We start from the raw sequence: 72,089 nt of genomic DNA, 5'->3' as shown, positions 1-72,089 counted from the left end.
CATGCAAATGTGCTCTTGTGTGACCTTTACTTACAGGCTATCAGGAGAACAATATTGCTTCTTGAAAAGTGCACTCTATAATGGATACACCTCTCCGGCCTTTCCGGCTACCATATATTTGAAGCTGACCAGAAATTAGGAGTATCACCAACATCAGATCCCTCCTATATATCCAGTTTGTGGGCCCGGAGAGCCTGAAATCTCCGTGGGTTCCTTTGCTATCTTTCATTCAAAAAGCAAGGCAAAATGGGCTTATCTCTATTCATTTGCTTTGTCAATCGGCGCCATGAAAGTCCTCTTTTTTGCTTCTGGTTGGTGGTGTCTTTTAGGAGAGACAGAGAGCCAACGTCGTCAACCGAGGACGGATACTGTATGATGTTTAGCCAATTTAGAAGATTTACTTAATCTGAAAAAGGCAATCAAGAAGTTCATAGAAGAGTTGGGTAGTGGTGGTGGCTCCGGGGTTGTACCAGCGGCAGATGGTATTTGTTGTGTCGATTTCTTCTAAAATAAAAAGAGAAGATCTTCGTACGATACGACACTCTAGTGTGTGATTCATGGATTTCAACGTTGCGTTTGTATTGGGGTCATTTTCATCATTATTAAAGGTAATTATGTCTTTTTGCATTCTAACTGAGGATGAATTAACGTCGGTGACTGGATTATGGCATTTTAAAGTTTGGGGACTAAACTGACCCTAAACCTAAGGCTGTTTTTGGTTACAATGCAAATAAATTTGTACTACTATAAAATTATGGCAGTGCAAATGATTTGAGTGTAAATTCTGACATATTTTTGTTTCAAAGTTTAGTTTATTTTGTTTGATTTCAGTACAAATGAAGTAAATTAAGAGTGAAGCAGAATAAAATAAAACCCAAAACAAAATTAAATGAAAATTTTGCATTTTTTTCATTTGCACTCCCATACATTTATATTAATATAAATAAATTTGCACTATAACCAAATACAGCATAAAGTACAAGGTATTCATTGGGAATTTCCCTTATCTTTTTTCTTTGTTCACCTATGCCTCCTTTCATTCCAAAAGAGTTTTCCACATGGTAGCAGAAGTGAGTTAGATTGAATGTGCTGCAATTCCAATCTAAAAGGTTTCAAAGTCTAAGAAAACTTGCTGGTTACAAGTCTACCTAAAGATTTTCATCATGCATTATTATGAAGGCAAATTTCTCAATTATGTCCTGTACTTTGGGCCTATTGTCACTTTGGTCTCTGAACTTTAAAATACCACAATTTAATATCCATATTTTCAAAACGTACTAATTTAGTACCTACTGTTAATCAGCTATTAAGTGGCATTTGAAAAAACACAAATACCCTTCGGATATCATCTAACTTTATTTATCAACCATTCGCTCAAATCAAAACCAACTGCCAAAATTTAACTCCCTTTAATTCTTCCCTCTAAAATCAAATCCTTTTTCTGCAGCCATAGCTGAGAAATTTGAGCGATTATGCCCTTCCAATTTTTTCGATGAAAGCTAGTGTAAACTAGTTCTAAACTGTACTCTTGGTTCCCAGGGTCAAAAATTGGGTAATGAGGACAAGTGCTATATGGGATAGAAAACCCATAAGAATATCTCAATGGCATTAGTCCTCTTAAGCCTGGAAGCTACTATGAGTCAGATTTAACGCCATAATATGAGACTGATAGGTTCTCCTCCATTGATTCTTTGTTTTTTTGTTAAATATAATCAAATATATATATAATATATATACCAACTGGTAATACTGTAAACAGAAATTCCAAAACCACCTTAAGCATCAAACCTTGAAACAGATTATCATCTTTTGTTCATCTCTACTGTTTGAAGAAAATATTAAAAAAAAACATAAATAATATTAATAATAACAAGAAAATCCATCCAAACAGTTGTTCTAACTCTCAACATTTGACAATACACAGGTTAGGACTGCTAGAATATTGTAGCCAGATTCACATGGGAGTTAAGGCATGAGTTGAGCAAAAAGATATACAGAATATAGAAATGGAATCAACATGACCTAATTTGTGATGTAGTTTGAAGTGATTTGTTGTGCAATCGGGCTCTCCTTCCCTTACTGTTAAACAAATGAGATTGGTTGTTTTCTTCCCTAAGTTTTCTCTTTTTCAAAAGAAAAGTTCAAGTTTTCTCTTTTGGGGAATAGATCAGGTTACAAAATAAGCAAATAGTGAAGGAATGGTTTTATTAGAGAGCTTAAGCTCTATTTCATCTTCTTTATTAGGAATAAGATGGTAAACAATGTTTTATTTTTAAGAGTAATTTTGATATTTTTAAGTCTTAAGTCGCACATGATGTCACATGATGCATGTAACTAACAGTCCGTTAATAGTAGGTGCAATAAGTCTTAAAGTTCAAGGTCCATTAACGGATCTGTTCAAGTACTGAATTGTCGCATTTTAAAGTTTTAGATCAAAATGACCTTAATTAGGCCTAAAATACAAGGTACTAATAAGGAATTAGAAATTAGGACCATATACCAAAGATGCACGTGTCTCCCCCAAGTCCGCATACCATGGGTGCAGTAAACGCATGAACCCGCCAATGAGTGACGACCTGGGTGAAAATAGGCTAACGTTAATAGGCCTTTGGCCGCTAACCGGAGTGTGTGGTTGAACAAAGACACAAAACGACAAAAAGCTTATATGCTATCAGTTTGAACCCTCCCATTTTCTCCTTTTTCCTCCACTGAACCCCTACCCCACACACTGGCAAGCACACCACACTGGCCATCATCCATCGGCTGTGATAATTCCAGCGGCACGTTCCCTAACTTCTCCTTCTTCTTACAAAAGTCTTCCTGGTTTTTTCTGTTTTCAACAGATAGAAGGTGACCCAAACCTCAGCTCACACCGGCGCTACCCTAACCAGTGAGAAACCCCATTGTAACCGACGTTTAACAACATGAAGTCACCCCTCTGTAACCGACATTCAACAGATAGAAGCTTACTTGTCTTTTTTGCTTTTAAGTAGTAATTATGTGGTGGATCTATGTTTTGACATCCCTAAGCAAGAACTTCTTGTAAATACATCGTGTCATATTGAAAAGGTTGATATTTACAAAAAAAATAAAAAAGAATTGTTCCCTTGGATGATGGGACTCTATTGGTGTAGGTGCAAAGATATTCATGAGCCCAGAATCAGCTTGAGGAACAACGGATGTTGATTTCCACATGCTGAGTTTCATTTTTTTTCATTTAACATAGATTGCCTATCTGAATAAATGCTCAAAATTATATTTGGTTGGATTCCAAACGAAAGCTAAACCATTCAAATGGCTACAAATAATTAACAAGAGCTCGGAAGCAAAGCTACTTCAATTCTCTGGGTGTTTGGTACCTAGGCTAATCAAGATGTTCAATTGTCCAATAACGCTAACCTTTATGAAGGGGTGTCAATGGACCAGTTTCGGGTTGGACACCGCCCAAATCGAAAGTGGTATAGACGGATTGGACAGTTCTAAAGACGGTCCATACCAAAAATCGTCCATGTATAAAATGGACTGAAGTTGGATTAATTCTAAAGTCCGATGTATCATTCCTTTCGTTTGAAACTTCCAACCGACAGTCTGCAGAGGGATGACGACATATGTACTTGTAAGCACCTAACCCCCTTTTTTTTTTATTTTCTTTCCTTTTCTCTTCTCCTCTCTTTTTCCCTTTCTCCCCCGCTTCCTCTTTTTTCCCCTTCTCCTCTCCTCTCCCCATTTCCTCCCTTTCATTCTCCCTCTTTCTATCACCGTATCTTCCTTTTTTTTTCTTTCTTCTTTTACTCTCCCTCTGGCTTTCCTTTCTTACTCCCAAGATCTTTCTCATCTGTCCCCTTTCCTTTCTGGCTTCTCTCTCCCCAATGGCTCTTGACAACCCTCCTAAAACCCCAAAAATGAGCCCTGGAAAAACAGAGTACAAAGAGGGGAGAACGTTTCCAATACGGGGGCATTCAATAGAATAACACAAAACTTCTTGTAGATTACAACGTCATCGCTTTCGACTTCAAATCGGCACCAAGGGATTAACACCCTTACAGCAGCAAACCTCCTTTTTTTCTTTCTTTGCTTCACTGGGGCAAGCAACCACCATTAACAGCTTCACAACAGGGCTGCAATCAGCCCACCATTGGCTCCACATATCAGATTATAGATGCAAATCCGGCAAAAATAGGCTGACGAAACACACCTCTGTTCGCTCCATTTGATCTTGGAGAGGAAAGCTTCAGCCGATTGTATGTTCCATCATCACCATATTTGCAAAGGGAGAAGAAACCCAATTCCCTGTCCATTGTGATTTTTTTTTTCATGATCTATTTTGCTTAGCAGAATGATCTAATTAGTTTACCTTTGAAACATCTGAGAAACACATGTCTGATTTGTTCCTTCCTTCATATTAGCAGAATCAGACCCGAATCGTTAAAATCTCTTTTGTCTAAATTAGCTATTTAACTTTATTTGATTAACTGTCATTCATTACTGATTCAACATTAGCATTTAATATTTCCTATACAAATCACCTCAGTCTTACCTCATTCTATCATTTCTTGATAATTGTAGCAGTTGTACCTACCCGATATCAACATTCATAATCAGTCAATAAGCCTTATTTGCATTCCGTTTAACTCTCGTACTGCTTGGTTGAAGTCTGTCTTGTGAATTCTGTTATACACATAATTGTTATCTCTTTACTTTATTAACTATTTTATTTAATCCTACTTGATTTCCTCCTCAAGCACTTTAGTTATTATCATCACTATTCATATTCTTCTTGCTGTTAACTTTTACTGCTGAACCATTGTCTTGCTGGAACTATTCTTTACAGCACTAAACCATTATATTTTACCCATAGCTTGCCCCCTAGTTCCATTCTTGTTTGTTACATACATTTCTATTGTGTCAATGTTTTGGGTATCTTCAGTTTGCACCCCATTCCATCATTATTCATTAATTTGCTCATTTCGCATTTAATCTAATTTCATTTTCGCCCAATATTACAACCGATGGAGAGCCTTAGCAAGCCAACTTCCAAGTAAACAACCAGAACATGTCCTTGTTTCAACCTTTATACATGCCCTCGTTCCCCAATTTCGCTTTCAACTATCCATCCTTTACCTCTCTACCTTTGAAAAAGTCATACAACATGGTATAGCAATCCAAAGAGCCCTTGAAGCAAACGGAACCTTCCTGTTTAGATCCTCTCCTGACACATCTTCTCGCACTTACACCCAACCCCGCACATCCATCCATAACACAGATCAACACTTCACATACACACCAACCCAACATAAACATGAACGAAAACCACTTAAGGTACTTAACATTGATTATGGGGACCTCTTCCATAACCTCCTCCAACGCAATATGATCCAACACCCACAAATCAAACTAGATGCATCAAAACATAAAAACTACAGAGAAGATCAATACTGCCACTTCCATCATACACCAGGACACCTTGTAGGTAACTGTGACGCATTTAAATATTTTGTCCAAGATTTAATTGAAAAAAAAAACTCTCAACCGACATCCCCCCACCTACTATTCACTCTTCCACCACACCACAAAACCAACCCCCTCCTGATCTAGGAATCTTTACAAACCCACTCCCTTCGCACCCAACTGACGTAGACTTGGCTCAACCTACCTCTTCCTTCGCAACTACACTTAACTCTCACCAAATCAACACTCTAGGGATCCATCATCTCAATAACCACACCACCACATCAGCACCCTTTCACTACCGCCCTTCCCATATTCCTTATATTTATAGATCCCCGGCCCCTTCCCATAATTCACAACCATCAACCACACACATCTCACTCCTCCAAAATTCCAACACACATCTCACTCCTCCAAAATTCCAACACCCATAGAACCAGTTTTAATGACATCTTTGCCCACACACACGTCTAGCCAAACCTATCCCCTACTGATTTACATGCTTTGCTTGAACCCCTACTCACCCCTAACGCCATTACATTTATTCCAACAAAAAACACAAAACACAATGAACCCATTTACATCTCAACTAAAATTCAAAACCAAACTATCACTAATGTCTTAGTATTCAGCACTTAACATTTGCACACTTAGCACATTTTACAAATTAAACATCGATACAACACACATGAGTGAATGCCCTATAGCTATCACCGCCTATGACAACACCATTAGATATCCCGTTGGCACTATTTGGCTTTCATTACAGGTAGGTCCCTTAGTACGTCACACCCTTTTCTATATTCTAGACATCCCCGCTTCCTTTAGTATGCTCTTAGGCCGCCCTTGGATCCAAGAAACTAGAGCCATACCCTCTAGCTTACATCAATGCGTCAAATTTCCCTTTAACGATAACACTATAACCATCTTAGGAGACTCTCCTTCTATCACCAACATTAGCCACATCCAAGCTAGATACCAAAACATAGTCCCCCACACTGACACAACGCTTTCTTCACAACTTACCACTCACCCCTCTTCTGTTTCTTTATCCTCTCGACTCTTAACTTCATCCCCCACACAATCCACTCCTATAGCCCTTACGTCTCTGCTTACTAACACTTCCTCTCCCACCCTACTCACACAAAATACTACTCAACCAACTACACCGGCTGATCTAGCTCTTGACCTTCCCATACTCTTTGTTGACTCTCCTCCCACCATTCACATGATCCACAAACACACATCCCCGTCCACCTCCTCTTCTTCTCCCCTTTGATGGACTTCCACACCAACTACTTGCTTCCCACTACCTAACTCCCCTTCACTAACCACCTTTACCCATGATATAGACCTAAAAAAAACGCCAATTTTCATTCACTAGAACCCTCACTTTACCTTCACTACGCAATCATTCTCTTCACCTCAACCTACACCACTACAAGCGTCCTGTTTGCCTCATCATTCTCCTCTCTCCACCCATACCATAAATTTTCCTGATGATATTGACTTTCCTATGGTGCTCACCGCCCCTCACCAACTAGAAGATGACCCTACATCTCTCACCGAAGACACATTAGACACTAACCTAGGTACTCAAGAAAATCCACACATTGTTAAAATAGGAGCTTGTCTTACAGAATCTGGACATCTTCAAATTATCAACTTACTTGGAGAGTTTCAAGACATTTTCGCTTGGTCTTACATCGACATGCCTGGCTTAGATCACTCTTTAGTTGTCCTTCGCCTTGGCATACCACCTGGTACCTTGCCCGTCACTCAGAAGCTGCGTCAAATGCATCCAAACATAGCCGCAAAGGTCAAGGTTGAACTCCAAAAAACTAGCTGATGTAGGTTTCATTTCCCCCACTGCTTATACCGGTTGGGTAGCTAACATAGTTCCGGTTGCAAAGAAAGATGGTTCCATTCGTATCTGTGTAGATTATCGTAATCTTAATCATGCGTGCCCCAAAGATAACTTCCCCCTTCCAAACATTGACTTGTTAGTGGATGGTATAGTCGGTCATGAAATGTTGTCCTTCATGGATGGCTTCTTTGGGTATAACCAAATCCACCTAGCCGAGGAAGACAATGACCATATAACCTTTATAACCCCTTGGGGCACCTATCATTATGAAGTAATGCTTTTTGGCCTAAAAAATGCAAGAGCCACATACCAACGCACCATGACCACCATTTTTCATGATTTCATGCATGACATCTTTGATGACATCCTAGCTAAATCCAAAACTCGAGAATCCCATCTCCCTGTTCATAGAAAAATATTCTCTCGCCTTCGTACTTACAAGCTTCGACTCAATCCCCAAAAATGCGTCTTTGGTGTTACTTCTGATAAACTTTTAGAATTCTTAGTTAGCCACCATGAGATTGAAGTGGACCCTCTCAAAATTAGAGCAATTCAAGACATGCCACCGCCTAGAACCATTAGCGAGGTACGTAGCTTCCTCGGTCGGCTCGCCTCCCTTTGTAGATTTATTCCCCATCAAGCCCTTCGTTGCAAACCTTTTAGCAAGCTCTTATGAAAGGACATTCCCTTCGAGTGGACTCCTACTTGTCAAACAGCCTTTGAAGACCTCAAATCATTTCTCCTTTGCCCTCCTGTTCTTATTCCACCCAACCAAACAAACCCTTACTCTTTTACATTTCTGTTAGCGACACCACTCTTGGTTGTTTATTAGCACAATACAACTCTTCCAACACAGAGCAAGCAGTCTATTACCTAAGCCGCACTTTAGTAGAATACGAATGCCACTACACCCCTTTAGAGAAGGTTTGTTTAGCTGTTGTTTTCGCTGTTCGGAAGCTACGCCACTATATGCTTCATCATGAAGTTAATTAGCAAATTTGACCCCTTAAAATACCTCCTTAACAAACTAGCTCTCATTGGCCGCTCCGCCAGGTGGCTTCTTATCCTTTCCGAATTTGACATCCAGTATACACACCAAACTGCAATCAAAGGACAAGCAATCTCCGATCACCTAGCTGCTCACGCCTTACCCTTTTCTACACCTTTAATTTCTCAATTCCCAGATGAGTCAATCTTACACATAAATGAGCGTCCTAGCTCCTATTGGGATACGTTCTTTGACGGTTCTTATAATCGGCATGGTGCCGGACTTGGAGTTGTCTTCGGTACACTCGATGGCATCCTCGTCCCCAAAGTCTATCTACTAGCTTTTCCAGCCTCTAACAACATTTATGAATATGAAGCTTTAATAGCTGGCTTACGAGTAGCCATTGACTTAGACATTCAACACCTCAGAATCTTCGGTGACTCACAACTTATCATTCGTCAAGTCAAAGGAGATTGCCAAACCAAGGACCCAAAACTACTGCCTTATAAAGTGCTAGTAGATAAATTGCCCACTAACTTCACATACCTAGAAATTACTCAAATATCTCGTTCCATCAACCATTATGCCTATGCTATGGCGGCTATAGGCTCTTGTCCAATTGCCTTTAGAAACAACCTACTTTAATTTTGTTATCAAATAGCTTGGATCCCCTGCCCACTCCTCATTAGAAGTTTTATCAGTTGACAACAACCCTTCTCCATCTTCCCATACACCCGACAACGACCCTCGCCCTTGGTTTTATGATATCTATCAATACCTTCGACATGGTACCCTACCCGGCTCCTCTATTGCTAAAATCCTTAACTAGACGACGTGCCCAACACTATGTCATATTAGGTGACACTTTATATAGATGTTCCTTTGATGGCACCCTTTGTCGTTGTTTGTTACCACCCAAAACCACCAAAGCCATGGAAGATGCCCATTCTGGCCCTTGTGGTGGCCACGTTAACAGTCATGCTTTAGCCAAAAAGATCCGTAGGGCAGGTTTCTATTGGCTCACCATGGTCAAAGATTGTCATGATTATGTAAAACATTGCCATCCTTGTTAGTATCACTCTCCACTCATTCATTTCCCAGCTGAATCCTTACACAACGTCACCATTCCTTAGTCCTTCTGTTCTTGGGCCCTTGATATTGTCGAACTTTTCGAACCCTATAATGGCAACAAATTTATTATCACCACTACAGATTATTTTACTAAATGGTTAGAAGCTGCCCCTCTAAAATCTCAAACGCAAAATCCATAGTCCGCTTCATTTACCAACATCTCTTATGTCATTACGGCATACTCGAATCCATTGTCACCGATAAGGAAAAACCATTTGACAATCAAGATGTAGATGAACTATGCCATACCTACCACATCAAACACTGTTTTCCAACAATCTATAATCCCCAATCCAACGGACAAGCCGAAATATAAAATAAAACAATAAAAGGCATCCTTACAAAAACAGTCTCTGAAACAGGAAAAGACTGGTCAACTAAATTATTTCCAGCTCTCCTAGCATACCGCACCTCTTTTAGAATGCCAACAGGCACCACACCCTATTCACTCGTCTATGGCATTGAAGTTGTTTTACCCATAGAGTTAGAATTACAATCTTTACGCATTTCTTTGCATGACACTATCCCCTATGGTACAACTCCATCAATCACGCTTACACCATTTAGATCTCCTAGAAAAACACCGGCTACATGGTCTTGATCACATGCATGCATATCAAAAACGCATTTGCTCGTTGTTATAATAAGCGTATGCATAGTTGTAGCTTCAATGTTGGCGATTTGGTACTCAAACAATGTTTTCATCGCCATGGTAAGTTCCATCCTAATTGGGAAGGTCCATTTGTCATAACTACTGCATACTCTACATCTGTCTATCGCTTAGCTCATGCTGATGGTACATACCTTCCCCAATTAACATTAAATATTTGAATAAATTTATCCATGATTGATGTTATTATTATGATTAGTCTTACATGTTTGCAGGCAATACCGGTTAGATCACCCCCCTCATCCTTTATATCATTTACATGTTACACACCCATACTACTACTACCACTACTATTTATTATTATTATTATTATATCTAATTCTCTCACTTATTTTTTAACTCATTTACTCGCTTTCCCTTGAACTCCATCTCCATTTCTTTACACTTTTTCTTATTTTTTTCCTTTTTTCCTCTTCCGGTTGTTCTTTTAACATTTATTGCTTTTACCTTGGCACTTTCAAAACCACTTTCTTTTCTTCACTTATACACACTAACACATATGTGCTTTTGATAAATTTTCAGCCAATTCAATTTAATTCTTTGTTCTTCTTCTCATCCGCTGTACTTTGTTCTGGATTGCAACTCTCTCACTTCTATTTTAACACCATTTTAAAATAATAATAATAAATATTTCCTTGCTTGCCTTTTCTTTTGTTTTTCCTCTTCCTTTACTTTTCATGTGTTTCACTGGCAAGTTTTTAGAGCGAGACTGCTCTCTTCCTACTCTCCTCTATTTACTTGCTATATCAACGTGAAGCCTACAAGGATGGTTGTATGATACTGCCCCTCCTCTTAACTCACCTTTTCCTTATTTTCCCCTCCCTTACCTACCCTGCCCTCCTTGCCCCTAGTCCTCTCTCTTCTTGGTTGCCACGTGCTTCTACACGGGGCACCCAAGAGGGGCAACCTCTCATTAATTGCACCTTCCCACTAAAACCCGAAACCCTATTTAATCACCTAGGTTCTTTGCCACTCACTGCACACAGCTAGTGGCATAGAGAAGCAAATGTAAGCACTGAACCCCCTTTTTTTATTCTCTTTATTTCTGACCCCACCGGACCCCACTCCCTTTCCTCCCCCTTTTTTTATTCTCTTTATTTCTGACCCCACCGGACCCCTCTCCCTTTCTCCCCGGCTTCCTCTTCTTTCCCCTTCTCCTCTCCTCTCCCCATTTCCTCCCTTTCATTCTTCCTCTTTCTATCACCGTATCTTCCTTTTTTTTTTTTTTCTTTCTGCTTTTACTCTCCCTCTGGCTTTCCTTTCTTGCTCCCAAGATCTTTCTCATCTGTCCCCTTTCCTTTCTGGCTTCTCTCCCCAACGGCTCTTGACAACCCTCCTAAAACCCCAAAAATGAGCCCTGGAAAAATAGAGTATAAAAAGGGGAGAACGTCTCCAATACGGGGGCATTCAATAGAATAACACAAAACTTCCTTGTAGATTCCAACGTCATCACTTTCGACTTCAAATCGGCACCAAGGGATTAACACCCTTACAGCAGCAATCCTCCTTTTTTTCTTTCTTTGCTTCACTGGGGCAAGCGACTACAGCAACCACCACTAACAACTTCACAATAGGGCTGCAATCAGCCCACCATTGGCTCCACATATCAGATTACAGATGCAAATCCGGCAAAAATAGGCTGACGAAACACACCTCTGTTCGCTCCATTTGATCTTGGAGAGCAAAAGCTTTAGCCGATTGCATGTTCCATCATCACCGTATTTGCAAAGGGAGAAGATACCCAACGTTATCTGAACATGAAAGTTCTAAACTCCCTGTCTATTGTGATTTTTTTTTCTTGATCAATCCTGCTTAGTAGAATGATCCGATTAGTTTACCTTTGAAACATCTGAGAAACACGTCTGATTTGTTCCTTCCTTCATATTAGCAGAATCAGACCCGAATCGTTAAAATCTCTTTTGTCTGAATTAGCTATTTAACTTTATTCGATAAACTGTCATTCATTACTGATTCAACATTAGCATTTAATATTTCCTATACAAATCACCTCAGTCTTACCTCATTCTATCATTTCTTGATAATTGTAGCAGTTGTACCTACCCAATATCAGCATTCATGATCAGTCTATAAGCCTTATTTGCATTTCGTTTAACTCTCATAATGCTTGGTTGAAGTCTGTCTTGTGAATTCTGTTATACACATACATACATTTCTATTGTGTTGGTGTTCTGGGTATCTTCCGTCTGCACCCCATTCTATCATTATTCATTAATTTTCTCATTTTGCATTTAATCTAATTTCAGTACTGTATTGAAGAAGGTGCATTTTACAAAGACTTCTGCAGTAAGAATTAAGCATGCACATTTTACAAAGACTTCTGCAATAAGAATTAAGCATGTTCCAGACTTTGTGTTCTTCCCTTGTCGGTTCTCAACGCGACGTGATGAAATAGAAATTTAGGGGTGTCAATTGGACTGGATTCGGTCCAATCTGATCCAGTACAATGTGAGTTCATTATAAATGGATCAGGTCCAATCTAATGCAATGAATGTTTTGGATCAATTTGGACCGGTCCAATTCAATGTTTGGACCATCTAATTTATTCAAATTCATTTTGATCTAGATTGGTTTCAACTCAAACTCGGTCCATTGACATATATTCTTACCTTATATCAATGGACCAGATATTAACTTAATCCAACCCAATTCAATATAAATTTGTTATGGATGGACCAGGTCCAATCCAATCTAATAAATATTTTGGACTAGATTGGTATCCAATATGTCTTATTGATCTGTCTAATCCATCCAAATTGATTTTGGACTGGACGGGATCCAATCCAAAACCGGTCCATTGACACCCTTAAACGGAATGATACAAACCAAGATCTGACCTTGCTTGTACTCATTTTGGATTTCGATCATTTACCAAAGTTCATATTTTGAAATGAAACCAAACTTGATATGATAATATGGATTTCTTTTCCTACCAAATTTGGACAGTATATGATCAGCCCTGATGCACAAATATATTGGATATTGGGACAATAACTTGTTTACCATTCAGATGCGAATCTGAGTTGTGTCCACTCACCCATAATCAGTATTTTCAAACTTGGACCAAACAAGATGGTCAGACTGGAAAAACCGAGAACCGGTCACCTAATCAGTTTCATGTCACCCTCAAACTGCTTTTGGGCCAAAAACCATTGATTTGGTTAACAAATTGCTGACCTGGGAAGTCAAACCGTTGAATCGTCAACCCGGAGAATGGTTTTTTGCCGATTTTTTATTTTTATATATATTTTTCAAAATATACGGGCCGTTCAGTCCAAATGGTTGGACCATTCCACCCAAGAATTGATCCTCATAACAGTTCCTTGTAAGATCTGATTTAAAAAACTTTGCTTAGAAGTCTAGGGATAAACCTTTTATCCATAATCCACGTCACCCACTTAACTCAATTTTCCATATGAAATTGTTGTGGTTGAGTTCACATCAATGAATGCAAGCTTTGATTCTTGATATAACTAGTGCTTTTAAAACCGAACTGGATGGTTGAACCAGAAAAATTGAGAATCAATCATCTAATTGGTTTTATTTCACCCCAAAATCGTTTTTTGGCCAAAAACCGTTGATTTGGTCAATGAACTGCTAACCTGGGAAGTCGAACCATTGACTTGGGTAATGATTTTTGGCCCCTTTTTAATTATTTTATCTTTTTTTTGTAAAAACAGATGGTCCATTTGGTTCGAATGGTCAGACTGTTTGGCACTGGAACCAGCCCTAGAACGATTCCCTATCCAGTTGGGTTTTAAAATACCTTAGATATAACTATATAATATACTCACATATACAACTATAATTCTTGATACAGTTTTAATGTAGGCTTTATTTATGCAATTTTTAATATTTTTAGATTTTTAATAATATATTTATGCAATTTTTTTTTATATATTTTCTAAATTTTCATGTAATTTTTAAAGTTTCATTTAGTTTGGACTAGATTGGGTCCAATCCAGTTCATTTGCATTTCGAATGGACTGGATTAGATCCAGTTTGTATGGGGTTTGGACCGGATTTGGTCCAAAACATTTGTAAATGGACCAATGTTGGACCGAATCGGATTGGACCAAATCGAGTCCAATTGACAGCCCTGCCTTTATGAACATCAATCGGGCTGTTTTGAGTTAATTGGTTAATCCATCAAAATATTTAAGCTTAATTTAATTGGTGAAGGCAGAAAATTCTGAAACTCTAATTTGGGCTCAAAGGATACATCCGTTTAGGAATCTTGATAGTGAGAGCAAGTACAGTCATTCCATTCCCATTAATGTGTCCATTACTATTTACTAACATGCTATGGAAAGATATTTCCTCATCTAATCATTCGTTCAGGTGAATCCTATCACCTGTTGAAAATAGAAAGGAAGAAAAAAAAAAGGTTTGTAAGAAGAAGAAAAAGAAGAGGGAGAGGAAGACGTACAGACTAGAGGTCAGACGATTTGTCTCTCACCGCCGGGGGCTTCACCAGGGGCACCGGGATAGAGTGAAGGCGCCAATGAGCTTCTCACTGTTGGAGGTGCTAGGGTTTGAAATGAGTATAAAGAGGGAAAGAGAAAATGAAAAATTTTTGTCTTTCTATGTTCAGTGCCAAACCTACGTTACCATTACACATTCTGCGCTCGTTGGATGTGGCTGAACGTGATTGGTAGGTGCATTCATCCAATGCACCCGTCGGTGCACAGAACGAGGACTCGTCTCCCCCACCCCAAATATTATATATAAAATAATGTATGTAGAAACTAAGAATGTAGAATAACATCTTGCAATGAGTATGAAGCCTGGGAAATGTAGTTCCTTTCTAGACCATGGGCAGCTTGCTTTTGAAGTTCTGTCATCTGTGGAAAAGAAATTAATTCCCATTATATATTCTCTAAAAGGGTAGAGAATATAGAATATGAAAGTTGTTAAGTCCACGTTAGCGGATATGAAATTCCAATAACTGAAATGATCATATTTGTCACGATCGTGGGAAAACAATTCCCCGTAAATCTAGGGGTGCAAATGGATTGGATCAATTTAATTTTATTTGGTCAAATTGGGATAATTCATGTTTGGATCTTTAGATCGGATTTAGATTTCTTATCTAATCCGATATATATTATATATTTATAAATATAAATATATATATAACATATATATGTTATTTATTTATTTATAAATATTTTTTATCATATTTTTAAAATTTATTATATTATTTATTTTTTTATAGAAAACATGTATATATATGATGAAAATAATTTAAAATGTTTGTATTTTTTATTTTACTTTATTTAAATTAATATATTTTATTTTTCTTTTAATAATTTATTAATTTTTAAAGAAAACAAATCGAATCGAATTATGTCCGAAGATTCAACTTATCGATAGGATTTGAATTCAAACCAAATCCTATAAGATTCAACATAAACAATATCGAATCATATTAGAATATAAATTGATTCGAATCTGATCCACTCCGTTTAAACGAAGTGCCCAGGCCCAGACCCAGCACTTTCTTTTCAACCAAAAGAAAAAGAGGGCCCAGACCTAGCATTTTTACGAATCAAAGCCGAAAAACTGCTGTTTGAACTTTGAACAATGAACACAACTCTACATCAATCAATATGCCAGTGTCTAAAGGCCCTCTCAGATTCCTTCCATCTCTCTTTCTCCCAGTGTCAAAACACAATTGAATATGAATGCAAAATTTGATCCACGAATTGAAAACAATCGCCTAAGAGAACTTTTTTTGTACTTTAATGGCCCAACAGGGAAAAGACCGTTGTTTCAGAGTAAATCTCATCCTTGACTCAAAGTTTACTCAAGACTTGAGGAAATAAACCCATTAATTAATTAATTTCATCAATTGTGTTCACACTTCACACTTCCTTCCAAAATAATATAAAAATAATAATAACTTATTAGTATCCTCTATAACTGGTTATTCGACGTATTAGCACCATTAATTTTACGCGTCTTGATATTCGTCTGTTACCAGCAATTTCCACTGGTTAGGTGAGAGAGAGTGACTAAACAAGCACTACACCATCTATCCAACTAATCTATAAAATATCTACATGCCTAGAAAAGCATTTACTGTTGGAATGCTTTTTGATTTCAGCTGGTTTGGTCTGGAGTCGGAATCAGAATAAATTATTTTGATTTCAGCTGTTTGATTGGGTTGAATTGAAATTTCATTCTCATTTATGTTGGAATGGCATTCCTCCATTTGAAGGAATGGTTATTCTCTGCCCCTCCTTTGGGAATGAAATCTTATTCCTGTTGATTCCAATTTCCATTCAAATCCCTGTTTGAACCAAACAGACTATGGGAATAGGCTATTCTGATTCTGATTTTGAAGGATTTTGATTGCAATTTTTTTTGTGAATCAAATGGATCCTTAGTGTTGTGGAAATCAAAATAAAAAATCGAATCCGATCCAGTCCAATGTGAATCCATTACAAATGGACCAGGTCCAATCCAATGAATATTTTAGACCATTTTTAACCAGTCCAATTCAATGTTTTGACCATCCAATCTGTTCAAATTTGTTTTAATTTAGGTTGATTTCAACCTAAATTTGGTCTTTTAATTTGTATTGGCTTAATCCAATACAAATTTATTATGAATGGACCACGTCCAATCCAATCTAATAAATATTTTGGACCAAATTGGTCCAATCCAATCTAATAAATATTTTGGGTCAGATTGCTCCAATCCAATGTGTCTTGTTGGTCCGTCCAATCTATCTAAATTGATTTTAGATTAGGTGGGGTCCAGACCAAAACCGGTCCTTTGACACCCTTAAATTCAGGAATTCACACACCCAAATTAATTTTGTAAGTGAGAAATCAATTTCATGATAATTCAGTATATGATAACACCCAGGTGAGAACCAATAATAAAAGGAAATTATCATGAGGAATACCAAGTCAGATATCTACGTCATGTATTTTACTTCGAAATCTAAACCCATCTTCACACATACTTTCAAGGAGAAAGGGGCAACCTTCCATGAAAATTGGGACCTTTTACATGATTTGTTTTAATTTTAATTTTTTCCTTTTTGATCAATAGTTGCAATATGAATCAGATGTTTGAATCTTACAACACTTGACAAGGATTCCGTTGACAATGGCCATGTATACAAAAAATTTAACTGAAGTGCATTGTGTTCAAAGCTCAAGCTTAAGCATGGGAAGCATACAAGGAGGAGATTTATTATCAATGTTTTAGGGGGCGTTTTACAATGTGAATTTCTTCTTGTCATCGGTCTTCAAAATAAGTCAAAACTATATGGTTTGAAAATAGATTGTTTCTTAAAACAAAAATACAAAACATTTTATTGGTTTTATTGGTTATGTATTTTTTTTTCAAAACTGAAACTAAAAATATTTTCTTGAATCTGGTTTTAAAAGCATGTTTTCATCTTATTATTTAGCATCATATTCCATAAATCATATAATTTCTTTACTAGAAAATTTGTTTTTGTTTTAAAAACCCTTATTTTGTTGGTTCCAAAAACATGCATGTATTGTTTTTTTAAACAAAACCAACTTTTTTTTTCTTTTGAAAACAAAAACAGAGTTAAAGAACATGTTTTTGTTTTTTGGTTGATGCAGCGATTCCATAAACAAATCAAAACAAAAACACTCATTTTGTAGAATGCCTCCTTAGTTTCTTGATCATTTTAGATGGTCCCTTTTCTCTTGATTAAACCATAAAAAAATTTGGAATTTGAAAACAACTATTCCTCCTAGGGTGCAAATGGATCGGATCATGATCTGAGTTCCGATCCTATTTGGTCGAATTCAGATCACCCCTGTTCGGATTTTCGTATCTTCGGATCAGATTCAGATCACACCCCCTATCTGATTTGAAAAGAGCTGATCTGATATATGTTATATATTTATAAATATAAATATAACACACACACACACACACACACACACACATATATATGTTATTTATTTATTTATAAATGTAGTGTTTACATTACTTTTTTATAAATGTTATATTGTTTATTTTTTTTATAAAAACATGTATATAAGATGAAAATAATTAAAAAAATTACTTGTATTTTTTGTTTTTCTTTATTTAAATTGATATATCTTATTTTTCTTTTAATAATTTATTAATTTTTAAAGAAAACAAGTCGGGTCGGATTAGATCCGAAGATCTAACTTAGTGATAGAATTCAAATTCAAATCGAGGCCTATCAGATCCAACATGAACAGTGTCAAATCAAATTCGGATAACCCTAATTTGAATTCGATCCAATCCATTTGCATCCCTACCTCCTGGAGTTGGAGTGCGAGATCAGCCACTCAACTCGGACGAGTACCTAGATGAAATGGGCCACGGTTTAAACCCAAGCTGGATTTATGTATTATGCTACTTGATTTCACATTGAACTTCCATAGACAAGAAATTCAATATGCCGATGTGGCAAATTCATTCCCCAACACAAATTCGACCATCTAATAAAATGATTACTTTTATTATCCTTGTCATTAATAAAAAGTGTAAGAAAGATAAAAAAGAGCTAAATTATGGGTATGGGTAGATTTGAGCCAAGCCAAGCTGAATATGTGGTTACTCAAGTTCGGCTCAACAGAAAAACTCCAGGCTCAAGATCGAATTCAACTCGATTAAAAAAACTTGTATACTTGAGCTTGGCTTGGATTGAGTTTGATAGTGAGACAAACTTTATATAAAATTAAAAAATTATCTATGAGCCTAGTCGCATTAGGTTCAAACTCAATTTGAAGTTCAATTTAAATTGAGCTAAATCAAATTTTTGACAAGCCAAACTCAAATAACTCATGAAAAACTTGGTTCATGTCCATTCCTAATTGTGGCATTAGATGTTAATGGCATGTAAAATGTCACATCATCCAAACATGTCATATGTGACTGGCAAACTCACAACATCTAAGTGTTTTTATTTTTTTTATTTTTTTACTTTTTCAGAAAGACGTCTAGACAATCCATTCCTTAATAAATCTCAATTACCCCACAAGAGGACAAGGAAATCAGGTAAAGTAGATTAGGTTAGAGGAAATTAGGGGGAATTATTTTTTGAGATTTTGAGAGGGGGGAAAGAATCTTATGTTCTTTAGTCATATTCATATGGGGACTAGGGAAATTTATTTTCTTGGGTACCCGTCTCCTAGGTGGGTAAATAATTTTCCCATTTAGGGGGAAAATTGATAGCACTTGAATTGGACAAAAATTCCCTTTTAATAATGAATTTTTATGGGTAAAATGGCCATTGCCTTATTTACTTGGGAAATAAAAGAACATGGGTAAATGCACTTACCCGGGTAAGTGTTTCCTAGGAAAAGCTTACCTAGATAATTGCATTTACCCGAATAAATAACTTACCGAAAAGCGAATGGGGCCTTAGAAGTAAGAACAAACTTGCTACTCTATGTGCATCATAGTCTATTATCAAGGCCATCAAAAGCTTTTCAAAAGTAGCAAAGGAAGTGATCTTGTCACTCACTCACTCTCGCTAGATCCAAGAGCAGCGGCTAGAGATTGGAGATCTACAACTTGATTAGCTATTTAATGGGGTTTCTCTGGCAACAGTCGTTGCAAACTTGATTTGCAACTTGAAGACCTACAACTTGATCTCTAACTCGTAAGCCAAAGTCAAAAGTGACGCCCATTGCAAATATAAGTGCATGGTCGGAGGCAGCATCTCTACTTACTAGAGAAGGGCTGGAGATGGGGAGACGGAGAGACGGAGAGACGGAGGCAGAGGAGTGGAGGCAAAGAGGGTGAAGCAGAGGGTTATGTTCGGTTTTCTGATTTTCAAACCCTAAGGTCTCTAAACAAGAAATCAAGAAGTGGGGTAACCTATGCTTACCCATGACCCACCCTAACCTCACCTAACCCTTTTTCACTTGACCCTAATGGGTTATTTGACCCATCTTGACCTACTACTCAAATGGGTGGGTATGGGTGGGTTGGATGAGTTAGATGGGTTAGGGTTAAATTGCCAGCCCAAGCCTTGACACAATGTGTTTGGTTTGAAGAAAAATGTAGGAAAATGAAGGAAATGGTAGAAAAAACTTTACAAACCTTATATAAGTTTGCCTATTTTTCCCTCCATCCCTTTTTCTTTCTTTTCTTACCTTTGCCTTCAAACCAAACATAGCCAAAGGGACCAAATTCCTTTTCCTTAAATCCAAATATAGTCAAATGGGATTGAATTCGAGTTCGAACAACCGGTTTTTTTAGGGTAAAATACAAAATGCCTCCCTTGAATTTTCTGACAATCATAAAAACCTCCCCTACAGTTTAACTTTAGCAAAAACCTCCCTTGAATTTTCTGAAAATGTTAAACCTATGATAATTTTTTTCAAAATACCTATTTTACCCCTATACGAGTTATTGTATACCTATTTTTACTAAAATACCCTTTTCCCTCTCTTATTGTCTTGGTTCCTCTCTTATTACACTGGTTTCATCCATGTGGGACTCAAGGTGCTTGGGTAGAAAACTCTGGTTCAAGCCACCTAAGAGAATGACAATTAGAGCTCAATCTACCTCTCCAACCTTTACTTTTGTTGCAATTGTAAACCTATTGCAATTACTTTCATGATGAATCGACAAGCTATATAATATCAACATCCTGCCGCATGTAAAACAGAACGCCTTTGGCTGAATGGCTCTCTTCTACTTCCATTGACGAAAGCGGAGAGAGAGAGAGAAAGAGAGAGAGAGAAGGCAGAAAAAACAATGGAGCTCCCATCCTATCTTTGTGATGTTGGAGCGGATCTTCTTGCTTTCAAAGAGAAAAACTCAGACAGAGAAGCAAAAAATTGAAAACATAAAAAGGCAATGGAGGGAAGGGGAGAGCTCACCGTAGTCGGAGATGAACGCCAGAATGAAGGCGGGAAGCTCAGACCCGTTGTTGCTCAGAGAGATCGGGGCACGTTTCCGTCAAGAGCCCTCACAATTTTCGTTTCTTTTCTCTCTGTAGTGATTATTTGTCTGTTGCAAATTGTGACGAGATGCTTCTTCAAACCCTACAACCGTTCGATTAAAACTTTTTAGTTGGAAAGATTGATCGAACAAGATGAAGTACAACCGCTGGATGAAACTACTGTAACACTATCAGGAGAACACATGTGGATGAAGTGCTTGGGTAGCAGATGTGCTTGAAACTAGCGTAACATGGACAGGAGAACCAGTGTAACAACCGCGTAACAGCCAGTGCACTTCATCCATTCGGTGGCCCTCCAGTGTAACAACCGCCCTTATGGTTGTACTTCATCTTTTATTTTCAAGCCACATGAAATTGGTGTAACTTGAACAAGAGAACACATTGGTAGCAGATGTGTAACACGGACTATAGCAGATGTGTAGCAAACGAAAGGGAAGTGGAATATTCCGGTGAAGAAAACGAACTCCAGTGAAGAAACCGACCAACAAGATGAAGTACGGTCGTCGTCCAGTGAAGAATCGTTGCCGAAAGATGTATGGAATATTTCGGAAAGTGGAATATTCTGAGTACTGTGGCTGCTTGCAACTGCTTGCAACTGTTAGGGTTAGGGCGAAAATGGTATTTTATAAATAACTCAAATGATGTCTAAGGATAAAAATGTAATTCTATACGTATGGTATTTTACGAATAACTATGATATTTCTGTCTTGGTCATTAACGAAAGGGAGGGGAGGTTTTTGTTGATTTTTTTGAAAATATAAGAGAGGATTTTGTTAAAGTTAAACTATAGGGGAGGTTTTATGATTGTCAAAAATTTTAAGGGAGGTTTTTGTATTTTACCTTTTTTTTATGATTTCCACTTGTTTCTAATAACAAATCCACATAAGGTTTTTTTATGGAAAATCGGTAATGCTCTATCAATTTTTTTTCTTCTCCAATATAATTTTTATGTGAGAGGTATGGGATTAAACATCATTAGAAGATAATTGGAAGAAAGTTATAGCGTGGGTTGGATTGATAACTGCTAAGAACATCATAGATATTGCCTCTTTCAAATTTAAAATTAAAGTCAAGTTACTATTTCAGCATCATTATTAATTAAGTATTACTACTGACGGATAAATTAAGTATTAATCCCAATGCAAGGCTGTAAAGACTGTTCGAAGGGGCTTTGCACTTACAGTTACTGAAGCTGAACTTCAGTGAAGCACAATGTTTTGCGACCCAAGATCTTGTCACGTGTGAATTTTAGATAAATGGTCAACGTTATTTTATATTATAAGAGCTGTTCAACTTGACTCTGAACCTCCTGCCCACAAGAACTCTATCCACATCTACCCACAGCACACCACCTCCATGAATGGGGAACATCTCCGTGTATAATATTATATAATAGAATAAGATACTCCCCATGTGTGGCTGTAATATTATGTGGTTAGATGTGAACAAAGTTCTTGTGGGCAGGAGATCCAGACTCATTCAATTATTTATCTTCCCCTAAGGCTCCAAATCATATCAGACGGTTGGAAATGGAAGTCTTCCCAACATGCTTTTGTTTTTTTCCCATTTTGGAGGTGGGACCCATCCATTTGTGTTTTCTTGGTTCTAAATTCCAAAAGCAAATGGCTGCATAGGGTGAGGCATGCACGATACCTTGAGCCTGTAACCCAGCTACCTTTCAATGTTTTTTTTCCACCACCCAGCTTCACCCCACTCCATTCCCACACTCCTGAAACTCAAGCTTCACACCCCTCCAAAGTTCTAGACCACCCTCTGCTTGAAGATTCCCTACAGCTAACTTGAATCCCCATTTTTTCTCTTCTGACCGCTTTTTTTATTACATGGGCCCCACAAGAAAACACCTGCTGTTGTCTTTTGCATGCGAAATTGCCAGATGTCATCGAAGAAAAACAAGGGTAAGGAGATCATCGTAGCAAATAGTAATGACATAGCACAACTTTTTGCACATGCAGTTACTGTAACAGCAAACCAAGATTATCCCTCTTTTGACCCAGTAAAAGATGCAATAAATGTCACGAATCTCACTCTAAAGGGACACATCTTCCCCAGACAACAAATAAGTGTAGAGAACCTAGCTACCCGTGTGAAAAACCTATGGGGAATCACACATGCCTTAATAGAAAACTTTATTGAGAGAGGCACCATTGAATTCGTCTTTAAAGAAGAAAACAACAAGAACACCGCTTTAAATGGAGGTCCGTGGTTTCATAGACAAAGTTGGATTTTACTTGAAGACTGGAAAGACTCTGCTACAGGTGTGGTTGAACAGATATGGACACAGCAAGTTTGGCTTCAAAAGGCATGGTGGAAGAAGCCCACATCAGTTTCTTGACAGCTTACGCAGGCAAGGTAACACCAAATCAAGAGAAAACATGCACAGGCCACCTCATCTGAGGTCTATATGTTCGAAAAAAATAGAGATTGATCTTCATAAGCCACTGTATACGGGCCAAAACATCTTCTATCAAGGTAAGCCAATATGGCTCCATTATTGCTATGAGAAATTACCCAAAACTTGTGCAAACTATGGATTAATAGGTCATGCATGGACCACCTACATGAGACTGAATCAACAGATCATAGATTACAAGAGCTTTTTGGAAGACTGATCCATCGATAATTTGAGTGAATGGCTTCAAGTGGAGTACCAACCAGAAAAACCATTGTTAATCCTAGTTTTCTCTTAAGAAAAAAAGAAGCAAGAACCCTGTCATATTAGGCATGGTGATCATGGCGCTGGTGAAGATTCAGAAGACGGCGTTGGAGGACATAAATGGAGATGCATTGATCAGTCCAGCAACGGCTTTAGATTTTTATCCAGTGAGTCCACGAATGAGTCAACTCCCACCGATAACAAGTTAACTCACCAAGAAAGCGCCCCAATGCAGATGACATGTGGTCTTCATGCAAAACCACCAATTAATGCTCCCTGCGACAACCCCGTGCAAAATACAAATGGAGCGCATGCATCCATACCAAAAGTTATGCAAGCCAGCCACATAAATAACATGCATACCATGCATGCCTCCCATGGCCACCATATGGAACTCACGCCGCCCATGCAATCATTTCCACCACCCAACTCAAGTATTCGGTCACAGGAAGAGAAGAACAAACTCAAGAAAACATCCAACACAACAGTTGGACATCGTTCAAATCAAACGACTACGAACTCACAGCACCAATGGACTAGCTTAGAGTCTCCAATAATGGAAGCAAATCATGGGTGTTGTACATCACAAAAAAAAAAGGATGGATAGGTGCTATTGATCTTCACGAAAGAAAGAAAAATCAAGGGGGCGCCCATTTTCCCTGTCAGATGCCACCACCAATAATATCTTGATGGTCAAAAATGGAGCACTGGTGAACTACTACCCTAGCCTAGGACCACAGTATGAATTGCCAACTCAACCACAACCATCTGCAATGCACCACGATCACACCCACTAGCAATCAGACTAGATGTAAACTGGGATGCCACAGGTGGTCAATAAGGTGGAATCAAGCTTTCTTGCAGGGAATCTGGAGGGTGGAGGGCTTAACCATTTTGCTCAACATCTTGAATCAAAGCCATTTTACCTCCCCATATTCACAGGCCAGGTAATCTCTCCCTCAACAAATCACTTTTGGTTTTTCCATTTTAACTTCTCAATCATACCTACAGCAACACCGCACCCACCCCGCCACCAAAATGATAATCTTTTCATGGAATATCAGAGGTGCTAACAAACCCTCAAAGCTCCGGAACCTATGCAAAACAATAATAAAAGAAAAACCGAGCATTTGGTTTCTAAGTGAAACTAGGATGGACATGAACAATACAAGAGCTTAGTACAAAACTTATAATATCGGGTCACTCGATCCAGCCATCAAGAGGTCAATCAAGGGGGCTCTTATGCTGCTGGTCTAGAAACATCACAGCAAAATCACTCCACATACAGCCAAATTTCATCATCCTTCAAATTGAACCCCCCCCCCCCCCCACACACACACACACCAAACCCTAGATCCTCATCTGTATACATGGCCACCCTAAATAAATCAAAGAAAACTCATTTGGCTTCAATTAACAAATATCGTACAACAAGTCACTCTCCCTAGGCTTTTAATTGGAGATGTCAATGACCTCACAACTCAAGACCAAAAAAATTACAAAAATCAAATCCCCAAAACATCAAAACACCTCCAAAATTTCATTCAACTTTTTAACTTAATCGGTATTGATTTTATAGGACCACCTTACACGTGGACAAACAGGTAGCATGGAAGAGCCAAAATCCTAGAAACACTAGACAGAGCTTTTGGCACATATTCCTGGACAAATCTATATCCTAACTCCATAGTTCATCATCTACCCATCATTTCATCAGACCATGCACTCATCAAGCTAACTGCAGAATAAATCATAGTTAGCAGAACATCTCATTTCCACTTCTTGCCTTTTTGGACAGACCACAAAAACTGTAGAGACATCATCACTTCAGCATGACAGACCCACATACTAGGATCTCCACATTTTCAAATAACCACAAAATTTAAAGAGTGGAAAAAAATCTCAAAGTTTGGAATCATTAGACTTTTGAGAAGATACAAGATCATCTTAACAAATTGCAGAGGGAAATTTCTGATTCTCAAATGCAAAATGAAAATCACCAAAAACTCAGAGACCTCCAAGCTCAATACCCGTACTGGTTAAGAAAAAGAAGAGAAAATATGGAGGCTGAAATCTAGGGAGCTATGGCTTACAGTAGGGGACAAGAATACAAAATATTTTCACAAAACAACAAACCAAAGAGCAATTCAAAACAATTTTCAGTGGTTAAGGCAACAAACTAGAGAATGGACATGCAATAAAGAACAAATTGCTTAACTCTTCATCAATTCCATGCAAGAGGTGGGAACACTTAATGAATGTTTGAACACCAGCCCCTTTTCTTTGATCCCTACCCCAACCCTCACTATTCAACATGGAGAGAACCTCCTACAACCCCCAACTTTTGAAGAATCAACATGGGTAGTGAAGCAGATGCATCCTCACAAAACACCAGGTCTACATGGGTACACAGCTTTCTTTTATCAACATTTTTGGGATATTGTGGGAAATGACATACATCAAATGGTGCTGCAATTTTTCACTCTGAACATCTCCCCAAGGAAATAAATAACACAAATTTGGTGTTCATACCAAAAGTCCATGACCCTACAACCACCACACATTTTAGACCCATCAGCCTCTACATTGTTCTCTACAAAATTATCTCTAAGTGTTTAGTGCTCAAAATGCAGCCAGTGCTAGAAGATGTGGTCTCTCCTTTTCCGATTTGGCTTTCTAAAAATAGACAAATAACAAACAACATCATACTAACCAAGGAGATATTGCACTTAATGAGAAGGAAAAAATGGGCTAGAATTTTCTCAATGAAACACTGAACAAAATGGGTTTCCCATCAAAATGGATTCAAATGATCTACCGATGTATCTCTACCCCAACTTTCTCAGTAAAACTAAATGGCAAATGTTATGGCCATTTCAATCTGAGACGTGGCCTTAGGCAAGGAGATCCCCTCTCCCCATATTTATTTATCACGAGTATGGAGATACTAACACAATTGTTAGCATGTGCTAAAAGTGAAGGTCTCATTGAAGGAGCCAAGATTTGTAGGAATGGTATGTCTATTACCCATTCGCTATTTGTGGATGATTGCATCATTTTCTACAAGGCGGATGTGTCACAGGTTAAAGTTCTAAGCCAAATCCTATCCACTTTTGAGCAACTTTCGGGACAAAAGGCAAACTATGAGAAGTCTTCCATTATGTTTAGTAGCAATGTTCCAAGACATCATAGAAAAATTTATCTCTCACATACTCAAGGTCAGAAAGCCTCTACAAGGCACAAAGTACCCATGCACCAAACTAGGAGTACAAGACCATAGGATATCAACACATCAGCCCCTAGTGGACCAAGTGATATAAAAAATCACATCTTGGAACTCCAGATTTCTATCCCAAGCAAGTCACACCACTTTGATCCAATTAGCCATCTAAGCCATGCTAGTATACTCCATGTAGACAACAATTCTCCCTCATGGAACACTCTCTAAACTGAACAAGTTGATGAAGGATTTCTGGTGGCATGCAGGTGAAAACAAGTCCAAACACACAATACAATGGAGAATAGAAAATCAAGCAAAACAAAATGGAGGCTTGGGATTCAGAAAAAGTCAAGACATGAACAAGGCAGTCTTTAGGAAACAAGTATGGAGAATGATATCCTCTCCCAACACTTTTTGGAGCCAAATCATCAAACAAAGGTATTTCCCAAATCAAAGCCCATTTCGGGCCAAAATCACCCGCAACTCATCACTATGGTGGCGTTCCACACACAAATTTCTAAAATAATTGAAGCCAAACATAATATGGCAAGTTAGTTCAGGCAGGAACATCTTAGTTTTCTCCAACCCGTGGGTTCCAACTACCACAGGAGGAATCCCATATCCAAAAGACACAACCATCGAGTCTCACCGTAACCAACATGTCTCATCACTATTTGAGCCCAAACCGGAGTTGGAACCATCATATTTTGGCCTAATTTTTTGATGAACAAACATGCTTTCATATCCTTCAAATTACCCCCGGCATAGAGTCAAGCCAAGATAACATTTTGTGGAAACACAACTCCTCCGAAACATACACAGTGAAGTCAGCATACAAGGTTTTTGAAAACCAGAAACCATCATCCTGCAAAGCACATTTCCCATGGAAAGATCTATGGAAACTGAACATTCCCTATAGGTGCATAGTATTCATTTGGAAAGTGGTGTAGAATGGCCTCTTAACCTGAAGTAAATGCACAAAATGGCTCCACCCTTTGAAACATACTGCCCTTTCTGTAGACATTAAAAGGAAACAACCTCACATATACTCTTTACATGCCCTTTCACAAGAGCAGTTTGGCGTGAAGCCCAGGTAGAACTGAACCCGAATGACATCAAAGAGGAAGAGGAAGTTTATGTTTCCATCATAAAGTGGTGGGAAAATTTTAAAAATAACTTATCACCACAAGAGTCTATACATCTTGTAGAGAAGGGTTGTACTGTACTATATCTCATATGGAGAGCCAGAAATGACCTCATTTTTTACCACAAGAATACCAGCCCAAGGGGCATTATATCTCAAGTGTGGAAGTATCAATGCTCTCAGGACCAATGCTTTGAAAATATAAGGATTTTCACCCCAACAAACGAGAGACAGAACACCCTCACCACATTTTACATTGATGGATCGTATGACTTACTCTCAAGTCTTGCAGGACGAGCTTTCATCATCCAATGCACAGACAAAGGCACAATCCTTGCTAAATGAGAACCATGTTGGGCCATCGACAGTTATGATGCGGAACTCTGGGCTCTAATTCAAGGGCTCAAAGCAGTTAGCCAACTCAAGATATCCAGGATCATGATATATAGCGACTCATCACAGTTGATAGATTTTTTGCAGGATAAAAGTCAACCAAAGAAGTGGATAGACCGGTTACATTGGGCACAATTATCAAGACTTTTATCTACTTTTGAACAATTAGACTTTGTACAATATAAATAGAAACTACAACAAAGATGATCATTCAATAGCCTATCTGGCATGCAAAGGCCAGGTGAAAATATTCTATAACCATCATTTATCTTCATCTGTACAGTTCGGTTTAAATTAATGAAGTGTTGACTGCTTTCTTTTGAAAAAAAAAGAGGACCCCCGACCCTGGAACTAGAAGGAAATTTTGAAACAATTGAAAGAGCCCACATGCCTGCCAAGTGTGTAGACTACAGATCAAGACACCAAAATTATTTTCTAATTTTATGGTTCATTTATTAAAACACCCCTATAGTTTCTTGAATTTATTGAAACCTATTAGTTTGCATTTTACCAAAACATACTCTTTAATTTGCAACCGATTTATTTAATCGACCTTTTTGAAGTGAAAATGTAATGGTTTTAATCATAATATATGTACCTTCAGGAAAAAAAAAAAAACATAATATTTGTCTGAACAAATTTAACCAAAAGAAAATAAAAATGAAAATGTTGTTCTTACCCCTAACAATACACAAATTAAATACTCTAATTCGTTAGATTAATTTGTTATTTGTTTGAAGAAGGAACATATATGCTATGTTCTCTCTTGCTCATTTTTCTAAAATCAGATAGTTTTTCTTTCTAAAAGTTTGATATGAAATGTTAGGGGTACTTTTGAACATGGATTTATGCCCTTAAACATTTTTTATTGAGCTTGAATAGTTACGTGAGCATTTCCAGACAAACAATACAAACAATTTATTAAAAGAAGATCAATTAACCATAGGGTGTGTTTTAATATATCACTTTTTTGGGTAAATTACAAATTATCACTTTATATTTTGGGTAATAAAACTTAGCCTCCTCATGAATTTCATTGAGACAACAACCCCCTTGAACCTTTAGATTTCAACACTTTGCCCCATCCCTATTTATTGGATTAACCAAGAATGTTAATTTACTAAAATGCCCTTACGAGATTCATACATGTAAGGATGCCATTTAAAATGACAAAAATGGGTAGAAAAGCAGTTAACTTTCATCGTCAATATGCATTGATGATTAAACTGATATGTGAAGATTTTATAAAGATTTTATAAGTATATAAAAATAAAAAGAGAAAAGAACACATGTAAAGATTTTATAAGTATATAAAAATAAAAAGAGAAAAATAGTCCAACAAATTAGGTAAAAGGGTAGTTTGGGATTTAAAAATGTTTAAGAAGCACATGACAGTCAATGAAAATCTTTTGAAGGGGCAAAGTATTTGAATCTGAATTCTGAAAGTGTGGGGGATAATTTAACTTTTTTTGGTAGCCATTATTATTTTTAATCATTCTTGTAGAAAGGCGTCTGTTAAACTCTTCTACTACATGAAGAGAGAACTGTTTAATAATAACAGAAACGACCAACCTGAGCCTGCCTTACACTTCTCTGATCCTCTCTTCTTGTTCTTCTTCCTCAAAGGGTATTCCCGATCGCATAAGAATAAAAAACAAGTAGTGATGAGTAGTGATGACTGTGGGCCTGTGGATTGGTTCGAGTTCGAGATCGATCCGAGCCGCTCGTCGTTTAGAGGTGAAACCGTGAAGGACTGGTAAATCATAAATGGAAGGAGAGCGGCATCGTAGCAACGGTAGTTTGGCTTATTCTCGATCGCACTGGCATCTTATGAATTCGGGGTTGTTGGTCACTGGATTTTGTTGTTGGGGTTGTGAGTTCTTAACTGCTCTTTTGCTTTTCAGCTCCATCCACCACTGTTAACACCGTCATCAGTAATCCAGCATCATTCAATACTTTTTTTTTGTCCTTTCCTTTTTTTGTTTGGGTTGGAGATTTAAAATAATAATAATAATAATAATAATAATAATAATAAATCCTATACATTTTACTTGTTCCTCTACTTTTGGGGTTTAGATTAGGGTTGTCCAGGCTGCCTTTTAAATTTAGGAAGTGTTGAAGGGTGATTTTTGCATGCCTTGGCCGGAGAAGGAGAAATACAGAGTAGGACGATAAAAGAAAAAAAGGGGATGGCACATAGAAGCGTTCCGGCGCCATTCCTGACAAAGACCTTTCAGTTGGTGGAGGATAGAAGCACGGACGACGTAATCTCATGGAACGACAACGGCACCACCTTCGTTGTCTGGAATCCTGCGGATTTCGCTCGAGATTTGCTCCCTGACTACTTCAAACATAGCAACTTCTCAAGCTTCGTTCGCCAACTTAACATCTATGTACGTTCTCTATTCTCTCTCCCTCTTTCCTTTTTTTTTTCTGTTTTCTCCATTCAAATCTGATAATGGAAGAAATCGCTTTGTTCCAATTCTTTTTTTTTTCAGTCTTTGTTTTCTATTATTAGTTGTCACAAGATCAGAGCTTCCATTCTCTACCGACGAACTTCGTTATTAATTTTTTTCAAGTTTATTAGTTTGAAGGTTGTGAGTCGGCCGATTAATCAAATCGGCTCCCACTTGTATGTTTCTGAGGCAAGTGCTAGGTCTTAGATCTGAGGTCAATACTAAATAGTGAGTTGGGCTGCATGCAGAAAAAAAGGATGGACAGCTCTCTTGTCTTGACAAGAACAAGCCATCCTCCTCCTTTGTTCGGTTTTTCTTTCTTGTACCGTTCGTTCTACGAATAGAATTCGGGTATAAGGCCCACCTCAGAACATGACATCTCCCGACAACCAACCCAAGCCTACCCTATTCCCGACTCGTCGTGGTCAATATTTTGACCAATAATCCGATGGAATCGAAGCGGATTAGTAATGCATTGGCCGACGCGTAGATGTCTCGTAGTCGTAGTCTCGTAGATTTAGTACTTGAAGACGCGGGACGTGTACGCTCACCCGTTGTCAAGACTCAAGCGTCACACATGGTTTCTTGGGGAACTCTTGAAACCTGCGTTTGGGAGGGGTAGAGATCTGCTGAAAACAAAACGCTCCCAACGTACCACTGCAGCTGTACACATCTCCCTTAGCGTTGAATTCGTTTGTTGGGACTTGGGAATAGATCTGACTCCGTCTGGGGGTGATTCTAGGCTTCTAGCCGATTGGCTTCCCGGTAGGAAAAAGAGAAAAAAAAAACAATAACGTTTACTCAGCAAAATATTTGACTTTATACTAGGGCTCTCATCAATTCGGATTGGACTGGTCCAAAATCTGATCGTCCAACGACTGAAAGGCCCATTCAGTAGTCCACTCAATAATAAAAATCTAATCTAGCAAGGTTTAGGTTTTTCATCTCTTTCTCTCTCGTAGTTTCTCCGGCGGCATATTAGAGAGGCTTTCTCTCCAGCAATCCAACGGTTTCAGCCTGAGGCATGCTTTGAGGGTTTTGAAAAGATCTCTCTGCCAAACTCTTCTTCATGCTGGGATTGATAGGTAGGTCTTATCTTCAAGACTCCGATCATATGTCATTGGAAAAAATCTTGCCAAAGCCATAGCCCCTCTTTTTGACAGATCGAATGTGATGAATGATGAGTGACGATCTAAAGAAGGCAACATCATGGCGAGACTCGAGAGTATTCTGCATCAATTCTAACGACGACATTTATTCCAATAGTTGCATCAAACTTTTCATTAAACTCGTCCATTCTTTCTTAATTCTTTGGTTGGAATTGTCCAATGGCGTGAATTGTGATGACAATGAAATGCAAGCAAGTGATGATGTGACAAGAAAGTGAGAAACTATTGGCGGATTCTGGTCAGTTTGAGTCCATGAAAAGAAAGAGGATTTTGATTGCTCCGTTTTTCTTCATTTCTTTTCTAGATTTTGGTTTTTTAGTGACAAGAACTAATCAAAACAACTCCATCATAATCTGAAGAAAAAGAAAAGAACTTTGCTGGTGGATTTGAATGTAGAAATTGTAGGATTTGATTCTAATCTCAGATTTAAGAATTAAAATTGGTTCATATCATCCAATTTTGGTTAAAAGTGGTTTATTTTCTGAATTTTCGATTAGGTAACTGAAACTGCCATTTAAAACTCATTTTTCATTTTATTCGTCCTTTTTTTACTCTTCTTTTAAGATTTTTTGCATCTTTATCAACTCTTTCAAGAGAGTCCGGATTTCCTACTCATGACAATTCTACCCACATAATATTGCAACTAGGAAGGCAGAATATCTCATCCTCTTACATGTTATTATATATGCATGGGAGATGTTCCCAATGCAATGAGTATTTTGTGGGTAGGCATGGGTAGAATTGTTGTGGGTAGGAGATCTAGAGTCTTTTTAAAATGCATTTGGTTTTATAGATGATTTTGCATATGGGGTTTGAAATAAGTGACATTAGTGTTCGTAGTTTAGTGTAGAAATTGATTTGTTATAAAAGCTCTGGATTTTATTGAAAAGCATGATTTAGTGTAGAAATTGATTTAATTTGTCTTTTCTTTTATCTTGATTTATTTTATTTTATTTTTACTTTGATGCATTTTATATTTTTGTGAAATTTTAATATGTTTCTGTAGTTTTTTTTATATTTTTTGGGTTTTACATGTAATTTTTATCTTTCATTCATTTTGGATCAGATTCCAATATGATCTATTTGTATTTTAGTTGGACTAGTTTGAACTTGGTTTGTCTAGTGATGAAGGATGATTTGACCCAACCTATGAAACGGTGACACGTAGACACTGACTCAGCGTAAGTGACAGCTCAGCATTGAGGCCCAGTACAACCAAGTAACGGGCCCATAAAGCAGCTTGCTACATCATAACACGCAAAGGGAGGAGTTCGCCACAACGCGAGCTTCGGGTTCCCTGAGCTACCTCTAAAGGGATATTCCGAGGCAGCTTTAGCTTGCAAGCTAAGAAAACCAGCTCACCCGAGCTCCTAAGCAGATAAGTCATCCCGATGACCAATTCTACTTAGGGTACTCCTGAAGTATTCCGAGCTCACTGCAAAGTAGCTCGCCAATGGACCGCATGAGCATTTCTCAGGAAGCTTCTATCTGACAGGCCGTATCGATCAGACTGCGCTACACCCCTTACTAACGACGCAATCCCTGTCATTTCGACAGTCTGCACCCCCGTCTCTCAGCAGGCGGAAGTGTGCCTGTCACTTTGGAGACGTGTCACTCACCCGGGCGAGGAGTACGTCACAACGGCCACTTGCGCAGCCCTAACAGGTAACGGCTGTGGCAGGGGCCCAGTGGCGGTTATGCTTGATTTCATAAGAGTACCCGTATAAAAGCCCTCAGGGCAGAAAAGAAGCTTCTTCTAGAGACCTCTAATCTCTCGAGTATAGTGATAAAGCGCGACCTACACTCTTAGCTACCGACTCTTCTTTTCTTTCTTTCTTGCATTCTAACTTAAGCATCAGAGTATTCCCACTGGGTAAAATCCCCCAAAATCCTTCTTTTCATCTTCTCAGGTGTCGTTTGTTGCCAGCAAGGAGCCATTTAGCAGCCAGCTAGGAATGCCCGGATCATGCCGCATCATCTAGGTTTTGGATTGGATTGGATCCAATCCATTTACAAATGGACCCATATTAAATTGGGTCGGATCAAATCTAATCCGGTAGACATATTAACCACGTTTTAAAGAAGTACTTATTGCATTTTTTGCCCAAACAACTTTTACTACAATCGGGGGTCAAAACAATGAAAGCCTTGATGTATTGTTATGGCCCCACCTTGAATTAAATGAGGTGGCATCTTGGTGGGGCCATGGGAATACATGCATCTAAGGCTATGATTCTTACTTTTAGCCTTACACTATGACATCATGGTAGCAAAAATGAACTCTTTCTAGCCCATTTTGACCTGCCACCTGATCATCAAAGTACCTATACCACTACGCCCATAAGAAAGTAATGCCTTCTCACCAAACACTATTGCTTATTTAATAAGCATTTATTCTGTAAGTTTTTATGCTATCCCTCCAATATTAAAATTTGTTCTCTTTTCAATGCCCCTTTGTATTTTGACCTATTTGCATATTGGTACCCGTAGTTATGTATTTTACATTACGAGCATTATTAAATTTTAAGAAGTTGCTAATACTACGCAAATTCTTTTTAGTTCTTTCGTCCCTTGCACAAATCCATGTTCCACGTGTGTGTATATGCAAGTTCTTTAGATCCATGGTGTTCATTCATCTTCTTCCTATAACTCTCTCCAGAGGCCTATAGTCATAATCATGCGTATATTGTGAGCAGGGATTCCGAAAGATCGTGCCGGACAGATGGGAATTTGCGAACGAGTACTTTCGGAGAGGAGAAAAAGATCTTCTCAGCGAGATACATCGCCGGAAGACGACGGTACAGACCCACGCCGGGGAAAAATCCAACAGAGTGGGTGGAGGACCTATTTCGTTCCCCGCTGCTAATTCAGGCGAGAACTTGGGATCCAGTTCCACCTCCTCTCCCGACTCCAAGAACCACCCGTCCGGCGAGGCGACGGTGACACAACACTTATGGGATTTGTCGGACGAGAACGAGAAGCTGAGGAAAGACAATCAACTGCTGAACTCGGAGCTGGCGCAGAAGAAGAAGCAATGTGAGGAGATCATTGCTTTCCTCTCCAAGTACGTTAGCGTATCATCTGATCAGATTAATCGCATCATGATGCAAGGGCGCAAAGGGTCCAACAACCATGACGGATTATTGGATAAGAAAGAAAATGACGACGATGAAAAAGAAGAGAACGTGTCATTGAAGTTGTTCGGAGTATGGTTGAAAGGAAGCAAAAGAGGGCGGGAAGAGAATGGTGTTATTAGTGGGACTAGGACCCCTCCTTTGAAGAAGAAGAAGAAGAGAATGGACTTTGAAGCCCCATGGCCATGGATGAAGATCAACTCTTCTTCTGGGGAGACTAGCAAGGTTTGCAATTAAGTTTAGACTTGCATTACACATTTACACCGTTAAAAGTAAAAATAAAAAAATAAAAAAAAAAACAAAAAGTATATAGTTGATAGTATATAATATATAAGACCAGACAATAGACATAGACTACTGACTAGTAACTAGTACATGTAACGGTGAAAGCCCCGCTCAAAAAGTAACGAAGGGTCTATTCAATAATAATTAACCAGCGGAGGCCCTCCTTCGCACGGGTTGGAATGGACTTATAATATTGTTATTTGCTATTGTTTTTTAATAAAACTTTATAATTATAAATAACAAAGTCTTGAAATTCATATGAAGTCCTATTCTTGTTTTTTAAATATTGCTTCGTCAAAGCATTTTATATAAAAAAAAAAAACACGATCATAGAGTTATAGTTCTGAGTTCTACTTTATAAATGTCATTTGTTTCACTTCAATAACTTCTAGTTGACCCGAATGGTAGAACTGTTCGGCCTAGGAACCATCTAGGCAACCGATTTCATTTTACCCCAAATCTAGTCCTTGCCCAAAAATCATTGAATCAGTCAATGACTTGTTGGCCCGGATGGTTGAACCATCAACCCATTCAACGATTTTTGGCCATTTTTATTTTTAATTATTTTTTCATTTTTTTATTTTTGTTGTCAGAACGGGCCATCCAATCAAACTGAACAGTCAAACTGTCAACCTGAAAATTAGTAGCCAAAACGGTTCCGTTTCTAAGTCATTTTTTTCTAGATGTCAATAATTAGACGAAATAACTTTGTAGTCATAGTCATGGAAAGGGTGGACATTGTAAGGGATTCCAAAATCTTGAAAGATAAGTCCAAAGTGACCTTAACACACAGAAAAAATTGGCAATAAATCCACCAAACTGGAAAAACCATGAAAAAAAATCAAAAAATTGAGTTCAAAGTTCCGCTTTGAGACGGAGCTAAACATACATGCAATCAAAGAAATAGATAAATCAAATCATCTTGTAAGAAAATAAGAAAAACATTACACAAGAAAACCAAAAGAAAAAACAAAAGAGAAGAAATAAAATGGTAATAAACCCTAGACCATTTTGAAGGATCTTGAAGAAGAAGACCAAATAGAAAAAAAAAATACAAAAGCAGAAAATGAAAAAAAAAAAAAAAAAGAACATACTGCACACACTTGAATAAAGCCCATGGTAGAAGAAACCTTTGAATAGTGAAAATCCAAAAGCATAAAAACCATGGTTTTCGAACCGTCGTTGACCCAAACGAATGGACATTTTGGCCTAGGAACCGTCTAGGCAACCTGTTTTGTTTTACCCCAATGCCAGTCCCTAGCCAAAAACCGTTGAATCAGTCAACAACCCATTGACATGGGCAGTCGAAGCGTCGACCCGTTCAATGGTTTCTAGTCATTTTTTATTTTTTTAATTGGGAACCGTCCAGGCAACCAGTTCTGTTTTATCCCAATTCCAATCCCTAGCCAAAAATCGTTGAATCGGTCAACAACCCATTGACCCGAGTGGTCAAACCGTCGACCCATTGACCCATTCAATGGTTTTTGCTCATTTTTTATTTTTTAATTTTTATTGTCAGAATGGGTGGACTATTCGATCCGGACAGTTGAACTATCGACTCGAAAACCGATGGCTAAAATGGTTTCGTTTTCGGGATGTATGAGTCACATGCTCGAATGGCATAACACATACGATATTGCTTAGTGGACCTTACACACTCAATTTTTTGCTTGTAATTTTTGTTGTCAAAACGGGTCCATTTTTTTATTTTTTTAATTGGGAACTGTCCAAGCAACTGGTTCTGTTTTAACCTAATCCCAATCCCTAGCCAAAAACCATTAAATCGGTCAATGACCCATTGACCCAAGTGGTCGAATCGTTAACCCATTGACCCATTCAATGGTTTTTGGCCTTTTTATTTTTTAATTTTTGTTGTCAAAATGGGTCGTTCGTTCAAACCGGACGGTCAAACCATCAACCCAAAAATAAGTGGCTAGAACGGTTCCATTTTCGGGTCGTATGAGTCACACGCTCGAATGACAGAACACGTATGATACTGCTTAATGGACCTCACACACTCAAATTTTGGCCTATATTTTTTGTTGTCAAAACAAGTCATCTATTCGAATCGGATAGTAGAACTGTCGACCCGAAAATCGGTGGCTAGAATGATTCCGTAATTTATTTTGTTGTCAAAATGGGCCACCCCTTTAAAGCGGATGATCGAACCATTGACCCAAAAACCGGTGGCCAAAACGGTTCCTTTTTCGGTTTGTATTAGTCACATGCTCGAATGACATAACACATATGATACTATTTAATAGACTTCACACAATTTTTTGTGTGCAATTTTTATTGTCAGAATGGGCCATCCATTCAAAACGGACGATCGAACCATCAACTTGGAAACTGGTGGCCAGAACAGTTCCATAATTTTTTATTTGTAGTTTTTGTTGTCAGAACAAGCCGTCCATTCGAACTGAACGGTTGAATCTTATGCTTCAATGAAGAACCTTTTACATATGTATATTAAAGGAAATACTGCCATTTGGCAAAAGGGGAGACCACCCCTTTCTCTTTAATATATATACAGCAGAGGGGGCCCTATTATAACATTACTATTTGCTACATTAAAAAAGACAATGGTTTCTTAATAACAAACTTGCAATTATAATTACTCAACTCTTGAAACTCATATAAAGACTTTAAAAAGATCATCATGTGCTCATTTTTTAAACATTCCTTCAACAAAGCATCTCATATAAAAGAACATGATCATATAGTGATAGTTCTAAGTTCTACATAATTGTCCTTTGTTTCACATCGAGAACTCCCGGGTGACCCAGATGGTAAGACCGTTCAGCCCAGGAACCGTCCAGGCAACCGGTTCCATTTTACCCCAAACCCGGTCCCTGGCAAAAAATCGTTGAATTAGTCAATGACCCATTGACCCGGGCAATCAATCCATTGATCCGTTCAATGGTTTTTTGCCATTTTTATTTTTAATTATCTATTTTACTTTTTTAATTTTTGTTGTTAGAATGGGCCATCCATTCCAACAAGGCGATCAAACAGTCGACTTGGAAACCGATGGCCAAAATGGTTCCCTTTCCGAGTCATTTTTTCTAGATGTCAATATTTAGACAAAATAACTTTGTCGTCAGCAAGGGATTCCAAAACCTTGAAAGATAATTCCAAAGTGACCTTAAACATAGAAAAAAAAATTGGCGGTAAATCCACCAAACTGGAAAAACCAAAGAAAAAAATCAAAAAATTGAGTCCAAAGTTCCGCCTTGAGGCGGAACTAAACATACATGCAATCAAAGAAAGAGATAAAGCATATCGTCTTGTAAGAAAATTAAAAAAAAAAACACACACACATTGCACAAAAAACCCAAGGAAGAAACGAAAGGGAAGAAATAAAATGGTGGTAAACCCTAGACCATTTTGGAGGATCTAGAAGATGAAGACCTTAAACTCAAAAGTAGAAAATGAAAAAAAAAAAAAGTAACATACCACACACACATGAATAAAGCCCACAGTAGAAGAAGCCTTTGAATAGTGAAAATCCAAAAGCATAAAAAGCCATGGTTTTTGAACTACCATTGACCTGGATGGATGAACATTTTGGCCTAGGAACCATCCAGGCAATTAGTTCCATTTTACCCCAATCCCAGTCCCTCGTAAAAAATCGTTGAATCGGTCAATAATCCATTTACTTGGGCAGTCGAACCATCAACCCATTGACCCATTCAATGGTTTTGGCCGTTTTTTTTATTTTTTTAATTGGGAACCGTCCAGGCAATCGGTCAACAACCCGTTGACTTGAGCGGTCAAACCATCAACCCATTCAATGCTTTCTGACCATTTTTTTATTTTTTTATTTTTATTGTCAAAACGGGCCACCATTTGAAATAGACAATCAAACCGTCAGCCCAAAAACCGATGGCCATAATGGTTCTATTTTTGAGTCATATGAGTCACACGCTCGAATGACATAACACATATGGTAATGCTTAATGGACCTCACACATTCAATTTTTTGTCCGTAATTTTTATTGTCAAAATGGACCATCCATTCAATCTAGACGGTCGAACTGCCATTTTTTTATTTTTTAATTGGGAACCGTCCAGGCAACCAGTTCCGTTTTACTCTAGTCCCGGTCCCTGACCAAAAACCGTTGAATTGATCAACAACCCCATTGACCCGAGTGGTCGAACTGTCAACTTGTTGACCCGTTCAATGGTTTTTTACTGTTTTTTTTATTTTTTTAATGTTTGTTGTCAAAATGGACCGTCCGTTTAAACCGAACGGTCGAACCGTCAATCCAAAAACTGGTGCCCAAAACGGTTCCGTTTTTGGGTCGTATGAGTCACACACTAGAATGACATAACACGTATGATACTGCTTAATGGACCTTACACCTTAATTTTTCAATAAACGCCTGGACCAAACATTCATATATATGGGCATTTGTTGAAACACCTATGTGGATCCGACATGGCACCTTTTATTTTTTTTAAAACGGCCACGGTTCCAAACATCCCCATAGATGAGATTAAGATTCCCCATAGATGAGATTAAGATAAATTTTGATGCCTCCTACATTAATGGGCAGTGCATGATAGCTTATTTATCCAAGGACCATAAAGGCCAGATTCTCGACTTCAAAGCATATAAAATAGGAATCTCTTCCATCAATCTAGCTGAAGTGTGGACTGCATGGAAAGCCCACAACGTCGCACTCAACTATCAAAGGCTTCTAAAGTATAACTGTCAAAGGCTTCTAAACTAGTAATCAATTATCTGAAGAACCGAGTAGAGCATCCTTGGAGATTGAAGTTCATCATCAAAGGTTGTAAGTCGTTGCTTAAGAGAATGGAGGGGCTTGCTAATCATGCATATTCTAATGTTGTATCTATGTCTAGTGTTGTGTAGCCCCTTATTTCTTGTTCTATAAAAAAAAAAGAACTCCACTCCTATTTTCTTCTTGCATCTATTGTCATTCGTCATAGAAAAGGTAGGGGTGCAACTTGGACGGGTCTAGCCCGAGCTCAAACTGACCAGACTGAAAATTTGCATAGGTTAGGCTTGGATTTTCGGTTCTCGAGCTGAGTTTGGGCCCAAATTTCAGGCTTTTTAATTTTTTTGGTTGGTCCTGGGCCTAGCCCATACCTAGCCCGAGCCTAGCCCAGCTATAAACATTCATACATGCATATATTTATATGTAAATTTTGCATACATATTTCTATGTATATACATTATTATACATATTTACATATACACGTACATATATGTATACATATTTACAGAAATGCATACATATATGTATAATTTTGTAGTGGGTTCATTGGCTAACCCGAGCCCAACCCAAGTGCATCAAATTACAATGCAGGATAGGCTTGGATTGAGAAGGTCAGGCTTGACCTTGGTCTCGGTCCAGGCTCAGACCTTAAGCCCAAATTTTAGGGTCGAGACTAGGTTGACCATAAACTTGGCCCAACCCGCCTAACTTGCGCCCCTACAAAAAGGAAAACTTTGTGTTAAATTTCTGTACAGAAAGCTCATTATATGTTGTTGGCCTGGTGGGGACTCTTTCATGAGTAAAACTTTACTCACTTTCTAATTGTGAAATTTATCTTATCTTTTTTTTTTTTTTTGGAAATTGTCTTAAACTTGCCATGACTTTTCAACATTTCTCTTAAATTCACCATAACTTTTTAAAATATTCAGGGAACCCAGGTTAGTAACTTTTTGTTTTCCAAAACTCGCCACACCTTAGAGCACCGTTAGTGTTCATTAACAGAAGTTTTCCATGTTAGCATAAATGAAATTTTATGACCAAACTACCCTTGAATAGCATGTAAACCTTATTAAACATATTTTTATGTCAGCCTAATTTTTATTCAATACACCTTTGTTCTAATTGGCATCTCATAGTAGTGTTGCATTTGAAATTAAAAGGGATAAAGTGATTTTTGTTGTTTTTTATCAAAATTTTGCTTTATTTTCCTTTTACAATAGAATAATGGGTAAATTAGTAATCTATCAACATCTATTTGCCTATTTAACATCAACTTTTTGACATGGGGTTCTTTGGACATTTTGAAAAGTTATGGTGAGTTTAAGAGAAATGCTTAAAAGTTATGGTGAGTTTTAGACAATTTCCCTTTTCTCTTTTGGTAGATTACAATGACCTATATGGGTCATGCACATGCACTTTTTCATTGCACTTCCATTAGCTATCCCATTGATGTGCCCTCAAATGCATATGGGTCGGATCTCAGGTGTAAGAGATCTGAATTCTGGAGCTGGGGTCTCCTTGATGAGTAGTTCATATTGGCGTCCCAAACGTGCCCTATATAGACATCTCAATGTGAATTGGGAACATCTCCCGTACTTATCATGAAGAGATGCTCCCAATACAAGGTTGGGATGTGATTAGGGGTAGCAACGAGTCGAGCTTTTCACGAGCTACTCGAGCTTGGCTTGGCTCGGTTTCAACTGAGCTTGATCCCAATTCATTGGCTCGATTATTAAATGAGCCGAGCTCGGCTCGTGAGCTCAAATATATATATATATATATTAATTTTTTAAACATCAAATAAAAATATTTTTATAAAATATTTTTCTCAAAATCAAGCTTGAGCTCAAGGTTCTAGCTTAAACCGAGCTCGAGCCTTGTAGAATAGTCTCGAGGCGAGCTCAAGCATGGTACTATTCGGCTCGAATCCACCCCTAGATGTGATGTGGGATGTGCGTGGGGCATGCTTTGCAGGCGCCAATGGGAATTCCTTGATGGCTGAAGTTGACGTTGAATACTTTATTATACCATCAAATACTTTATTATTTAATTATTTTATATTTTTTAAAAAATAATAAACCAATAAGTCATTCTCAACCATATGCCATCATTTGCCTCTTCCTTAATATGATTAATACAATATATTAGAGATAAGTCCAACCTTTTTTACGTATTTTTACTTAAAATTTATTATAACAAAAATAGCATGCTTTAGCTCCATGAGACTGCACAACAAGGGGTAGCCCAAACCTGAACCTGTAACCCCCTCAACCTTAGTGCATATGGGATTCGATTCCAAGTCTCTGCTACAACTAGCCAAGGACCTTACCAAATACCAACTAGCCAAATTGGCACCCTTCTTTAATTAAAACATCTTGGGTTGATCAATTTGACTTGTATGGTTGAATTGCTTATCTGCCACTTGGACAAAAGAACAATTCATTTTTTGGTTTTGAATAACATGGATTTTATATTAGTAGAAGCATTTGATATAAAACTAATTATTAGCTAAAAAGACTTTAAACACATGATTTAATGAGAGAGAATGGGAAGGAGTTAATACCTTAAAATTGAATGAGGTGAAAAGTAATTCAAATTGCATTTCTTGCCCTCTCAATTATAGAGGGAACAAATTAATAAAAAAAACAACTAATGGGGATATTTTAGTTAAGAAGAAACTTTTTACAAGTTCATTCATAGTTTTAATGGTACTATAGATTTATTATAGCAACCATTAAATGTGCACATGCATTGCACATTGCAATTTTAGATGATAATGACGATGACAACAACAACAACAACAACGATGATGATGATGATGATGATGATGATGATGATGATGGTGATATGTTTCCAAAGTTTTTTTTTATAAATTTCTTATATTTTCTATTTTGAAATTTTATTATTTAATTATCACATCCTGGGGGTATTCCATTTGATCTAGATGGTTAAACCATTGACTTAACACCTAGACAGAAAAACAATTTCATTTTTTATTTTTTAACTTTGTGTTCCATTTTCATCATTAATAAAAATAATTTTCTTATCATAATTTTGTTTATGACGATAAATATATAATACTAGTAGGGACTCGTGCAATGCATGGGCTTTGTCAAGTGAAAGATAAAAATAGAAACACATAAGAGTATATAATTGTTTTATATTTCAACATTTTAAATAATTAATAATTTTTTTGTATTTTATATACTATTTTTAATCATTTTTTTCAATACAAAAATACCAATAGTTATTTTCACTAAAATTGTTCATCAAACTAATAAAAGTGACCAAATCGACCAACCTAACCAAACTTGACCTGATGTGGTTAGTTTTCTAGTATTTTTGGTCTACTTCGGTTTAATATTTCCTTAGTAATTTCCCAACCCGACTAGGTCAGGTTAGTTTTGGTTTGATCATTTGTAAACCGACCAAAATCAAATAAACCCTACCACACACACACACACACACACACACACACACACACACACACACACACACATATATATATATATTAACGATAAATTTTTAATATGGGAAAGTGAAAAATTCCCAAATTTCTTAGTCTAAAATATTTTATATTAAAAATTTAAATATTTTTTTAATAATATCATTGTAATTTTTTAAATTATTTTTTTTAAGTTTAAATCTTTTGAACTGACCAACCAAACCAATACCAGTGTTTTCAACCTATCGTTGACCCAATTAGTTGAACCGTTTGAACTATCACTCAGCCCTAATTTCGCGCCTAGTTCAATCGAAACCCGCCCTTGGGTAAAAAACCGTTGACTTGGTCAAAAACCATCCAACTTAAACAATTTAACCACTAGCCTATTCAACCCTATCACCAGATTGCAGGTTATACATTTAGTGTATATGCAAACTTTCGAAGGCCACAACTTTGCACTTTGATGTCTGACTGAGGTGACCTTACAACTATCAGAAGATGGATCTACTCTTGGATTGGGAACAATGACTATATTCCCCTTCTTCTTCAAGAACTAGTTTCAAGGAAATCCAAAGAAGATCTTAACCATAAAAACTAGACATAATATAAACCATTTACTAAAGAGGGGAATGACAAAAGGGAATGAATGGTTATCGAATTCTACAACCGGGACCAAGAATAAGTGTGACAATTTTAGTATTATGTGTCCAATCAATATTCTCTACAACCAAGGTTTTAAAAGCCAACCCGAAAATGAAACTACTATGGCTATTGGTTTTTGGGTCAACTATTCGACCATCTAACTTGAATGGTTCAAGCAGTTTGGTAGATTTTACCCTTTATATTGGAATATTAGGGTAAGAAAAGGGATATTATATATATATATATATATATATATAGAGAGAGAGAGAGAGAGAGAGAGAGAGAGAGAGAGAGAGAGAGAGAAATAGGTGCTTGTTGGTTAAGAAAGAAAGAAAGAAAGAAGAGAAAGGAAAGGAAGGAAGGAAGGAAGGAAGGAAGAAGAAGAAGAAGGATGTGCCATTCTCAGTTTCTCTCCAATCTCTCTCTTTAAGATCTTAGTGATCTCAACTCGTCTTAGTCTCTCCCCTATCTCTCATCCTCTCAGCTTCCTTAAAAAATTAAATAATTTTTATTAAACCACAAACCATTGCCTAGGGCTAATGGTTTCGTGGTACGATCGCTCGAGTTAGAAGTTCTCTACCCAATTCAACGGTTTTTCTTTTTTTTTTCCAAAAGTGGTCCAATTCAAAATCGGACCCAAAGACATGACTAGTTCCTGGGTTAAATGGTCCAATTGTCCAATCCAGTCTAGTTTCCAAAATTGTGCCTACAACTACTCTGATGTCAACTTTGAGAAAGAAAATGGGAAAAGAAAAGTTAGGAATGCACGTAAGAAATTTTTCTTCATATTAATTACTTGAATTTTAGATATATCATAATTAAGATAGAAATTGAAAATTAACATAAGTAACGATATGGTTAAAAATAAACTTAAATATTTATTGTTCAATTATGACATTATGGGTTAATTATAGCCAGATCAGTAACCCACCATCTAGATAAGAAAATTGCTTTGATAGCTTTTGGATTAGTTTTAAATTAGGAAAAATTATAGTCAGAGCTGACTATACATTTAAAATTAGGCTACAAGTTGGTCCATAAACTAACAAAACTCTGAAAACCGATTCTACATTTCAAATTATAAAAACCCTTGCCATGTCATTGGAGGCTTATGTGGTTGTTGCCAACATGGGACTCTTAATCCATGTTGGACACAACAAAAAGCTTATACTGGAATTTCCATTTAATATTGGGTGATTGGAAAACAAAAAAAGAGTTTTTAGTTTCTCTCCCCCTCTCAATCTCCACCACACTCTCCCACTCACAATCATTTTTATCTGCTCAACAACTATGTGATTTGAAAATAAATAAAAATGGTTTTTGGCTTCTGCATTTACATTCTTTATATCAATTTCTCTCATTCTCTCTCTACATATTGCTCTCCCTCAATCTCTCTCATTCTCTTTTTTTCAGTCGATCTCTAACTCTCCCTTAATTTCTATCATTCTCCCTCAGTTTCTCTCCCGCTCCCTCTCTCATTTTTTTATTTTCTTACACACTTATATGGTATTAATCAAATTGTATAAAAGATATAAGACCAACTTGGTATGGTTCCAAAATTATTACACCAATTTGATAAAAATCCACAAGAATGAGAAAGATTGATGGGAAACAATAGCGAGCAAGCGAGCGAGCGAGCGAGAGAGAGAGAGAGAGAGAGAGAGAGAGAGAGAGAGAGAGAGAGAGAGATGTTTTGATTTGACTACATACCAAAGTTAAGAGAGTGGGCGAGGTAGAGGGAACGGAGATCGAGAGATGATTGTGAGAGTGAGAGAAAAAGGAAGGATATCAAGAGACAAAGGGAGTGGGAGAGTAACTGAAAAACCTATTTCTAGTATATGTTTTTTTATTTGTCCAACATGGACTAAGAGTCCCATGTTGGCAACAGCAACATAAGCCTTCGATGACATGGTGAGGGTTTTTTATAATTTGAAATGTAGAGCTCGTTGTTAGAATTTTGTTGGTTTCTGGACCAATCTGCAACCTAACTTTAAATGTACAACCGACTTTAACTATATTTTTCCCTTTTAAATTATATATTTCATATTACATTATATAAAATATTTTTTACTTATCACACTTAATTTTTGTTTATCTATGGTATCATTTGACTCAAACCACTAACCCACCATCTAAAAATAAAAATTGTTCGATTTTTAGGTTGACATTAAATTTTGTATTACATTTCCATCATTGATAAAATTATTTCTTATGTATAAAACTTATTTTTGTTCAATATAATGAATGCACAATATTAGAAATGCACCCAATATTTTATTTTTTATAAATATATAACATTAGATATGTGCCCATAATTTTCTCTATCTTTTATTTTTATTTTTGTGATTCTTTGTATTTTCTATTATTAAAAATTTTATTATTTGACTATGTCACCATTTCATTTGTAGGTATATTTTGAATTTGGCATTTCCATTTTTATCATTAACAAAAATACTTCTTGCATTTTATAGTTATTTATTTTAAATTTTATTATTTAATTATGACATTATTTATTAGTCCATTTGACCTAAAATGGTCGAATTGCTTACCTACCACCGGGAGGGAAGAAAATGTTTTTGTTTTCAAATTACTTTTCAAAATATTTATTTTTGTACTATTAAAATTAATACTGTAGATTTAATTACATGAATTTAATGATGAGAAAAAAATATCTTAAATATAATGAGAGAGAATAGGAAAATATTTTTATTTTTATTTGGTTTTAAAATTTGCATTCCATTTTCATCATTAATAAAAACATTTCTTATTTATCATACTTATTATTGTTTAATATGTATGTTAAAAAAGTTCTCAATTTTTTCTAATCTCTATTTTTTATTTTATCTATTTTTTTAAATTTTATTATTTAATAGTGGCAACATGGATTAACCCATTTGACCCAAAATGATTTAATTTCTTACCACCACTTAGATGAAAACACTATTTTTGCTAGGTAGATTTTAAAAGTATAAGCTTTTATGTTATTGGAATTATTAATTTATTAAGAATAAATTTAATTAATAAAACTTAATGATGAGAATAAACAAAAATGACTTAATATATGATTTAATGAACATGAATGCAAGTTAATAACTTAAATGTTGGATTTAATGAGAGAGAATTTAATGCATTGAATTTGAATATCTTTAAATTACTTCTTTTCAACTCATTTAATATCAAGAACTGATTACCCTATTTGCCCTTATTTTTTATCAATAAATTTAAATATAGTGGGGTAAATTTTGCCCTTAGAAAATTCCAAAAATATTTTGAGACCATTCGTGCTTTTTATAGTATAGATTTAGTGTCGTGCATGAGATCATGTCCTCCATAAATGGAATGCTAACCACTGAACTTGAATGTTGATTTTTGAAAGTTTAGGGTACTTGATTATGGCACTTGAAAGTCGAGGCTCTTAAGTGTCACTACTCCCAAGATACAAGGTACCACCTATCTATAAGTTTCCCTAAATTTTATATGATTATAAAGAGAGTTTAATTATGTATATATACCAATTATTTGAGATAGGATTAGCCTTCAGCATGCTATGGAACCAATCATAATGCTCCACACTAGTCATAAAATACATGGGGTTCATAATCATTAAACCTTTCACTGTGGGGCCTATGTATTTTATTGCTGGCGTGGGAGGCATTATCATTGGTTCCACAGCTAATACATTCATCTGATATGAATTTCTATTATTTGCAACTTGTTATTGATGAATCTGGATTTGCTCCGTGCATTCTTCACACCAGCCTCACAACACCTCCTCGATAGAGGTGTAAAGTGGGTCGTGCCGAGCCAGCATGGTATGACCCGTGGGCGGCCTGTGGGCCGTCACGGGCCATGCCACCCTCCACTATGAATTGTTTAGGTGTTGGCCTGGCACGACCCATGGCCCAAGCCCGTGCGGGCCTGTGCCGTGCCGCGAGCTGGGTTGGCCCAAGCTGGGCCATTGACCAGACCAAAGTTATTTTTGCCTATTTATTTAAAAAAAATTGAAAAAAAAACTTAAAATTTTAACTTTATATGAATTTTGATGTATACAATTGCTTATATATACAATAATTAAATAAATTAGTATAATAAAATTGAAAACAATTGTTTATTTTATTAATATATTATATACTATATATTATTATATAATTATAATTTATATAATATATTATGTATTATATATAAATATATAAAATATATAAATATTATATATATGCAAAATATATATAAATATTATATATGGGTTGTGCCACATGTGGCACGGCCCGAGGACCTAAAACCCTAGGCCCAGCACGACACGGACCATCGTGCCAAGCCTAGCACGGCTCGCGTGTCATTGTGCTGGGTCACGGGTGGCACGACCCGATTTACACCTCTACTCCTCGGATACACGCCAAGAACATCTTCTATACTTGTGTGTGTACTATTCATGAAGAGATGTTGTTAATACACGACGGGATGTGCTATGAGATTGATGTGAGGGAAAACAGATTTGGTCCTCACAGAATTGTCCTTACATTGTTATCACATCCCCTTGTAGTTGTATATTGAGAATATCTCCAACAAAAACACACAAGTTTGGAGATATTTCCAATACATGGTTGCAAAATGATGTGAAGACGACTTTGTGAGAACCAAATCTGAATTTGGTGTGATTTGTGAGGTGCGCTTTATGAAGAGCAAATCCCGATTCATCGTCATTGACACTAGTGATTGGAGGCTTGGAGCCCTCTCTCTCTATCTCTCTCTCTCTACACACACACATTAAAGATTCAGACTCACCCCTTTAAGGGTTTGACTCTTTCAACTTTGATATGTCACTTTGAAGAAACTAGGTCAATGGCTGGTTCAATTTTTTTAAAGGGCAAATTGCTAAAATCTTCCCTCAAGTTTGATAATTACAATCACCTCCCTTGAATTTTTTGACACAGTTGAAAATAGATTCATTTTGTTAGAATTCTCTAATAAAAGACACAAAAATGTCCAAAATACCTATATAATTACTATTTAAATTGGTTTTTATAAAAATAAAAAATAATATAAATTCTATAAATGAAAAAAAAGAGAATTTAAAGATGTAGCTTTACCTTTAACCGATTGATACGAAGGACAAATTAAAAAAAATAAATCTATTTAAAAAAAAAGAGATTAAAAGAATTTGGAGCAGCGATTAATATGAAGAGATGATTTGAAAATAAATATTTTGAGTAAAAAATAACTACATAGATATTTTTAGATATTTTCATGCGTCTCAGGATGTTAATAAAAGGGACTACTTACAATTATGAGGGAGAGGTGATTATAATTGCAAAAATTTAAAGACGGTTTTTCAGGGGAGGTTTCAGAAATTTTAAGATATTAAATTAATTTGACGTCGGATAGATTTGAGGAATCCAGATCTATTGACTACGAACGCTGACCATAAGATGCCAGAGTTGGACATAGGGAGCCTCACTCGTACTTACATGTTATCATTCATGAAAGATGATACCGATGTGCGGCTGTGGTGTCCTGTTGTCGGAATATAGCCAATGTCTTATGGTTATGGTCAGCAGATCCGAAATCGCCCAATGGTCTGATTATCTTTTGAATCGGACTTAGGTAATTGGGTTTAGGTTTTAATAATATAATCGAACTCAACCTGGAACCGACCTGAATCCAACCCGATTACAGCCCTAGAGGCAACTGGCAAGACTTTCCTATATCTCAAAGTCAAACGCCGTCGTAATGCAGTCGGACCGCCACTCCGTCAGAACATACATAGACCGAATTCGGACGAAAAAACAGGCAGCAGGCAGCAACTCTTAGCCATTAAAGTCTGATCTAAAATTCGATTGTTCAATCTCCCTGTTTGCGTGCGCGTGTGTTAATAAAGCCAGAAGAGAGTGGAGATGAATCGCAGTCGAGCATGATCAAATGGTCCTCTGTCGAGCTATCATCATCCATCTCTCTTTCCCGCAACTTCCGGAGAAGTAGAGGAGGGGGGAGTGAAAGAGAAAGCGGAGAGCACAGATATATAAAACTCCTTGATGGGTATTGTAACAGGGCAGAGAGGTTCTAGAACAGGGACAACCCAAGAAGGAGTAGTTGTTGGTGGGGTTTCATCTACCAACAATAGGAAGAGATGGTCCAATCTGATGCCTATCGTCGTCGTCCTTGTCGTCGTTGCCGAGATCTCTTGCCTGGGTCGCCTTGACATGGCGAAGAACGCTGCCATGGTTAACACTTGGACCAATTCCTTCTACTCGGCCTCAACACGTGAGGAACCAGTGAAACTCCAGGATGAGACTACCATGGGTGTCTTGGATCTTGACAACAACAGAGGAAGGGAGAGTTGCGAGGACTGGTTGGAGCGTGAAGACGCTGTAAGCTACTCCAGAGACTTTGACAAGGACCCCATCTTGGTTTCTGGTGCTGAAAAGGTTGGTGTTCTCTTTTCTCTTAATTAAGTGCTTTTGGTGCTTCTTGAGCAACTTTTCTTAGTATTGTTAAGTTCTCAATGGTTATGACACTAAATAATGCATATGGCGATACATTTTATCTAATTCATCAATTTGGTTAACAATTCTTCAATTTATTTCTTGAAAATACAGAACGTGGGAAAATACCAGTTCAGAATTGCTAAACTGAACATGAAAGAAAGGAAGGAAGAAAAACTAGTTTTAGATACACCAATAAACAGTTTGAGAGTGTAACATTTAACCCAAAATGATAGTCTTAATCTTTGTAACAACATAGCGGGCCTCTCAAGTAAACCATCTTAGTTAAATGAAAGTGCATCTATACTTTTGATCGCATTTCAAGTTAGAAAACTAGGATTAAGTGGCGTTATTGTTCGATTTCAGATCTAAAGTTTGATTCTTGATGAGATGATAGAGATCATGATGGACTAGAGTGCCTTTTGCATTTTTGTATGGATATTTTTGTAAATTTTATTTTGAGGACTGCAAGAAGAAATGAACTTCCAATCCTGCCATCTCGGTGGATCTAATTATTCTAACTCTAGAAGCAGTCGGAACCACAGAAGGGATTAACATCCAAAAAAGAAAGGAAAGATTTTGTAATATCCTTGAGAAAATGCAGAGTTGAAGTGAAAGATTTGTGGGTAGAAATCATGAAAAGTCCATGAAATCTATGAAATGTATTTTTAGCAAAGAGCTGATCCTAGTTCCATTAATCACTCTTATTTTTGAAATTTCTTCTAGAGCAGTACAAGGAGTTATTTTAAGAGCATTTGGAAACATGTAAACATTTGGGGACCTTTTTCACTTTTTTTTGATGAATTAGTAATTTTGTTAAAGAGAATAAAGAAGAGTACAAACAGCCTTGGAGGAGACACGAGATGCTACCTCCCCTTTAGGATGAGTACAGACCCAAGTCTTATCAATAAACAGAACAAAACTATAGATTAGCCCAATACAAAGAAGCCCAAGAAACCCCTTGTTTAGCCAAAGAGTTTTCCAAGGTATTTGCTGATCTGCTAATCCACTGGATGTTAATTGGCATATTCCTTGTGATCCATTTTACTTTTTTCAGGAGATCTTTGTAGCCCCAAACAACACTGTCTGGATTCAGCACCCAACCCACTACTACATTGGAGTCTCCTTTTACTAGTAGGTTCTGCACCCCAAGTTGGTTAGCAATCTGTAGGCCTTGTAGAGCTTCTAGTATTTCAGCCTTTGTTGAGTCTACTGTCTCCAACTCCCACCGGACTTGAGAAGAAAGAGATAACATTGCTGTCTTTGTCCCTCAAGAACCCTCCAATGCATGAGGGCCTTGGGTTGCCTTGGCTGCTACCATCAAAGTTCAGCTTTACAACCTCTTCTGGAGGAGGTGTCCACCTCACTTGTGTCCTATTCTTCTTAGAGCCTATGGAAGCCACTGTTGCCCAGCCCCTCCGAATATCATCATAAGAATTGTAGAGTTGTAGGGCAGTAATGCCTTTATTTATATTGCTGTTAGTAGGGGAAATATTGTAAGTGTACTTTTTTTAAGTTATTATGTATATAACTGAGTGGGGTGGCAAGCCTATTCATTCTCTTCTCTGAAATCTCTCTTTGACTTCTCTCTTCTCTTTCTCTCTCCCTCTTCTCTCTCTCTCTCTCTCTCCCTCCCCCTATTCCATTCTCTGTTTTGAATTCTCATCTAGTAGAGCTGACCTCAGTCTCTACTAGACAACTTGGTATCAGAGCCAACCTAGGGTTTCTCATGAGAGTCTAATCAGGTCGACTGCATGAGAACTTCCTAGGATTGGAAGCTTTAGCAAGATTTGGCAATCAGCTGGTTCTTGGAGATCATTGGCAGAGTGCAGCACCTTTTCAAGAGATATTTGGAGTCTTGGAAAGAGTTCAGTGATCAGGAAGAATCAGAGAGAAGGAAAGAAACTTGAGATTAGGGTTCAGACTGAGGATTGGAAGTGGCAGCCTGTGTTTTCTGGGTAAGTTTCAATCTTTTCTTGAAATCGGCTCCAATCAAGAATTGATCAGAGTGATCTGGGAGATTGCTGTACCAAAATGGGTGCTGTGTAGAGTGAAAAGTAATAAAATGGTAAGTTGGAGAGCACTGTTTATTAAAGTGATCTTACCACCCTTAGAGAGATGTTGTCTTTTTTCACCAAGCTAGCCTTCTAATGAACCTTTCTATGACTCAGGTCCACAGATCCTTTGATTTATATTTAGCTCCAAGTGGAAGACCCACAAACTTGGATTGTAAATTACCTCTCTGACAACCTAGAGTGTTTTCCAACTCATCAGACTTTGACACACTTCCTATAGGAATGAGCTCAATTTTTTGGAAATTCATTTTTAGGCCAGTTGCAGCTTCAAAACATACGAGTAAGCATCTTAAGAATAGCACATCTTTATATCTGCCCTAGAAAATAAGATTCAATCATCTGCATTTTTTTTTTTGATAAATTGAATCATCTGCAAATTGCAATAGAGCTACTTGTGGGCTGCTCTGATCTTGTTTTGAAGCCCTCAATCCAACCACCTTCCAGCCCTCACTATCCACCATATTGTTCAATGATTCAGCAACTATTATGAATAGGAATGGAGATAACAAATCTCCCTGTCGGATGTCCTTTCCCCTTGCAGAATAGCATCTAGGGAGACCATTCACGAATATAGAAAACATTGCACTTGAGAGGCAAGCTTGTATCTATTTCCTCCATTTGACTACAAAGCCCATTCTGCAAAGCATGTACTCCACAAGCTCCCATTGAATGTGATCATAGCCTTTTTCCATATGTTGTTTGATCATCATCCCTAGTTGTCCCATTCTCAAGCTTGAATAAATGCATTCATTTGCAATTAGGGGTCATGCAATATTTGCTTGCTATCAACAAATGCCCCCTGGGATGGGGAAATGATACTACCCATCACCTTTCTCAGCCGGTTAGCAAGCACCTTAGGTATCATTTTGTATATACTACTGATTAAAATGATGGGTTTAAAAATTTTCAACTTGGTAGCACCTTGCATCTTTGAATTAGTGCTATACATGTTGCATTAACTTCTTTGGAAATCATCCATTATCTTCATGCAGTCATTAGAGGTAAAAATATTTCCCCTTTCCCCCAAAAGAACTGAAATTATAAATGTTTTTTTGCTAAACATGAACTTTTCTTGTTAACTTTTTTTTTTTTTTTTTAAAGTTCTTAGTGTCCTTTGTTGGATTCTGTGGGTTTGGAAGATGACCTACCTTTGTTTGTAGTTCCTCTTTGCTTTGATGGAAAATTTCCTCTTTGGAACAAAGAGAACATCCTTCAAATTCTGTTCACTGAGTTTTGTCTTTTAATATTGTCATTTATTCCAGCCTCGGTTGCTACTGTCTTGGAGAAATTGAGGAGGGATTTCTTATGGGATGGTCCTAGTGAGGAGAAGAAAATTCATATGGCTTCTTGGGATTCTGCTTGCACTCCAAAAGAGTTGGGTGGTTTGGGTTTTAGAAGGTTGAGATTGATGAATGATGCTCTGTTGTTCAAATGGCTGTGGTGGTTTGGGGAGGTCATTGCGTGCAAATATGGTAAATCTCTGATGGACTAGCTTTCACTTGCACCACAACAGTCTTATGGTACTAGTGTTTGGAAAGGAATAATGGCCCAGCTCCCATTGTTTCAGCAACATGTTTCCTTTAAAGTGGGGGATGGAAGTAGAATCTCTTTCTGGAATGACTTTTGGTACCCGGATCAGCATCTATCCGAAGTGTATTGTCCTCTTTTTTCATTATCTGTGAACAAGGAAGGTGCTGTTAAACAGTTCTTTGAGCTGATTAGTGGCCAGGTGGTGTGGGTTCCCAGATTTCGTAGAAATCTAAATGACTGGGAGGTGGATCTCTTGCGAGAGCTGTTAAGCAGTTTGCTTGCTATCCAACCTAATCCTAATTCCAGGGATGTCAGGCTGTAATCGAAAGGGAAGAAGGGTCGGTTTTCAGTCAGTTGTTGCTACAAGGTTTCTTTTGGTGAAGGCAACAGGTCCCGTGGTTCTGGTTGTGGAAGGTTCAGGTTCTGTCGAAGATCAAGTTCGTTGTCTGGTAGGCTGTTAGGGACAGGGTCCAATCTGCTGCATATCTGCTGAGACGTGGAATGGAGCTGGATGCCACCTGTAGCCTCTGTGTGGGGAAGGATCTGAATCCATCCATCATCTTTTGATTCACTGCAACTATACGTACCAGGTTTGGTGTCATTTCATTAGGTTGTTCCACCTAGTCTGGGTTCCCCTCTCTCCTCTGAGGCCGATTTAATCAAGGTTTAAAATGTCGATGTCGATGGAAATGTCGCTTACCAAAATATAGGACATATGTCGGAAATGTCGAGGGGAAATATTGTAAAAATTAGAGACATTGTGGAAATGTTATGAAATATGTGGAAATATGCAAAGATATTTTATAAAATGATAAAAGAAGCATTAATACATATTTCTAGACTATTATCTTATTCCCAACCATTATATACAGCTAAGAAACTAAGATCAATAACAAATTAGTAAATGACGATTTACTGATTTATTTTGCATTTTGATGTTTTTACAAGGTTATCTGATATTTTATTTTCTTATTTTTAGTTCTGATTTATTATAAATTGTAATATGTTTATTTCACACTAGTAAATAGAAATACATTTATTCTGATTTTTTAAATATTAAAGTTATAATACATTATGTTTTATTATAAATTTAATAAACTGATTCTCCTTTTTGTAGTATTAAGATTATGATAAATTCTGATTTCTTATAAAACTTAATGAATTTATTATGATTTTTAATACTAAATTTATAATAAATTATGATTTAGTATAAAATTTATTAAATTTATTCTGATTTTTTATATTAAATGTAGAATATGGTTTATTATAAAATTTAATAAACATTTTCTGATTTTAATAAATATTTTAAAAAATACTAACTAGTTAATATTTTATTACTTGAAAAATATTTTATGTTTTATATTATAAAGTAATTAATTTATTCTTTTGTTTTTATATTTTGTTAATTCTTTTTATAAATATTTTATTTGAAATATTAATGGAATAATCTGTATTAATATATTGCATTATATTAATATAATATACTAATATATTATATTTTTAGTGTACATTAGTCGACATCTTGTCGACATAATAGGAAAAACTGTATTTTTTTTTTGGTTATTTGGACCGATTTGGTCGACATTTCTGAAATATAGGAAATGCCGACTGACATATTGTAATTTTTATATTACCATCCATTTTCATGTTGGTGAGCCTCGACATCGACATATGTCGGGCGACATTAGCGACATTTGGCGACATTTGAAACCATGGATTTAATCTCAGGCTAGAGGTTAAATTGCTTCTCACACAAAGGTTGTTTCTTGTGGAATAGCCTGCCTTTTGCAGTTTTTTGGGTGGTGTGGAAAGAGCGCAATCAATGGATTTTTGAGTCTAAATCTAATGCAGTGGAGGTGGTCCTAGGGAAGGTGGAAAGGTTGCTTCTTAGCTGGGCTAGGTGCTCGAAATTTTTTGTGGATGTGCCTGCTAGCTCTTTCTCTAATCATTGGTAGCCCATCATTTTTTTTTCTTTTAAAAAGCTCTCATTGTATATGATCTGTGCATGGTTAAAAGTACACTTCTTTTTGTATTGAGGGCTACTCGCCTCCTCTTTTCTATTAATACAATACATTTCTTATCACTCTAATCATTGGTGGTCCATCATTTTTTTAGTTTTCTTTCAAAAAGCTCTCATTGTATATGATCTGTGCATGGTTAAAAGCACACTTCTTTTTGTATATGATTTGAGGGCTGCTTGCCCTCTTCTTTTCTATTAATACAATACATTTCTACTCATCAAAAAAGAAAATATTGTCATTTATGCTATTAAACATTAAGTATGCATCATAATTCTCTAGCCAAAACCTTATTTGCGTTCATAGTGGATCAATAGTAATGCAAATTATGCTCTTGACGTTAAGTATGCAACATGGCTCGAAAACCTATTTGAGTTTGGCAAGGATCATTGACCATTTGGGTCATTATTTGGTGCAATGGAAAATCGTGGGCTGATAAGCAGGAGAATGTGGATTATAGCATGAGGGCAGCCACTTTGTGCCAAAAACAAAAGCCAAAAGGTTAGGTCCCTATCCAGTTTTTCCTTCCCAAAACCTTGAATAGCTGGATCATAATTTGGTAATGGCCCTTACGGATTATTAACTTAAAAAACTTTTATACGTACATATTCTTACTTTTTTTATTTCTTCTGTGGGGATTTTATATGCAATGGCATAATGGTTGTTGTAATTTCTTCTTCTATTCAAGGTTCAAAGTATCAATACTCTTGATAAGCAAATTTCGTGTATTGAGAGTTCATTTCCATTGAATTTTTTTTTTTTCATTTTTTGGCTTGGTAATTTGACAACGGACATGTCACATCAATTATTAACATTTAAAACAATTGGAATCACCTAATTCTCATTATTTAAAGTATTAGTGACACTGAAGCCGATACATATCATACAATATGCAATGATATGTATTGATACTTTGAACCTTGATTCCCTTTTTATCAATAAAAAAATAGTATATTAGTTGTTAATTGCCTTCACCAATAGAAAAATAAAAAAAATCATTAGTTTTATTTTGATTGCATATGCATCACCAGAGCATCAACCAAGTGACAACACTTGGAGACACAAAAGAGCTTTGTCATAGCCTGGATGCATTCTTTACACTGTAACAATGTCTGTTTATTAGGGGTGTCCACAGTTCGGTTATTTGAACCATGGACAATTTTTGCAAACCGAACCGGTCCTACCGGTTTTTCAATTTCTTCAAACTGAAACCGAACTTGTACCACCGGTTAAACAGTTCGTCGGTTTTGGTTTTTGACCGGTTCTGTTCTTCGGTTTTTTGGTTTTTTATATTTATTATATATATTACATAAATATATGTATAATATTATATTATAAATAATAAATGATATATAGTATATTATAAAAATTATAAAAATATATAATATATAGAAAATATGTGACATATGTTTAAAGTATATATAAAATATACATATAAATATATATACCGGTCGGTTCGGTTAACTGTCGGTTTTTTTTCTAGGGTAACCGAAAGCCGAACTGGTTCTTCGGTTTTTCAAAAATACCAAACCGAAACTGAACCGATCGGTTTGGTTAACTGCATTTTCCGGTTCGGTTCGGTTTTTCGTTTTTCATGGACACCCCTACTGTTTATGTGTGCATATTTTAAGTGTCTACAACTTAAAACTTTGTTGTTTTTCCTCTCCTTTAGAAGTTGCACTCTGTAAATGGCCTGATGCATTTGGGGTTTCTTTCTTTTTGACAATTTTTTCATATCTGGTGCTGAAATTTAAGGGGTCATTTTAGATTTCATCTGATGTTTTCATTGTCTAATTCGTACTTAATGTTACAATGAACTTCCATTCAGGAGTGGAATTCTTGTTCTGTTGGATGTAAGTTTGGGTATCAATTTGGGTCAGATAAGAAGCCTGATGCTGCATTCGGTTTAGTTCAAGATGGTGCGGTTGCTAGTATTCTTCGGTCCATGGAGTCCTCTCACTACTACTCAGAAAACAACATTGCTCAGGCACGACGGTGGGTAAGCACATTCTAAAATGGCTTTCTTTGCATGTAGGAGTTTTGTAATTGACCAAAATTGTCTTTACCTTCTTTTTGGAATTTCTACAGTCATTGCCAATCTTATTTGTTGAGTACTTGAGTGAAAAGATCTCTTTTAAAGCATGTGCGCTTTGTTTGTTATAAACAGATTTAACAATGTATGACATGGTAAAGTTGGGAGTTTGGGTTGGCCAGAAGGGGTTCAAGAACTGGCCATGACAAAATGTACAACTTCTGAACATTTCTGCTTCTTTACACCTTCTCTAGTTTCTGAAAGAAGATGAAGCAATTTGATTAGTCAGATGATATTACTGACATCGAACAAATAAATTAGGAAAACCTACAGGAAATTGTGGATAGTGCTAAAATTCATTTTGTTGGTAGTGGAGCATATTGTTACATCAAACCTACAGTTGTATGCATGTATGAGACTTGTAGTGATACATCAAACCAATTATTATTATTATTTTTTTATCAGCAACACAAAAATTGATTCATTAAATTAAAATGGAAATATACAACAAGTTGTGGGCAGAAAAAACAAGCCCAAGAAGAAAACCATCCCAATATTTACAAGTAAGCCCAGAACATGGATTGTCTCTGGTTCCTTGTTTAGCTAGACCATTGGCCATACTGTTTGCAAATCTCCTAATCCAATTTATTTGGATCATGCCTATTGTTGTATATATGCATTTAAGAGACTTCCACTAATGCATTAAATGGAGGGAAGAATAAAGATAAAGACTACATGAAAATTTAAAGTGAATATGTAATATTCAAGAGTTGTCTAACCAAGTTGCATTTTGTTGAGGGGTCGATGAAATCACTGGAGATTGGATATAAGCAAAACCCAATGAAGATGGATGCTGAGAGTTGTTTAAATAGAATGAATGGCATTTGGTGAATTAAATGAATCATTGCCATGATGAAGGGATCTGAAAGGGCATAGTGATTTTATTAATAGAGAAAAATTAAAAGGGTACAAGGGGCAAATTACTAGCACTATGCCAATATGTCATATTCAAGCCACAATATAAGATATCTGTATGGATTTTTTTCTTCTGCTAGAGTTCCATCATTATATAAGAATTTGCAGTTAAAACTACATGCAACCTGTTCCTATTGGAATATAGACAAACATTTGAACAAAAGGCAAGTTTAACTTTCTACTATCGATATTTACAGAGGCATTGACAAACAAACTTCATTATGTTTCCATTTTCATAATTCTTACTTTTGCCAGTGGAAAATGGGTTATTAGCAGTAATTGGAACTCAGTAAAACTAACATTTATTTTTAAATCTTCTTCTTTCCCAGGAGGGGATATAGTGTTGTAATGACAACAAGTCTCTCTTCAGATGTTCCCGTTGGTTATTTTTCATGGGCCGAGTATGAAATCATGGCACCATTGCAACCAAAGACTGAAAATGCTCTTGCAGCTGCCTTCATTTCTAACTGTGGGGCTCGCAACTTCCGTTTACAGACCCTTGAGGAGCTAGAAAAAGAGAACATTAAGATAGATTCTTATGGTGGCTGTCATAGGAACCGTGATGGAAGAGGTACACATTTAGAATATTAATTCTTTTATCATGTTATAACATAATAGTATGGAAAGAAAAATTTATTTTTCATAAGTAAAATTCAATAATTAACTGAAAAGGGGAAACCATTGTATACAATAGTACAAGGACTGCATATTGTGGGTTTTTGTGCTACTTGATACTTTCTATTTGCTATTTTTTTTTTATATTTTAAGTTAATTAAGTTTTTCTGGATTTAGTAGTGTCCTTTTACTTACCATCTCAACGTTTATGAACTTTCTAAGCTATTTTTTTATCAGTAAATATGTGTTTTATTAAAATTCAGATTATGAACTTTCTAAGCTATTGTAAAAGGGTTGAAAATGAGTTAGAGAACAAAAATTTTCCATTCCAAGATTTTTCAGAACTACAAAGTAATCATTTTTTTTTTCTGAAAGATCTCTTTATACTCCTTGATATAATTAATTTCCACCTTTCTTGTTTATGTATAATGACTTTGGCATGAATCCCCTGAATTATTTGGTAGGAGAGGGTTGCATCTGTGGCTGCAATGAAGCATGCTTGTACTGATGTGGTTGACTAACTACAACTGCTCATCTTTATCTTTATTAGTATAATGCTGATACCTGCCTTGGCTTCACATCCAGAACATGTGAAAAATCTAATCCATTTATTTACTCTCTCGGCACTCTATCATGTCTCTCTTCCTCTTTTGCACATGAACTTGCATGTGCCACTCAACTATGTCAGTAAAGTTATGGTTTGACTTATTACTGTAGAAAAATCTCTGCAATAAATTTCCATTTCCATTTCCATGTATACAGAAATACTAGATGCCTTAAGATGAAGCATCTGACATATGTATTAGAAGACAAAATAGACATATAACCAAGGCTCAAATTTTGTCATGTATCGGCGGGTCACTGGTATGCTAAATAAGGGACCTTTGGGGGTTTGACCCATTTCATGGGGTAGACAGGCATAAGCTCCTGATCTACTTTTGAAAAAAAACACTAAAAGAAAATGGGTAGGCACAAGGTTAAAAGTACCAATACACCCCTTGTTCTGTATCAGGGTGTATTGATACTGTGAACCTTGCATATAACTAGAAACCCTTGCACTTATTTTGTCATAGGTTCAGTATGATCATAATTAGTAGGTATATAAACATGAAAACATGGCATTGACAAATATTTAGGTATGATTAGGTTTTACAACTACTGAAAATGGTTAAAAATACAGTAAATAACATATTTTCCAATTTTTGTTACATTTTAAGAGTCGAGTAAAAATTTGTAAATGCACATAGATAGTAAGTATATATCTATGCAGGCATGAAGCCACACTAAAAAAATTAATGAATCTTGTGGATGATCTGAACCAACCACCTAATGGAGGAATCTTTGGATTGGCTAGATGTTTCCTCAGTTCACATCCTGCATTAGATTGGAGTTATTCCCAACTTATACATGCTGTCCAAAGTTTTGGTATTTTATTTAAAAAGCCACCCAAGAGCAGCTAATAAATTTGTAGGGGTGCAAGTTAGGTACTCAATTTGAAGAGTTTAAACTGAGTTGAGTCTAGGCTTTTGGACCAGGCCCATTCAAGCACGACAGAAGGATCAAAGGGTCCCAGGTTGCCACATGGAAGGTTCCTATATATATATATATAGTACCAGATTTCCCCTTTTTCCTGGTCAAAACACATTAGATACCATTTCTAGATTTTGTACATTGGATGACATCATAAACTTAGATTTTCTCTTCTTTTCTCTATGTTTCTACCAAACAGTTACTTCCATTTCGTCAATTCACCCTCCCCCCTCCTCTCTATCTCTTTATCTCTATTGTGTGTGCTCACTCACAGAGCAGCTTGTGTCATGATATTTTAGGTCATCCATCTCAAGCTGGAGGTGTAAAACGGGCCGTGCCTGGCTCAACAAAACCCCTGGGGCTGGGTTGGGCCAAGGGTTTATGGTCCATGGGCCGTTTCAGCTTAGATAGATAGATATAGATATCTTCATTTTTATTTCAGTTTTATTGTACTTTTTTCACTTTCATTTTATTATTTCATATATAAACAATTCTATACATCAAAATTCATATGGAATAAAATTTTTAATATATATATATTTTTCATTTTGTTGTCTATCTTGTTAATTTATTTTAAATTTTCTTAAAAAATTGTGTTGGCCCACAGCCCGGCCTGCTTGGGCCGTGCCGGATTTCCCTCTTGGGGAATTCATGCCAAGTAGGCGCAGCCTGCTAGGCCCACGGACTGGCTTGGTCTGACCCACATTACACCTCTATCTCAAGCTTCAATCAAGATGAGTAGACAAAGAAAAGTTCAAGGGGTTGAAGGACAACTAGATGAAGCAAGTAATTTTAATTGTTTTATAAATTTTTATGTTTTCTATGTTATATGATGTATGGTTGGTGTTACATCTGGGATTGGTAGATTATTAATCAAATACTAATTGCTAGCGGGTGGTGTGTTAAAGAAATGAAATGGACTGGTGGGAAGGGTTGGATTAGTAAATTAGACCTAGAAAATGCTTATGATTATGTTGATTGGTCTTTTATGAATGAATCCCTGATGAGATATGGCTTTGGAGAGAGAGAAAATGGATGATTGGATGTGTAAGTTCTTGTCATTATTCCATACTAGAAACTGGGACAGTTCATGATTTCTTTTTGGCCAAGAGGGGCTGATGCAAGGAGACCCCCTTTCTCTGCTCCTCTTCACACTCATCATGGATGTGAAGAGGTGAGGAACAGATTTTTGCCTTGAGGCATACAGATTTTGCCTCAAGGCAAAGAGGGGGCTGATGCAATGAGACCCCCTCTCTCTGTTCCTCAAGGCATACACACCTCAGACCTCAATTTGAAACCTTCTTTACCTTGTTCTTGATTTCTTATAAAAAGAAAATAAATAGTTAGATTCTTCAGCAAAAACTACAATCACCATGACTTTGCAACAGTTTGCCAATTCACTTGCTCAATTATGGTACATTTTGAACAAATGGTGGTGGCAGCTTCAGTTTTGGTTGCTCAATACCTCTCTCAGGAAATAAGTGAGATTTTCCCTTCACCGTCTCCGGTGGGTCCGATTTTAGGGTTTTTTCTCTTAAAAATCTAAAAGAAAGGTAAAGAAGGTTTCAAAAATTGACCCCACTGAATCATTAGTTTTGATAAAAACTAAATGGAACATCACAAGTAATGATTCCAGATTTTGAAAAATTCTTTTATTTCTTTCTGCCCAAATAGTGCTGATTACAGCCACCGGAATGGACCTCCAGACTTTTTGCTAGCTTTGACAGACCTTGCAGATCCCAACATATCAGCAGCTCCTTTACAGACCTAGGCATGACCCAGTCAAGATCCAGGGCAGAAAAGTAATGATTCCAGATCTTAACCGAGATAGGACACTGAAGAAAAAGATGATTACTATCCTTCAAATCTTGGCCGCAAAGAACAGAAAGCAAATCTTGAAGCTGAAAACCTCTTTTTCAAGAAAGCATTTCAGTTATATCTAAAAATGTTTTTGACTGACAACTGGGTTATCCTATATCTTGTTCAAGAGCAACTTTAAAACTGAGTTCTCTAGTGATGGTACCTAGATATTTATGCCACAACATGAGGAATTAATTATTAAGTCAAACACACTTTTAGCCATATTAAAATGATAAAAGATACTGAGCATATGCACGTAAAGATTCAAACTTAAAGGTTTTAAGAAGGTGAAACCAACAAGTTGATATTTAATGTATCACTTGCGAAAATGAAATCCTATTTTTCAAGTTTGATGTGAAATACAGCTAGTGTTTGTGCCATGTTGCTTTCAATGCCAGAATAATTACAATATCAAGATGGTTGATGCATTCACAATTGTGCCAACTGCCAACTAGCCTGCTGGTAAGGTCTCTGGCTGGTTGTAGCAAAGGCCTGGGATCGAATCCTGCCTTCACCCAGGTTGGGGGGGGTTTGTCTAGGGGTTTGGGGAAGGGCTACCGCTGTTATGTAGCCCATTACCAAAAAACGATCCTTACACAATTTGTAGCATTTGGAAGAAACAGAGTAAGAACAATAGATCCTTTTATATAAGCAACAGTAAAAAGGTTGATTATGCTGTGATGAATAATGAGTTCCATTATTACTGATCAGAAAAAGAAAAACAATAATGGGTTCCATATTACTAGAAATCTAGGCATCCATGTACCACATGACACAACCTGAAAGAACTATAGGTCCTAGGCCAATTGTTTAAGGTGGGACTGCAACTTGGGCAGGCTCAAGTTGAGCTTATGTCAAAATTTGAATGGGCCTGGCCTGAAGGCCCAAGCCCAAAGCAGTGTAAAATGCCAATTCAGGCCAACCAGAGTTGCACCCCTAGTTTAAGGTGATCTCCTAAAGTTACAGCTTTCATGGGTTGCAAGAGGATTCACTTGAAAAGAAGCTAACACAGTGATTAAATGGATGAGAGACCATGGTTTAGATCGATTAGAAGCTAACACAGTAATTATCTTGACATATCAGGGAGGTGAAATCCTTGGTGTCTAGAGTAAACCCCTTGATCCATGGAATTCATCATTTATTGAGCTCCCAAGAAGTGAGTTCTATTGGCATATCGTACCTAGTTGAGAGTACACATTTTGTGTATTTGTATTTTCAGGTATACCATTACCTTCCCATCCTCTTTATCTTGTTTAGTGTTTCAAGGTTTTGTACTTGCTACTACATTAAGGGGGAAAAAACTAAGTTGGGTAGGTTTGGGAGTTACTGATTATGATATGGAAATAAAGATGGACAGGAGTTACTAGATGTTTGGTGGTCTTAAAGGGCTTCTGTTGTTCCCTTTACTACTATCATTCTATGGAGCAAGTTTTGCCCAAAAAACCATCCTCGTGGAAGCTCAATACAAGGGAGGGGGAGTGTTGATCCATTTATTAGGGGGAAGATGGGTAGAGAAGGGAGGTCATTAATAGGAAGTGGGGAGACTCTCTCTCATGGAGACAAAAGTCCTAAGTCTTATGGCTGAAAGGAGATGATAACACTTCTTTCTTCCATAAAATGGCTAATGCAAGAAGGGTCAACACTATTTCTCGGCTTAAAGTTAGTGGTCAATATCTGGAAGAAGAAAAAAAAAGCTATTACAGAGTTCTATGAGGAACTATATGAAAATATAGAATCTGTCAACCAAAATTGTATGGCATTATTTTTAATCAAATTTCAGGCCAAGAAAGAGACTAGTTGGAGAGCCAATTTACAGCAGAGGTGCTGGTTTCCATTAGAGAGATGGATGAGGACAGTTGCAGGGTGCAACTGAGTTGAAAGACTTCAGTTCCATTAGCTTAATTGGTAGCATCTACAAGATTATAGCCAAGGTGCTTGCTAATTGCTTAAGGTACGTGCTAGGCAGCAATATTTCTCCATATCAAGGGGCATTTGTTTATGGTAAACAAATATTGAATGGGTCCTTGTCCTTGATAGCTAACAAATGTAGCCCAAGCCCTATGACCACAACGAATGGGAGTTTGTGGATTGCATGCTTCATTTAATGGGATTTGGAGTCAAATGGAGGTGGGTTTATTCATGTCTCTCATCAGCATTGTTTCCCATTTTGGTAAATGGTGTTCACAAAGGCTACTTTGCAGGAGGAAAGGGAAACGGTATTTGGCAGGGAAATCCCTTTTCCCATTTTTATTTATAAATAGCTGTGGAAGCACTGAGAAAGTTAGTGGATAGATCCCTTGAAGGTGGTTGGATTGAGGGTTTCAAGACAGGAGAAAGCAGTCAACAAATAGCATTGCTGCAATTCACAGATGACTCAATTATAAATTTATATTCTGGGGCCAAGTATGAAGACATACTATTCTTTTGATGCCTAACCATCTGCTTTGAAGCTGCATCTGGCTTGGAGATGAACTTGCAAAAGAGTGAGCTCATTCATGTGGGGGGAAACTGAGGTCTTTTACCTTCAAAATTTGTCGGCCTCCCACTTGGAGTCAAATACAAATCAAAAGAGATATGGACCTGTCATAAAAAGATTCTGTAGAAGGTTGGCAGGCTGGAAGAGGCAGCATCTTGCAAAGGTGGCAAGTCACCTTAACAGTATGCTCTCTAATCTACCACTTTATTATTTCTCATTGTATTCCTGCTTCGGTGCTGCAACTACTCAAGAAAATCCATAAAGATTTTGTGGAATGGTTTGGATGGTAGCAAACACATGCATATATTGGCCTGGAATCAGGTTTGTCTACACAAATCTCATGGAGGGATGGGCATCAGACCACTTGAAGCAGTAAACATTGCACTTCTGGGGCAGTGGCTTTGGAGACATGGTTCTGAAAAGGAAGTTCTTTGGAGGAAAGTGATTCATGGAAAATATGGGGATGAAAACAAAACCTTTGGAAGCGTCAGATAGATTTTCAGTTAGATTATTCTTCAAATCTTTAGTTCCGAGCTTGACTGAATCCGTTCCTTGGTCATGGATTTGGAAAGCTAAATGGCCATAGAAGGTGAAAATTTTCCTATAGTCTGCAATCATCAACAGAATTCCCACAACAGATCATCTTATTTCTAGGGGCTTGCACATTGCTAACCAGTGTGCCTTGTGGCAATCAGAAGTTGAAGATGCAGGATGCAGGTGCAGCTCATCTCTTGGTATGGTGCCTAGGCTCCTATCATATTTGGTGACTTTTCCTGTGGCTTTTCAAGGTAGTCTTTTGATCATGCTGGGGGACCTGGCTTCTTTAGTTGTGGCTTAGCCCTCTAAGATATTCAGCAGCAGGGGAAGGAGATTATGGCAGATAGTTCCTGGGGCTTTGTGCCGGGCCATTTGGCTGGAGCGTAATAGCAGCGTATTTAATCAAGTTGGGCCAGAACCTGAATGGCTTATCTGAAAGACTGAGAGGTATATGGTAGAATGGGCAAGTTTTCAGACTATGAGACTACAGGAGTTCAAGGGCATGAGAAGAGAGCAATTCACAAATCAATGGGAAAGGACTCTTTTTGTTGATTTTTGTAAATAGCAAATAGTGGATACACTCTATAGATACAGAATACCTTTTGTGTGGCTGTAAAGGCCTATTTGATCATCTCTTGTTTCTAGTTTGGGGGAATCTCTCCCTCCTTTTATGTAAATATAATACACTTTTTTCAGAAGGGGGAGGGGTTGGGGGGGGGTGATAGAACTGTAAAATTTACTCTTCAAAACTCCTTTATAATAGAAAGCCAATGCATCAACATCCATCTTACATTTTGGTTCTTTTCAAAGAAAGGTATCAATATCTGCCTGATTTTCCCCTCAACTACCTGTAAAGTCAACCCCCTCACCAAAAAAAAGGCCCCTTAAATTTTCCTTTCAAATGCACCAGAAAAATGCCCAAGGCATTTCCATCCACATGGAATAGATGAAGGATGGGGCTGTATAAAGACTTTTTTACATCATGTTACATCCTCTCATGTACACTTATTTCTTTCTCTGCTCAAGCATGAGCGAGATGCCTTATCCCCAAAAGGTGGGAAAAGAGGAAATTTGAAGGGAAGAAACCTGTAGATTTTTTTTTTTTTTTTCATGAATGGAAGAAACCTGTAGATTGCCTAATAATTAGCAAACTATGTAGGTAAGTTCTTTCTTTAAGTTCAGAGAAGACTGTATTGTTGACAAGTCATCCATATATTAAAAAACTAGACCTGTGACTTGGCAGCAACCAGGTTTATTTGTTCTAAAAGTAGAAACAGCACATGCTTTTTTCCTAAGGGGAATTACTTTTATGCTAGTAACCTGGTATGGTATGAATATTTCTGTGAATTGATTTTGAATACATGTCCATTATCCACCAGTTTGTGTAGCAAGAGTTGAACATTCTAGAAGTTGACAAGGTAATAAACCTGCCTTTTATATATATTTTTCTCTCTTTTGCAGTGGACAAGGTAGAGACCCTGAAGCGCTACAAATTTAGCTTGGCTTTTGAGAATTCTAACGAGGAGGATTATGTGACGGAGAAATTTTTCCAATCTTTGGTTGCTGGTATGAAAACTAAACATTTCCCCCAATTCCTAACCAAAAGGCAAGAAAGGAAAAAAGGAAAAGAAATCTTATTGCTGGGTTATCTTGTAGATTTTGGATGGCCAAAGTATTTATATTGCATATACTGGGATTTGAAACAGTTTTTATTTCTATTTTTATTTTGTATATATGTGCATCAATTTCTGTTTTGAAATGCTTGAGGATAAATGCCTTATCTAGTAGTTTTATTCGAGTACACATATAATGTTGATTTCGTAAAATAACCTGTAGGCACTGTCCCCGTGGTTGTTGGTGCTCCAAATATTGAAGAGTTTGCACCTTCTACTGGCTCAATTTTACATATTAAGGAGTTGAGCGATGTCCCTTCTGTTGCCAAGGCCATGAAATACCTGGCAGAAAATCCTGATGCATATAATCAATCATTAAGGTGAGACGTTTTCACATTTTCATTCACTAGTACTGAATTACTAAGGAAAATGCTTACCAATTTACTATGTTGTTGAGCTATTCCATATTATCCTTCATTTTGGGTTGTCTAGTATATATCATGTTTGACAAGGTGGTGTTCATTGTGTAGGTGGAAATACGATGGTCCATCTGATTCCTTCAAGGCTCTAGTAGATATGGCTGCAGTTCACTCATCCTGCCGTCTTTGCATTCACCTTGCAACAAAAATCCAGGAAAGTGAGGAAAAGAATCCACAATTTCAGAAACGTCCATGTAAGTGCACCAGAGGTTCTGAAACCGTCTATCATCTATATGTAAGAGAAAGAGGGAGGTTCAAAATGGATTCTATTTTTTTGAGGTAATCTCATAACAAGCTGGATGTTCCTCCAGATTTTTTTTGTACTTCTATTTTGTTCTTGAATGATTTTGTTCAGTTTTAATTTTCTTGCATGTATGCTCCCTTCTCAAGTCTTGAGTAATCTTACACAGTTACTGTAAGAAGAAACTTGTTTTTCTAGATGGCATTGTTACATAGAACTGCAAGTAAAATGAGTTTTTACAAATTAATTTTGCCCATTTTGGTTGGCCTCCCACTACTTCGGTTAAAACTTCAATGTATCCAGAAGCTGGCAATCCAGTGATGTACTGCACTACCTTTTATAGATATTGGGTACATTTCCATCATGTCCTAGGCAAACAATGTTGTTGCCTTTTTTCAGTTTGATTGGTAGTAATACCCTGGATGAAATTTTAAATTGTGAAATGGTTTTCATTACTAAATTTGTTGTGCAGGTCCAACAATTTGACCCAGGGTGCTTTGGAATATGCAATTCTCAAAAAATTCAAGTCCCTGAATCATGTACCCATCTGGAAACAGGAAAGACCTGAAAGCATTAGAGGGGATGAACTTAAAATTTATAGAATCTATCCTGTTGGGATGACCCAGAGGAAAGCTTTGTACACCTTCAAATTCAAGGGGGACTCTGATCTTAGGAAATATGTGAAAAGCAATCCATGTGCGAAATTTGAAGTCATATTCGTGTAGGGAGAGCCCTCGGTTGCCTGGCGTCAATACACTGTCTCCTGTATTATATTCTATCATGAAACACTCTTGCTTCCTCGGAGGAAAGTTTTGCAGGGTGGTTAGGCCATAGGGTTTGGTGTTCACCTGCTTCTTCCTCTTTGTAATCATTGTCTTCAGGATTCCGTTTTTCTTTTCTTTTTTTTTGGGGGTGGGGGGGGGGGGGGCGGGGGTAAATCGTCTTCAGGATGATCATTGAACACGTAGATATATAATGAAGAAAATGACTATTCATTGTTATGGCTTATGTAAGGTAGCTTATTTTAAGGTGTTTATTGTGCGGTTTATTCAGGTGTTCTATGACGTGAATGTTTAGAACTGCCACATCAGTAAAAAAAAACATGTTCTTGTATGTGTTTTTGTTTTGAGAAGCAAAAACAAGTTTTTTGTTACATTAAACAAATCACATTTTTTAAACCATAAAGGTGATGGTCTTTTAAATAAAAACAAATTTTGGAGTACATGAAAGATAGTGAGAGATTATTAGTTGAAACCAATATTTTAAACCAGGAATTTAAGAGCATGTTTTTTGTTTCATTTTTAGGATATATACAACCAAGAACCATGTTTTATGAGCCAATTTGCTGGAAAACTCAGGACAAGAAGTCAAGAATCATGATTGTTTGAAAATAAAAACTTATGCAAGGAAAAGATGCGAACCTATTTATCAATAAGAGGAAAAGATTCATAAGGCCAAGTTTATAATTTTCTATCTACCCTTGAAAGGTCCCGGAGGAGTGCGAGTGCAGCAAGCTGTGGCTGCCACATTCTGCCACATTATTGTATCTTTTTGTGATCGACAGGCATGTGGAACTAGCATTTCACTCAAATGAAACTAAAGCAAAACAATATCTATGTATTTTCAAGTGATCCTTAAAATTACTTATGAAATGTTTTCATGGTTCGGAAAATTTTCAATTCTTTTATTTTTTTCCTTTATGGCTAAGAAGTGTTCAATTCATTTCAGTAAACTGTATAAAATCTACCACTTAAAATATGTTTCTCGTGTTTACCTAATTAATGGTCATCTGAGATTTGGATTTAGTTTTATTGATATATTATTCGAGATTTATGTAAGGTTTTCTTGTATGTCCATGTGTCTTAATTTTTCCACTATATCCATATCACCCAAAGTGTATGGGTGTTTTCAACCCGTCAGTGACGGGACTGGTTGAATCATTCAACCTACAACCCAAGTCATGATTCTGATCTGGGTTAACCTAAAACTCAAAATTCATAAAAAACCATTGATATGATAACACAACCCATTAAACGTGGTGGTTGAACCATTGACCTGCTTAGTTCAATCAGTAGGTTACAGGTTACAGACTACAAGGAATTTCCATAGGACCAAGGTTCAAAGTATTGATATGTATTGGTTTGTATCGGTTGATACGTGATTGAGTGCGATCTGGCTACTTTCAGCTCGAGGTGATTTGGCTTTCAGACGGACGGCAGATTGAACCTGCAAGGATATCAGAGAACCTCGGGATGTTAACCCGACGAGGTCACTCCGATGCTTAAGTCAGTAGGCTAGTAGTGAGTTAAAATTGCTTGAAAATGAGAGAGCTTGAGAGCAGGAAATCATGCATCCCTTGCACCCTTGGGGGGTGAAGCCTTTATATAGTAGAGTCCTCGCGGGTTTCGCGGAGTGGTTCCGGGATTCTCGACATTATGAGATCCGTTTCCGTGATAATGGGGATAACTGATGGGGCTTATCGAGTCCGCCCGAATCGGTTGGGGGAGATAACGTTAGCTGTTATGCGGCGTGATCCCACGAGGCCCGAAATCTAATGGCGAGATCTTCAGGGTTGTCGTGTAGTGGTCTGTTAATATTACCTGAGCTACCGCTCTTTAGATCCGGCCTGGGGCGAATGCCGAAGTGCCTTGGGATCGAAGTGGTCCTGATCCGACCTTACACCGAGGTGAACTCGTCCCAGGGTGGTTTGATTATCCGAGCTCGATCTGTTGCGGACTTAGCATGTTGGGCTGAGCTGTCATCTTACTAGTTAGGCCGTGTCCACGTGTCCCTCTATTACTAGGTTGGGCCAAATCGCCCTTCATCAATACATATTGTGTCAATGGCCTTCCGATACGCCCCTACAGGTGTTGTATTGGGTCAGACCATGATTCAGAAAATAGTCGGGATTTAAACCGATTTTGAAAAAAAAAAAACAAATAAAACATAAAAAAGCACAGATACTTTGAACCTTGCATAGGACATGATTTTTTCTTGGTGGTTATTTTTTTTTTATATTTTGGATAACATTTTGTGATTTGTGTGATGCAAGGCATGAAAGGTGCTCCATCCCACTAATTTCGCAAAAAAAAAAGTATGTTTTGGCTTCAAACCTCAATTTTTAGTTTTCTTAATTTACAAAAATAAATCATAACCAAGATAGAATTTAGTTAGACCTAAAATAAAACATATATACATATAAAATATAATATATTCTTAATGTGTATATACATTATGGGTCAATCCATTCGAGTG

The 72,089-nt window shown here is 37.1% G+C and overlaps 2 protein-coding genes and 1 long non-coding RNA gene across 4 annotated transcripts; all 3 read left to right on the top strand.

The window, feature by feature from the left end:
• The first annotated feature begins 24,207 nt into the window (after positions 1-24,207).
• On the top strand, positions 24,208-28,778 carry LOC148877154 (uncharacterized). Its single transcript, XR_016113051.1, has 2 exons — positions 24,208-24,688; positions 28,398-28,778. It is a non-coding gene; the product is annotated as an uncharacterized LOC148877154 (long non-coding RNA).
• Positions 28,779-29,967: 1,189 nt separating this feature from the next.
• Positions 29,968-40,421, top strand: HSF4 (heat shock factor 4). 2 transcript variants are annotated; one of them, XM_088985197.1, is made up of 3 exons: positions 29,968-30,891; positions 34,820-35,482; positions 40,102-40,421. In XM_088985197.1, exons 1-3 carry the CDS (start codon positions 30,688-30,690, stop codon positions 40,276-40,278), a joined length of 1,044 nt encoding a protein of 347 aa, XP_088841323.1. In that variant the 5' UTR covers positions 29,968-30,687; the 3' UTR covers positions 40,279-40,421. The 2 variants fall into 2 exon arrangements, with proteins under 2 accessions (XP_088841323.1, XP_088841332.1); XM_088985206.1 differs by lacking the exon at positions 40,102-40,421 and having other exon boundaries at positions 34,820-36,631.
• Positions 40,422-50,092: 9,671 nt separating this feature from the next.
• Positions 50,093-69,882, top strand: LOC148877152 (glycoprotein 3-alpha-L-fucosyltransferase FUT11-like). The gene is made up of 7 exons (XM_088985638.1): positions 50,093-50,796; positions 58,305-58,471; positions 59,813-60,054; positions 67,963-68,067; positions 68,338-68,494; positions 68,645-68,872; positions 69,307-69,882. Exons 1-7 carry the CDS (start codon positions 50,404-50,406, stop codon positions 69,557-69,559), a joined length of 1,545 nt encoding a protein of 514 aa, XP_088841764.1. The 5' UTR covers positions 50,093-50,403; the 3' UTR covers positions 69,560-69,882.
• Positions 69,883-72,089: the final 2,207 nt, after the last annotated feature.

This window comes from Nelumbo lutea, chromosome 1 (genome assembly GCF_056320005.1).
Source record: "Nelumbo lutea isolate HS-2025 chromosome 1, American lotus-T2T, whole genome shotgun sequence".
Taxonomy (NCBI): Eukaryota; Viridiplantae; Streptophyta; class Magnoliopsida; order Proteales; family Nelumbonaceae; genus Nelumbo; species Nelumbo lutea.
Note: the sequence above shows the minus strand (reverse complement) of the source record. Positions and strands in the feature narration are given on the sequence as shown.

Coding starts and splice junctions, on each gene's coding strand:
- HSF4 (XM_088985197.1), top strand. CDS start 30,688: ATGGCACATAGAAGCGTTCCGGCGCCATTCCTGACAAAGACCTTTCAG. Junction 30,892..34,819: donor TTCGCCAACTTAACATCTAT/GTACGTTCTCTA, acceptor TATTGTGAGCAG/GGATTCCGAAAGATCGTGCC. Junction 35,483..40,101: donor CTTCTGGGGAGACTAGCAAG/GTTTGCAATTAA, acceptor ATTAATGGGCAG/TGCATGATAGCTTATTTATC.
- LOC148877152 (XM_088985638.1), top strand. CDS start 50,404: ATGGGTATTGTAACAGGGCAGAGAGGTTCTAGAACAGGGACAACCCAA. Junction 58,472..59,812: donor AACATTGCTCAGGCACGACG/GTGGGTAAGCAC, acceptor CTTCTTTCCCAG/GAGGGGATATAGTGTTGTAA. Junction 68,495..68,644: donor GCATATAATCAATCATTAAG/GTGAGACGTTTT, acceptor TTCATTGTGTAG/GTGGAAATACGATGGTCCAT.